The sequence below is a fragment of the Ictidomys tridecemlineatus genome, chromosome 5 (genome assembly GCF_052094955.1).
Source record: "Ictidomys tridecemlineatus isolate mIctTri1 chromosome 5, mIctTri1.hap1, whole genome shotgun sequence".
Classification (NCBI taxonomy): domain Eukaryota; kingdom Metazoa; phylum Chordata; class Mammalia; order Rodentia; family Sciuridae; genus Ictidomys; species Ictidomys tridecemlineatus.
The window spans coordinates 130,360,567-130,432,655 of NC_135481.1; positions in this window are offsets into that span (position 1 = coordinate 130,360,567).

Genomic DNA, 72,089 nt, shown 5'->3' on the forward strand with positions numbered 1-72,089 from the left:
CTGGAACTGACCTCAGAGAAGTATTGCCATGAATTGTGTTGGGATTATTGGAGGTCACGCATGAGAGTCACCCTTGGAAACTGAGATAGAAGCCCAGGGTGACTTTCCACAAAACACTGGGAATCTCAGCCAGGATATAACATGATTTTATTCTTAAAGACCTGGCAGCCATAGTGGAGAGTCAAGACACACATGGACCTCACATTGTAGACCTCAGTGGGCCTGGTTTCATGTGACTTTTTGGCCACTCTTTGGGAAGCCTTGTTTGTGAGAGTTCTCCAGAGCTTTCATTGAAATGATCTTCCTCACCATTTAATGGTTCCTGAATGAATGGAAACCCACAGTGCCTCCAACTTCATCCTTTAAAAATGGCTAGATAAATACCATGCAATCTTTGAAATTCCCACCAGGTGGCACTGGAGAACTTTTGGATGTCCTGTTGCTGATCATGAGTGTACCATGCAGGTGACTTGATTGACTGGGTTGCATGAAAATGGTTTAGAAAAGAGATGCCAGTAAGTTGGGGCCTCCTGATTAGTGGGCCTAGAGCAGTGGTGTGCAGGTGTGTGATAAAACATCTGTGGTGGGGCCATGTGGATCTGCCATGGGCTTCCAAATGGCTTGTGACTGACATGGTGCAGCCAGCAGACCCTTGTATGTAAAGGCATCTTGTTATATGGAGAGGTTTCAGGGCAATGTTCAGAATGAGGTTGCTATGGTCAAGAGGGCAAGCTCTGTGGGATAGAAGCCTGGTTGGTGCATACTCCTAGGACCTTGACCCACCACACTTCACAGAATTCCCTCCACCACTGTGTCCCAGTTGAACTCCTTGTATTTCGTGAAGGAAATTTTAAACTCCTAGTGTAGCAGCAAGAAACACCAAGAAAGATGAGGATTACCAAATGGATTCACAGTCCCCACGGGGAGACACTTAGCCCCCAGTGGCCACAGTTTACCTACAAAGAGAGAATTCTTCACTTCTGCCTCATGTTCATTGGAAAATCAGAAACCATGTCCTCCAGGTCACATAGATGCAGACCCAGCTTTGATGGTCTCACTACAAAGGAAGCTAAAGCTCCTGACAACAACATATATTTCAAGAGCCCAACCTCAGAGGCAGTTGCTCAAGAAGTCTTTAGGCCAGCAGAGCTCCATGTTTGTGGAGTGTTTATCCTGTCCCTTACTTATGGAAACTCCTCTACCACCTCCAAAGTTGTGAACTCCTGAGCATTTTTCATTCCACATATGTATTCAAAGATTTTCTAACTCTTCTCCTCCAATTGCATCTTACTTGGGGCGAGGGTAATGTCAAGGCATTGTTCTGGATGAAGGTGGGAAGATTTTTGGGTAGCACATATTTGCATACACATTGGATTCATTTTCCTATTTTCCATTCCAAATACTGAATCCCTGACACTAACCCATACCCTACTAGACTCTGACTACGAATCCTAATATGATGGAGAAAAATAACCCAAACAGAATAGAAATACAAGCACTTCAGAGGAGGCATGGTGTGTATTCTGATATTCTGCACACAAAATGCAAAGGTCACACTTATGATTGTTCCAAAGCCTAAAAGTGAGCATGGATTACTAAAAACATCTTTGTCCAGGTTGCCTCATGCTCTCAAATGTCAATTTTATTTGTGACTACACATTTGTTTCTGCCTAAGAATATATATTCAACCTCAACCCTGTTGAAAATGTCTAATCCTATCACTCACTTTATACTTTGCCTGATTTCCTAATGTAGATATTCATTTTTGCTTTCCTACCGATTTTCCCCAGTTCATCATTGTGACTGACTCTTCACATGTGCTGACATTTACGTTCACTCTCTAACAGACAGCCTATTGCTAAAGAACTTTTGGTCCAAATTTTATACTCACTCTTCTTCCTAAACCTACTGACTATCTTCCTAATCCTACCTATTATCCCTTTTTGACTGGATGTTCTCTTCTACATTGAATCATCCAAGGTACAAGGTCCTGTGCCATTGTATATGGATTTATCAGAGACATCTGTACAGAATGTAATTCAAAGCTAAGTATCCCAATCAAGGGCCCAATGCCCTTCTGGCCTTCAAATCTTACTTAGATTTCTGTTTTCATACATATATTTCACCTCGGTATTATTATAAATATCACAGGTTCCCAATACCATTCTTTATCCAGCAGAATGTTTCCTAACCCAAATGGAACATGTTCTTAACCCCAAGCATACACTGTTCCCTCAATCTAACTTTACAGAAGAGCAGGGACAGAGTTGGTCTTATAATACAAGAATGTAGGGGATCTTCCACCTGCTGAGAACCTCAAAGGTCCATGGAGAAATGATCCCTGGAGAAGATGTAGGCAGCTAGGAAGGATCTGAGAGAGCAAAAGTCATCTTCGGTGGCAGACAACCTGGTCAGGATGAAGGGATGTGTCTGAATGAGCCTCTCTCTTCTTAATGTAGACAAGATGGACCCAACCAGGCCTGTGTGGAGAGCTTTTCCTTGGTGCCTATGGTCGATATACCATTCTAACTTGTGAAAGTGTCACAGGAAGAAGGGGCAGCCTCCATCTCATGAGACCCTTAGAAGCAACAGTTAGGACAAAGTGGTTTCCAAGGCAGTGACCTCATTCAGTTCCTGAAGGAAGTGACCTCACCACACTTCCTTGGTGATGGAACTCTCTGAACTTGGGATCCAGGAAACCAGGCACCCAGAGGCAGTCCCAGTGCCAGTCCCAGTGGGCTCACTTGTCTGGATTTACCACGGGCAGAGTCAGTCTTTCTTGGTACCTACAGATGTGAGGATGGCCAATTGCCAGGAAAGCTCCGAAGGGGGTCTTTCCTGGGAAAGCAGGTAGTGGCTCACCCCTGGCTCCTGTCAACTTCACAGAAGTGGCCACAAAATCCAGATCTGAGACAGGACAGGCCATTTCAGGGGAACATAGTATGGGCCACCAGTCAGAGGACACTGCGGGTAGTCACACACCTCCTTGGGGGAAGGAGGTGGCTTTGTGGGTGAGGGTGTGAATTTGTGGTTTTGTCCAATGTTCTGAGAAGAGCTAGGAAAGGAAGTTTGTTTGGTTCAAAGTGGACTGTTTCTAGGATGTCTTTTGACAAGGCGAGTGTTGCTATGTCTGTGTATCACACTGTGTCCGTGGTTGTAGACATTAGAAAAGAGAATGCATCAATGGATGTGTCCTGTCTAGTAGAAAGCTTCCAGCATTCATCCTGCTCAATTTATGAATGGACTGCAGCTTGCCTTATCCATGGGCAACACCTCCTGTCTTCCTAATTTCCTCTTTTCTTCCTGAATTATGGCCACTCTTCAGAATAGGCTCAAGGTTTTGTGTCTAAGATATGTACCACCTGCAAACTTGGTGACATGGTTATGTACTGGATAGCTGAAAGGAATGGCCAGCATCTCAGAAAACTCAGATATCAGTGGGCCCAGTAAAGTCTCAGTGGAGAAATTCTGCTTTGGGCCTTTTGCTTACCTATTGTTCTGTTTCCCTTGATGTCAGCAAGGTTTTTGCCTCAGGACACCCCTTTGTGAAGCCTCAAGAAAACCATATTCAAATGCAAACGAATGGGCATCACCTGTGGCTCTTTGATTAATTGCTTTGCAAAGGGATGTGTCTGAATCACCCTCTTGGCCTTCTGTGAGGCTGTGGCTTAGATTGTCAGCACCTGATGGATCTCAAGAAAGATCTTATATGTGCATCCAAAGCCAATATAGCAAAAAAGCAGTCATTGTGGATGAAGTCTCTCGCCTTCCTCTGTAAGGTTCCTGACCTCCATCAAGTGAGAATAGGGATCCTTTGGGTCAAATGAGTTCTTCAAAGCCCTGCAGTGGCTAGGCATTATGTGCTTAGATTTTCTCATGACTCCAATTCACACAAAGAATCTATACCCCACCATCAGCAGGCCTCAATGTGAAGAAGCTGAGCAGTATTAAAGGCAGGACTATTTGATCACTCCTGGTTCAAAGGAAGGGTGTACAGGCCACCCTGACATTAGGCTAATGAGGGGCAAGGAAGCTTATTGTAAACACTGTCTTAGGCTGTTCCCCTCCTGGAAACCTCCAGCCAGAGGTTGTGAGGATTGTCTATATGGAAGAAGATGAGGGCCTTGTGCCAGTGTTTCGGTTTGAAATGTGGTCATTTGTGTGGCTGTGGAAGAGATGACTGGGTCCCCCTGGGCTTGAACTATGGTGTGATTCCCCTTGGAGACTGAGTTCTGGAACTGACCTCTGAGAAGTATTGCCATGAATTGTGTTGGAATTATTGGAGGTCACGCATGAGAGTCACCCTTGGAAACTGAGATAGAAGCCCAGGGTGACTTTCCACAAAACACTGGGAATATCAGCCAGGATATAACATGATTTTATTCTTAAAGACCTGGCAGCAATAGTTGAGAGTCAAGACACACATGGACCTTACATTGTAGACCTCAGTGGGCCTGGTTTCATGTGACTTTTTGGCCACTCTTTGGGAAGCCTTGTTTGTGAGAGTTCTCCAGAGATTTCATTGAAATGATCTTCCTCACCATTTAATGGTTCCTGGATGAATGGAAACCCACAGTGCCTCCAACTTCATCCTTTAAAAATGGCTAGATAAATACCATGCAATCTTTGAAATTCCCACCAGGTGGCACTGGAGAACTTTTGGATGTCCTGTTGCTGATCATGAGTGTACCATGCAGGGGCCTTGATTGACTGGGTTGCATGAAAATGGTTTAGAAAGAGATGCCAGTAAGTTGGGGCCTGCTGATTAGTGGGCCTAGAGCAGTGGTGTGCAGGTGTGTGATAAAACATCTGTGGTGGGGCCATGTGGATCTGCCATGGGCTTCCAAATGGCTTGTGACTGACATGGTGCAGCCAGCAGACCCTTGTATGTAAAGGCATCTTGTTATATGGAGAGGTTTCAGGGCAATGTTCAGAATGAGGTTGCTATGGTCAAGAGGGCAAGCTCTGTGGGATAGAAGCCTGGTTGGTGCATACTCCTAGGACCTTGACCCACCACACTTCACAGAATTCCCTCCACCACTGTGTCCCAGTTGAACTCCTTGTATTTCATGAAGGAAATTTTAAACTCCTAGTGTAGCAGCAAGAAACACCAAGAAAGATGAGGATTACCAAATGGATTCACAGTCCCCACGGGGAGACACTTAGCCCCCAGTGGCCACAGTTTACCTACAAAGAGAGAATTCAGCACTTCTGCCTCATGTTCATTGGAAAATCAGAAACCATGTCCTCCAGGTCACATAGATGCAGACCCAGCTTTGATGGTCTCACTACAAAGGAAGCTAAAGCTCCTGACAACAACATATATTTCAAGAGCCCAACCTCAGAGGCAGTTGCTCAAGAAGTCTTTAGGCCAGCAGAGCTCCATGTTTGTGGAGTGTTTATCCTGTCCCTTACTTATGGAAACTCCTCTACCACCTCCAAAGTTGTGAACTCCTGAGCATTTTTCATTCCACATATGTATTCAAAGATTTTCTAACTCTTCTCCTTCAATTGCATCTTACTTGGGGCGAGGGTAATGTCAAGGCATTGTTCTGGATGAAGGTGGGAAGATTTTTGGGTAGCACATATTTGCATACACATTGGATTCATTTTCCTATTTTCCATTCCAAATACTGAATCCCTGACACTAACCCATACCCTACTAGACTCTGACTACGAATCCTAATATGATGGAGAAAAATAACCCAAACAGAATAGAAATACAAGCACTTCAGAGGAGGCATGGTGTGTATTCTGATATTCTGCACACAAAATGCAAAGGTCACACTTATGATTGTTCCAAAGCCTAAAAGTGAGCATGGATTACTAAAAACAACCTTGTAAAGGTTGCCACATGCTCTCAAATGTCAATTTTATTTGTGACTACACATTTGTTTCTGCCTAAGAATATATATTCAACCTCAACCCTGTTAAAAATGTCTGATCCTATCACTCACTTTATACTTTGCCTGATTTCCTAATGTAGATATTCATTTTTGCTTTCCTACCGATTTTCCCCAGTTCATCATTGTGACTGACTCTTCACATGTGCTGACATTTACATTCACTCTCTAACAGACAGCCTATTGCTAAAGAACTTTTGGTCCAAATTTTATACTCACTCTTCTTTCTAAACCTACTGACTATCTTCCTAATCCTACCTATTATCCCTTTTTGACTGGATGTTCTCTTCTACATTGAATCATCCAAGGTACAAGGTCCTGTGCCATTGTATATGGATTTATCAGAGACATCTGTACAGAATGTAATTCAAAGCTAAGTATCCCAATCAAGGGCCCAATGCCCTTCTGGCCTTCAAATCTTACTTAGATTTCTGTTTTCATACATATATTTCACCTCGGTATTATTATAAATATCACAGGTTCCCAATACCATTCTTTATCCAGCAGAATGTTTCCTAACCCAAATGGAACATGTTCTTAACCCCAAGCATACACTGTTCCCTCAATCTAACTTTACAGAAGAGCAGGGACAGAGTTGGTCTTATAATACAAGAATGTAGGGGATCTTCCACCTGCTGAGAACCTCAAAGGTCCATGGAGAAATGATCCCTGGAGAAGATGTAGGCAGCTAGGAAGGATCTGAGAGAGTAAAAGTCATCTTCGGTGGCAGACAACCTGGTCAGGATGAAGGGATGTGTCTGAATGAGCCTCTCTCTTCTTAATGTAGACAAGATGGACCCAACCAGGCCTGTGTGGAGAGCTTTTCCTGGGTGCCTATGGTTGATATACCATTCTAACTTGTGAAAGTGTCACAGGAAGAAGGGGCAGCCTCCATCTCATGAGACCCTTAGAAGCAACAGTTAGGACAAAGTGGTTTCCAAGGCAGTGACCTCATTCAGTTCCTGAAGGAAGTGACCTCACCAAACTTCCTTGGTGATGGAACTCTCTGAACTTGGGATCCAGGAAGCCAGGCACCCAGAGGCAGTCCCAGTGCCAGTCCCAGTGGGCTCACTTGTCTGGATTTACCACGGGCAGAGTCAGTCTTTCTTGGTACCTACAGATGTGAGGATGGCCAATTGCCAGGAAAGCTCCGAAGGGGGTCTTTCCTGGGAAAGCAGGTAGTGGCTCACCCCTGGCTCCTGTCAACTTCACAGAAGTGGCCACGGAGGCCAGATCTGAGACAGGACAGGCCATGTCGGGGGAACATAGTATGGCTCACCAGTAAGAGGACACTGCGGGTAGTCACAGACCTCCTTGGGGGAAGGAGGTGGCTTTGTGGGTGAGGGTGTGAATTTGTGGTTTTGTCCAATGTTCTGAGAAGAGCTAGGAAAGGAGGTTTGTTTGGTTCAAAGTGGACTGTTTCTAGGATGTCTTTTGACAAGGCGAGTGTTGCTAAGTCTGTGTATCACACTGTGTCCGTGGTTGTAGACATTAGAAAAGAGAATGCATCAATGGATGTGTCCTGTCTAGTAGAAAGCTTCCAGCATTCATCCTGCTCAATTTATGAATGGACTGCTGCTTGCCTTATCCATGGGCAACACCTCCTGTCTTCCTAATTTCCTCTTTTCTTCCTGAATTCTGGCCACTCTTCAGAATAGGCTCAAGGTTTTGTGTCTAAGATATGTACCACCTCCAAACTTGGTGACATGGTTATGTACTGGATAGCTGAAAGGAATGGCGAGCATCTCAGAAAACTCAGATATCAGTGGGCCCAGTAAAGTCTCAGTGGAGAAATTCTGCTTTGGGCCTTTTGCTTACCTATTGTTCCGTTTCCCTTGATGTCAGCAAGGTTTTTGCCTCAGCACACCCCTTTGTGAAGCCTCAAGAAAACCATATTCAAATGCAAACGAATGGGCATCACCTGTGGCTCTTTGCTTAATTGCTTTGCAAAGGGATGTGTCTGAATCAGCCTCTTGGCCTTCTGTGAGGCTGTGGCTTAGATTGTCAGCACCTGATGGATCTCAAGAAAGATCTTATATGTGCATCCAAAGCCAATAGAGCAAAAAAGCAGTCATTGTGGATGAAGTCTCTCGCCTTCCTCTGTAAGGTTCCTGACCTCCATCAAGTGAGAATAGGGATCCTTTGGGTCAAATGAGTTCTTCAAAGCCCTGCAGTGGCTAGGCATTATGTGCTTAGATTTTCTCATGACTCCAATTCACACAAAGAATCTATACCCCACCATCAGCAGGCCTCAATGTGAAGAAGCTGAGCAGTATTAAAGGCAGGACTATTTGATCACTCCTGGTTCAAAGGAAGGGTGTACAGGCCACCCTGACATTAGGCTAATGAGGGGCAAGGAAGCTTATTGTAAACACTGTCTTAGGCTGTTCCCCTCCTGGAAACCTCCAGCCAGAGGTTGTGAGGATTGTCTATATTGAAGAAGATGAGGGCCTTGTGGCAGTGTTTCGGTTTGAATTGTGGTCATTTGTGTGGCTGTGGAAGAGATGACTGGGTCCCCCTGGGCTTGAACTCTGGTGTGATTCCCCTTGGAGACTGAGTTCTGGAACTGACCTCAGAGAAGTATTGCCATGAATTGTGTTGGGATTATTGGAGGTCACGCATGAGAGTCACCCTTGGAAACTGAGATAGAAGCCCAGGGTGACTTTCCACAAAACACTGGGAATCTCAGCCAGGATATAACATGATTTTATTCTAAAAGACCTGGCAGCCATAGTTGAGAGTCAAGACACACATGGACCTCACATTGTAGACTTCAGTGGGCCTGGTTTCATGTGACTTTTTGGCCACTCTTTGGGAAGCCTTGTTTGTGAGAGTTCTCCAGAGCTTTCATTGAAATGATCTTCCTCACCATTTAATGGTTCCTGAATGAATGGAAACCCACAGTGCCTCCAACTTCATCCTTTAAAAATGGCTAGATAAATACCATGCAATCTTTGAAATTCCCACCAGGTGGCACTGGAGAACTTTTGGATGTCCTGTTGCTGATCATCAGTGTACCATGCAGGTGACTTGATTGACTGGGTTGCATGAAAATGGTTTAGAAAAGAGATGCCAGTAAGTTGGGGCCTGCTGATTAGTGGGCCTAGAGCAGTGGTGTGCAGGTGTGTGATAAAACATCTGTGGTGGGGCCATGTGGATCTGCCATGGGCTTCCAAATGGCTTGTGACTGACATGGTGCAGCCAGCAGACCCTTGTATGTAAAGGCATCTTGTTATATGGAGAGGTTTCAGGGCAATGTTCAGAATGAGGTTGCTATGGTCAAGAGGGCAAGCTCTGTGGGATAGAAGCCTGGTTGGTGCATACTCCTAGGACCTTGACCCACCACACTTCACAGAATTCCCTCCACCACTGTGTCCCAGTTGAACTCCTTGTATTTCGTGAAGGAAATTTTAAACTCCTAGTGTAGCAGCAAGAAACACCAAGAAAGATGAGGATTACCAAATGGATTCACAGTCCCCACGGGGAGACACTTAGCCCCCAGTGGCCACAGTTTACCTACAAAGAGAGAATTCAGCACTTCTGCCTCATGTTCATTGGAAAATCAGAAACCATGTCCTCCAGGTCACATAGATGCAGACCCAGCTTTGATGGTCTCACTACAAAGGAAGCTAAAGCTCCTGACAACAACATATATTTCAAGAGCCCAACCTCAGAGGCAGTTGCTCAAGAAGTCTTTAGGCCAGCAGAGCTCCATGTTTGTGGAGTGTTTATCCTGTCCCTTACTTATGGAAACTCCTCTACCACCTCCAAAGTTGTGAACTCCTGAGCATTTTTCATTCCACATATGTATTCAAAGATTTTCTAACTCTTCTCCTCCAATTGCATCTTACTTGGGGCGAGGGTAATGTCAAGGCATTGTTCTGGATGAAGGTGGGAAGATTTTTGGGTAGCACATATTTGCATACACATTGGATTCATTTTCCTATTTTCCATTCCAAATACTGAATCCCTGACACTAACCCATACCCTACTAGACTCTGACTACGAATCCTAATATGATGGAGAAAAATAACCCAAACAGAATAGAAATACAAGCACTTCAGAGGAGGCATGGTGTGTAGTTGGACAGGCCTTTTGCATTATAAAGAGTAGGTGTTATGAATCTAGTCCAATGTAATAGTTCTCCATGTGTTTTTAAAGTTAACAAGTATGTGAATTCCTGTCTCCCTTTCTCTGTATCCTATTCAACACATGTATTTTTACATGCACATATAGAATCCTACCTGGTTTCCCAGCTACATTCTTGTGAGGTGGCTGACTTGGCAGATACAAACTGTGAGAAGAGATCACTCCTCCTAAATGCTGTTGGAACTGAAAATCAACCTATGGGTAAGCTTCCTACTTGAACAACATGATACATAAATCCATGTTCAGTAAAATAAATATTTTTGGATCTGTGGATGATATATATTTCATGATGAATTTCAATTGGCATATATATTTCTACTTTTTAATGTGTCTGTGTGTGTGTGTTTTGTGTGTATATATATATGTATATATACGCACACACACACTCTCCAGATTATTCAAAATATAAAATATATGTGTCTTATTTTACACTCCCTAAATTTATGTACATGTATGTGGATTTATAATCAACTTTTCACAAGATTAGTCTCAGAAATATTCATCCACCTGAAATACATATTTGTTTTCTAGTACTGAATACTGACTTCAGTGAATGGTGCAAAGAAATCCTAACATTTCTACAGTAACTGACCCTGTTTAACATCAATGCAAGTAGACTCCTATGGGACATGATGTTTATTTTGAAATTCATTTTTATTCAACACTGGTACATTAGTATTTCTTAGTTGATGCACATCATAGGATATATATTTCATCCTCAAGTTCACAAATTTCTAGGCATTTGGTTCACTTTCAATCAAATCCTACTTCAGAACACATGTATCCCTTCATGTTTCTTGACTGGTCTTTTAATGAGACTTCTTTCCAAACACATTATTTTGGATTTCCATAATCACTTTTGAAGCAAAACTCACACACCATTAAGGGTAAACCATAACCCTAATATTACTATTAGATGTATAACGGGTTGGCATGAATGATCCTGTGTCGGTATAAGATTTCCTATATATTTTCAGATATCAATTCAATCCATTATTTAAATTTTAACTATTTATATTCTTCATTCACAGTATGGTCTATTCATGCATTATCTCTATACTCACAGACCCAGGGTACACCTATTTGTACCCCTGAATGCTAATTTATAGGTCTTCAACATATTGCTCCCAAAAATAGTGAAAGAAATACTCACATCACCTTATCTACATATACATTGTATCACACTGATATTCTGCACACAAAATGCAAAGGTCACACTTATGATTGTTCCAAAGCCTAATTGGAAAGTGAGCATGGATTACTAAAAACATCCTTGTCCAGGTTGCCTCATGCTCTCAAATGTCAATTTTATTTGTGACTACACATTTGTTTCTGCCTAAGAATATATATTCAACCTCAACCCTCTTAAAAATGTCTAATCCTATCACTCACATTATACTTTGCCTGATTTCCTAATGTCAATATTCATTTTTGCTTTCCTACCGATTTTCCCCAGTTCATCATTGTGACTGACTCTTCACATGTGCTGACATTTACATTCACTCTCTAACAGACAGCCTATTGCTAAAGAACTTTTGGTCCAAATGTTATACTCACTCTTCTTCCTAAACCTACTATCTTCCTAATCCTACCTACTATCCCTTTTTGACTGGATGTTCTCTTCTACATTGAATCATCCAAGGTACAAGGTCCTGTGCCATTGTATATGGATTTATCAGAGACATCTGTACAGAATGTAATTCAAAGCTAAGTATCCCAATCAAGGGCCCAATGCCCTTCTGGCCTTCAAATCTTACTTAGATTTCTGTTTTCATACATATATTTCACCTCGGTATTATTATAAATATCACAGGTTCCCAATACCATTCTTCATCCAGCAGAATGTTTCCTAACCCAAATGGAACATGTTCTTAACCCCAAGCATACACTGTTCCCTCAATCTAACTTTACAGAAGAGCAGGGACAGAGTTGGTCTTACAATACAAGAATGTAGGGGATCTTCCACCTGCTGAGAACCTCAAAGGTCCATGGAGAAATGATCCCTGGAGAAGATGTAGGCAGCTAGGAAGGATCTGAGAGAGCAAAAGTCATCTTCGGTGGCAGACAACCTGGTCAGGATGAAGGGATGTGTCTGAATGAGCCTCTCTCTTCTTAATGTAGACAAGATGGACCCAACCAGGCCTGTGTGGAGAGCTTTTCCTGGGTGCCTATGGTTGATATACCATTCTAACTTGTGAAAGTGTCACAGGAAGAAGGGGCAGCCTCCATCTCATGAGACCCTTAGAAGCAACAGTTAGGACAAAGTGGTTTCCAAGGCAGTGACCTCATTCAGTTCCTGAAGGAAGTGACCTCACCACACTTCCTTGGTGATGGAACTCTCTGAACTTGGGATCCAGGAAGCCAGGCACCCAGAGGCAGTCCCAGTGCCAGTCCCAGTGGGCTCACTTGTCTGGATTTACCACGGGCAGAGTCAGTCTTTCTTGGTACCTACAGATGTGAGGATGGCCAATTGCCAGGAAAGCTCCGAAGGGGGTCTTTCCTGGGAAAGCAGGTAGTGGCTCACCCCTGGCTCCTGTCAACTTCACAGAAGTGGCCACGGAGGCCAGATCTGAGACAGGACAGGCCATTTCGGGGGAACATAGTATGGCCCACCAGTCAGAGGACACTGCGGGTAGTCACAGACCTCCTTGGGGGAAGGAGGTGGCTTTGTGGGTGTGGGTGTGAATTTGGGGTTTTGTCTAATGTTGTGAGAAGAGGTAGGAAAGGAGGTTTGTTTGGTTCAAAGTGGACTGTTTCTAGCATGTCTTTTGACAAGGCGAGTGTTGCTATGTCTGTGTATCCCACTGTCTCCGTGGTTGTAGACATTAGAAAAGAGAATGCATCAATGGATGTGTCCTGTCTAGTAGAAAGCTTCCAGCATTCATCCTGCTCAATTTATGAATGGACTGCAGCTTGCCTTATCCATGGGCAACACCTCCTGTCTTCCTAATTTCCTCTTTTCTTCCTGAATTCTGGCCACTCTTCAGAATAGGCTCATGGTTTTGTGTCCAAGATATGTACCACCTCCAAGCTTGGTGATATGGCCATGTACTGGATAGCTGAAAGTAATGGCCAGCATCTCAGAAAACTCAGATATCAGTGGGCCCAGTAAAGTCTCAGTGGAGAAACCCTGCTTTGGGCCTTTTGCTTACCTATTGTTCTGTTTCCCTGGATGTCAGCAAGGTGTTTGCCTCAGGACACCCCTTTGTGAAGCCTCAAGAAAACCATTTTCAAATGCAAACGAACAGGCATCACCTGTGGCTCTTTGCTTAATTGCTTTGCACAGGGATGTGTCTGAATCAGCCTCTTGGCCCTGTGTGAGGCTGTGGCTTAGATGGTCAGCACCTGATGGATCTCAAGAAAGATCTTATATGTGCATCCAAAGCCAATATAGCAAAAAAGCAGTCATTGTGGATGAAGTCTCTCGCCTTCCTCTGTAAGGTTCCTGATCTCCATCAAGTGAGAATAGGGATCCTTTGGGTCAAATGAGTTCTTCAAAGCCCTGCAGCGGCTAGGCATTATGTGCTTAGATTTTCTCATGACTCCAATTCACACAAAGAATCTATACCCCACCATCAGCAGGCCTCAATGTGAAGAAGCTGAGCAGTATTAAAGGCAGGACTATTTGATCACTCCTGGTTCAAAGGAAGGGTGTACAGGCCACCCTGACATTAGGCTAATGAGGGGCAAGGAAGCTTATTGTAAACACTGTCTTAGGCTGTTCCCCTCCTGGAAACCTCCAGCCAGAGGTTGTGAGGATTGTCTATATTGAAGAAGATGAGGGCCTTGTGGCAGTGTTTCGGTTTGAATTGTGGTCATTTGTGTGGCTGTGGAAGAGATGACTGGGTCCCCCTGGGCTTGAACTCTGGTGTGATTCCCCTTGGAGACTGAGTTCTGGAACTGACCTCAGAGAAGTATTGCCATGAATTGTGTTGGGATTATTGGAGGTCACGCATGAGAGTCACCCTTGGAAACTGAGATAGAAGCCCAGGGTGACTTTCCACAAAACACTGGGAATCTCAGCCAGGATATAACATGATTTTATTCTTAAAGACCTGGCAGCCATAGTGGAGAGTCAAGACACACATGGACCTCACATTGTAGACCTCAGTGGGCCTGGTTTCATGTGACTTTTTGGCCACTCTTTGGGAAGCCTTGTTTGTGAGAGTTCTCCAGAGCTTTCATTGAAATGATCTTCCTCACCATTTAATGGTTCCTGAATGAATGGAAACCCACAGTGCCTCCAACTTCATCCTTTAAAAATGGCTAGATAAATACCATGCAATCTTTGAAATTCCCACCAGGTGGCACTGGAGAACTTTTGGATGTCCTGTTGCTGATCATGAGTGTACCATGCAGGGGCCTTGATTGACTGGGTTGCATGAAAATGGTTTAGAAAGAGATGCCAGTAAGTTGGGGCCTGCTGATTAGTGGGCCTAGAGCAGTGGTGTGCAGGTGTGTGATAAAACATCTGTGGTGGGGCCATGTGGATCTGCCATGGGCTTCCAAATGGCTTGTGACTGACATGGTGCAGCCAGCAGACCCTTGTATGTAAAGGCATCTTGTTATATGGAGAGGTTTCAGGGCAATGTTCAGAATGAGGTTGCTATGGTCAAGAGGGCAAGCTCTGTGGGATAGAAGCCTGGTTGGTGCATACTCCTAGGACCTTGACCCACCACACTTCACAGAATTCCCTCCACCACTGACTGTGTCCCAGTTGAACTCCTTGTATTTCATGAAGGAAATTTTAAACTCCTTGTGTAGCAGCAAGAAACACCAAGAAAGATGAGGATTACCAAATGGATTCACAGTCCCCACGGGGAGACACTTAGCCCCCAGTGGCCACAGTTTACCTACAAAGAGAGAATTCAGCACTTCTGCCTCATGTTCATTGGAAAATCAGAAACCATGTCCTCCAGGTCACATAGATGCAGACCCAGCTTTGATGGTCTCACTACAAAGGAAGCTAAAGCTCCTGACAACAACATATATTTCAAGAGCCCAACCTCAGAGGCAGTTGCTCAAGAAGTCTTTAGGCCAGCAGAGCTCCATGTTTGTGGAGTGTTTATCCTGTCCCTTACTTATGGAAACTCCTCTACCACCTCCAAAGTTGTGAACTCCTGAGCATTTTTCATTCCACATATGTATTCAAAGATTTTCTAACTCTTCTCCTCCAATTGCATCTTACTTGGGGCGAGGGTAATGTCAAGGCATTGTTCTGGATGAAGGTGGGAAGATTTTTGGGTAGCACATATTTGCATACACATTGGATTCATTTTCCTATTTTCCATTCCAAATACTGAATCCCTGACACTAACCCATACCCTACTAGACTCTGACTACGAATCCTAATATGATGGAGAAAAATAACCCAAACAGAATAGAAATACAAGCAGTTCAGAGGAGGCATGGTGTGTAGTTGGACAGGCCTTTTGCATTATAAAGAGTAGGTGTTATAAATCTAGTCCAATGTAATAGTTCTCCATGTGTTTTTAAAGTTAACAAGTATGTGAATTCCTGTCTCCCTTTCTCTGTATCCTATTCAACACATGTATTTTTACATGCACATATAAAATCCTACCTGGTTTCCCAGCTACATTCTTGTGAGGTGGCTGACTTGGCAGATACAAACTGTGAGAAGAGATCACTCCTCCTAAATGCTGTTGGAACTGAAAATCAACCTATGGGTAAGCTTCCTACTTGAACAACATGATACATAAATCCATGTTCAGTAAAATAAATATTTTTGGATCTGTGGATGATATATATTTCATGATGAATTTCAATTGGCATATATATTTCTACTTTTTAATGTGTCTGTGTGTGTGTGTTTTGTGTGTATATATATATGTATATATACACACACACACACACACTCTCCAGATTATTCAAAATATAAAATATATGTGTCTTATTTTACACTCCCTAAATTTATGTACATGTATGTGGATTTATAATCAACTTTTCACAAGATTAGTCTCAGAAATATTCATCCACCTGAAATACATATTTGTTTTCTAGTACTGAATACTGACTTCAGTGAATGGTGCAAAGAAATCCTAACATTTCTACAGTAACTGACCCTGTTTAACATCAATGCAAGTAGACTCCTATGGGACATGATGTTTATTTTGAAATTCATTTTTATTCAACACTGGTACATTAGTATTTCTTAGTTGATGCACATCATAGGATATATATTTCATCCTCAAGTTCACAAATTTCTAGGCATTTGGTTCACTTTCAATCAAATCCTACTTCAGAACACATGTATCCCTTCATGTTTCTTGACTGGTCTTTTAATGAGACTTCTTTCCAAACACATTATTTTGGATTTCCATAATCACTTTTGAAGCAAAACTCACACACCATTAAGGGTAAACCATAACCCTAATATTACTATTAGATGTATAACGGGTTGGCATGAATGATCCTGTGTCGGTATAAGATTTCCTATATATTTTCAGATATCAATTCAATCCATTATTTAAATTTTAACTATTTATATTCTTCATTCACAGTATGGTCTATTCATGCATTATCTCTATACTCACAGACCCAGGGTACACCTATTTGTACCCCTGAATGCTAATTTATAGGTCTTCAACATATTGCTCCCAAAAATAGTGAAAGAAATACTCACATCACCTTATCTACATATACATTGTATCACACTGATATTCTGCACACAAAATGCAAAGGTCACACTTATGATTGTTCCAAAGCCTAATTGGAAAGTGAGCATGGATTACTAAAAACATCCTTGTCCAGGTTGCCTCATGCTCTCAAATGTCAATTTTATTTGTGACTACACATTTGTTTCTGCCTAAGAATATATATTCAACCTCAACCCTCTTAAAAATGTCTAATCCTATCACTCACATTATACTTTGCCTGATTTCCTAATGTCAATATTCATTTTTGCTTTCCTACCGATTTTCCCCAGTTCATCATTGTGACTGACTCTTCACATGTGCTGACATTTACATTCACTCTCTAACAGACAGCCTATTGCTAAAGAACTTTTGGTCCAAATGTTATACTCACTCTTCTTCCTAAACCTACTATCTTCCTAATCCTACCTACTATCCCTTTTTGACTGGATGTTCTCTTCTACATTGAATCATCCAAGGTACAAGGTCCTGTGTCATTGTATATGGATTTATCAGAGACATCTGTACAGAATGTAATTCAAAGCTAAGTATCCCAATCAAGGGCCCAATGCCCTTCTGGCCTTCAAATCTTACTTAGATTTCTGTTTTCATACATATATTTCACCTCGGTATTATTATAAATATCACAGGTTCCCAATACCATTCTTCATCCAGCAGAATGTTTCCTAACCCAAATGGAACATGTTCTTAACCCCAAGCATACACTGTTCCCTCAATCTAACTTTACAGAAGAGCAGGGACAGAGTTGGTCTTACAATACAAGAATGTAGGGGATCTTCCACCTGCTGAGAACCTCAAAGGTCCATGGAGAAATGATCCCTGGAGAAGATGTAGGCAGCTAGGAAGGATCTGAGAGAGCAAAAGTCATCTTCGGTGGCAGACAACCTGGTCAGGATGAAGGGATGTGTCTGAATGAGCCTCTCTCTTCTTAATGTAGACAAGATGGACCCAACCAGGCCTGTGTGGAGAGCTTTTCCTGGGTGCCTATGGTTGATATACCATTCTAACTTGTGAAAGTGTCACAGGAAGAAGGGGCAGCCTCCATCTCATGAGACCCTTAGAAGCAACAGTTAGGACAAAGTGGTTTCCAAGGCAGTGACCTCATTCAGTTCCTGAAGGAAGTGACCTCACCACACTTCCTTGGTGATGGAACTCTCTGAACTTGGGATCCAGGAAGCCAGGCACCCAGAGGCAGTCCCAGTGCCAGTCCCAGTGGGCTCACTTGTCTGGATTTACCACGGGCAGAGTCAGTCTTTCTTGGTACCTACAGATGTGAGGATGGCCAATTGCCAGGAAAGCTCCGAAGGGGGTCTTTCCTGGGAAAGCAGGTAGTGGCTCACCCCTGGCTCCTGTCAACTTCACAGAAGTGGCCACGGAGGCCAGATCTGAGACAGGACAGGCCATTTCGGGGGAACATAGTATGGCCCACCAGTCAGAGGACACTGTGGGTAGTCACAGACCTCCTTGGGGGAAGGAGGTGGCTTTGTGGGTGTGGGTGTGAATTTGGGGTTTTGTCTAATGTTGTGAGAAGAGGTAGGAAAGGAGGTTTGTTTGGTTCAAAGTGGACTGTTTCTAGCATGTCTTTTGACAAGGCGAGTGTTGCTGTCTGTGTATCCCACTGTGTCCGTGGTTGTAGACTTTAGAAAAGAGAATGCATCAATGGATGTGTCCTGTCTAGTAGAAAGCTTCCAGCATTCATCCTGCTCAATTTATGAATGGACTGCAGCTTGCCTTATCCATGGGCAACACCTCCTGTCTTCCTAATTTCCTCTTTTCTTCCTGAATTCTGGCCACTCTTCAGAACAGGCTCATGGTTTTGTGTCCAAGATATGTACCACCTCCAAGCTTGGTGACATGGCCATGTACTGGATAGCTGAAAGTAATGGCCAGCATCTCAGAAAACTCAGATATCAGTGGGCCCAGTAAAGTCTCAGTGGAGAAACCCTGCTTTGGTCCTTTTGCTTACCTATTGTTCTGTTTCCCTGGATGTCAGCAAGGTGTTTGCCTCAGGACACCCCTTTGTGAAGCCTCAAGAAAACCATTTTCAAATGCAAACGAACAGGCATCACCTGTGGCTCTTTGCTTAATTGCTTTGCACAGGGATGTGTCTGAATCAGCCTCTTGGCCCTGTGTGAGGCTGTGGCTTAGATGGTCAGCACCTGATGGATCTCAAGAAAGATCTTATATGTGCATCCAAAGCCAATATAGCAAAAAAGCAGTCATTGTGGATGAAGTCTCTCGCCTTCCTCTGTAAGGTTCCTGATCTCCATCAAGTGAGAATAGGGATCCTTTGGGTCAAATGAGTTCTTCAAAGCCCTGCAGCGGCTAGGCATTATGTGCTTAGATTTTCTCATGACTCCAATTCACACAAAGAATCTATACCCCACCATCAGCAGGCCTCAATGTGAAGAAGCTGAGCAGTATTAAAGGCAGGACTATTTGATCACTCCTGGTTCAAAGGAAGGGTGTACAGGCCACCCTGACATTAGGCTAATGAGGGGCAAGGAAGCTTATTGTAAACACTGTCTTAGGCTGTTCCCCTCCTGGAAACCTCCAGCCAGAGGTTGTGAGGATTGTCTATATTGAAGAAGATGAGGGCCTTGTGGCAGTGTTTCGGTTTGAATTGTGGTCATTTGTGTGGCTGTGGAAGAGATGACTGGGTCCCCCTGGGCTTGAACTCTGGTGTGATTCCCCTTGGAGACTGAGTTCTGGAACTGACCTCAGAGAAGTATTGCCATGAATTGTGTTGGGATTATTGGAGGTCACGCATGAGAGTCACCCTTGGAAACTGAGATAGAAGCCCAGGGTGACTTTCCACAAAACACTGGGAATCTCAGCCAGGATATAACATGATTTTATTCTTAAAGACCTGGCAGCCATAGTTGAGAGTCAAGACACACATGGACCTCACATTGTAGACCTCAGTGGGCCTGGTTTCATGTGACTTTTTGGCCACTCTTTGGGAAGCCTTGTTTGTGAGAGTTCTCCAGAGCTTTCATTGAAATGATCTTCCTCACCATTTAATGGTTCCTGAATGAATGGAAACCCACAGTGCCTCCAACTTCATCCTTTAAAAATGGCTAGATAAATACCATGCAATCTTTGAAATTCCCACCAGGTGGCACTGGAGAACTTTTGGATGTCCTGTTGCTGATCATGAGTGTACCATGCAGGTGCCTTGATTGACTGGGTTGCATGAAAATGGTTTAGAAAAGAGATGCCAGTAAGTTGGGGCCTGCTGATTAGTGGGCCTAGAGCAGTGGTGTGCAGATGTTTGATAAAACATCTGTGGTGGGGCCATGTGGATCTGCCATGGGCTTCCAAATGGCTTGTGACTGACATGGTGCAGCCAGCAGACCCTTGTATGTAAAGGCATCTTGTTATATGGAGAGGTTTCAGGGCAATGTTCAGAATGAGGTTGCTATGGTCAAGAGGGCAAGCTCTGTGGGATAGAAGCCTGGTTGGTGTATACTCCTAGGACCTTGACCCACCACACTTCACAGAATTCCCTCCACCACTGTGTCCCAGTTGAACTCCTTGTATTTCGTGAAGGAAATTTTAAACTCCTAGTGTAGCAGCAAGAAACACCAAGAAAGATGAGGATTACCAAATGGATTCACAGTCCCCACGGGGAGACACTTAGCCCCCAGTGGCCACAGTTTACCTACAAAGAGAGAATTCTGCACTTCTGCCTCATGTTCATTGGAAAATCAGAAACCATGTCCTCCAGGTCACATAGATGCAGACCCAGCTTTGATGGTCTCACTACAAAGGAAGCTAAAGCTCCTGACAACAACATATATTTCAAGAGCCCAACCTCAGAGGCAGTTGCTCAAGAAGTCTTTAGGCCAGCAGAGCTCCATGTTTGTGGAGTGTTTATCCTGTCCCTTACTTATGGAAACTCCTCTACCACCTCCAAAGTTGTGAACTCCTGAGCATTTTTCATTCCACATATGTATTCAAAGATTTTCTAACTCTTCTCCTCCAATTGCATCTTACTTGGGGCGAGGGTAATGTCAAGGCATTGTTCTGGATGAAGGTGGGAAGATTTTTGGGTAGCACATATTTGCATACACATTGGATTCATTTTCCTATTTTCCATTCCAAATACTGAATCCCTGACACTAACCCATACCCTACTAGACTCTGACTACGAATCCTAATATGATGGAGAAAAATAACCCAAACAGAATAGAAATACAAGCACTTCAGAGGAGGCATGGTGTGTATTCTGATATTCTGCACACAAAATGCAAAGGTCACACTTATGATTGTTCCAAAGCCTAAAAGTGAGCATGGATTACTAAAAACATCTTTGTCCAGGTTGCCTCATGCTCTCAAATGTCAATTTTATTTGTGACTACACATTTGTTTCTGCCTAAGAATATATATTCAACCTCAACCCTGTTGAAAATGTCTAATCCTATCACTCACTTTATACTTTGCCTGATTTCCTAATGTAGATATTCATTTTTGCTTTCCTACCGATTTTCCCCAGTTCATCATTGTGACTGACTCTTCACATGTGCTGACATTTACATTCACTCTCTAACAGACAGCCTATTGCTAAAGAACTTTTGGTCCAAATTTTATACTCACTCTTCTTCCTAAACCTACTGACTATCTTCCTAATCCTACCTATTATCCCTTTTTGACTGGATGTTCTCTTCTACATTGAATCATCCAAGGTACAAGGTCCTGTGCCATTGTATATGGATTTATCAGAGACATCTGTACAGAATGTAATTCAAAGCTAAGTATCCCAATCAAGGGCCCAATGCCCTTCTGGCCTTCAAATCTTACTTAGATTTCTGTTTTCATACATATATTTCACCTCGGTATTATTATAAATATCACAGGTTCCCAATACCATTCTTTATCCAGCAGAATGTTTCCTAACCCAAATGGAACATGTTCTTAACCCCAAGCATACACTGTTCCCTCAATCTAACTTTACAGAAGAGCAGGGACAGAGTTTGTCTTACAATACAAGAATGTAGGGGATCTTCCACCTGCTGAGAACCTCAAAGGTCCATGGAGAAATGATCCCTGGAGAAGATGTAGGCAGCTAGGAAGGATCTGAGAGAGCAAAAGTCATCTTCGGTGGCAGACAACCTGGTCAGGATGAAGGGATGTGTCTGAATGAGCCTCTCTCTTCTTAATGTAGACAAGATGGACCCAACCAGGCCTGTGTGGAGAGCTTTTCCTGGGTGCCTATGGTTGATATACCATTCTAACTTGTGAAAGTGTCACAGGAAGAAGGGGCAGCCTCCATCTCATGAGACCCTTAGAAGCAACAGTTAGGACAAAGTGGTTTCCAAGGCAGTGACCTCATTCAGTTCCTGAAGGAAGTGACCTCACCACACTTCCTTGGTGATGGAACTCTCTGAACTTGGGATCCAGGAAGCCAGGCACCCAGAGGCAGTCCCAGTGCCAGTCCCAGTGGGCTCACTTGTCTGGATTTACCACGGGAAGAGTCAGTCTTTCTTGGTACCTACAGATGTGAGGATGGCCAATTGCCAGGAAAGCTCCGAAGGGGGTCTTTCCTGGGAAAGCAGGTAGTGGCTCACCCCTGGCTCCTGTCAACTTCACAGAAGTGGCCACGGAGGCCAGATCTGAGACAGGACAGGCCATTTCGGGGGAACATAGTATGGCCCACCAGTCAGAGGACACTGCGGGTAGTCACACACCTCCTTGGGGGAAGGAGGTGGCTTTGTGGGTGAGGGTGTGAATTTGTGGTTTTGTCCAATGTTCTGAGAAGAGCTAGGAAAGGAGGTTTGTTTGGTTCAAAGTGGACTGTTTCTAGCATGTCTTTTGACAAGGCGAGTGTTGCTATGTCTGTGTATCACACTGTGTCCGTGGTTGTAGACATTAGAAAAGAGAATGCATCAATGGATGTGTCCTGTCTAGTAGAAAGCTTCCAGCATTCATCCTGCTCAATTTATGAATGGACTGCAGCTTGCCTTATCCATGGGCAACACCTCCTGTCTTCCTAATTTCCTCTTTTCTTCCTGAATTATGGCCACTCTTCAGAATAGGCTCAAGGTTTTGTGTCTAAGATATGTACCACCTGCAAACTTGGTGACATGGTTATGTACTGGATAGCTGAAAGGAATGGCCAGCATCTCAGAAAACTCAGATATCAGTGGGCCCAGTAAAGTCTCAGTGGAGAAATTCTGCTTTGGGCCTTTTGCTTACCTATTGTTCTGTTTCCCTTGATGTCAGCAAGGTTTTTGCCTCAGGACACCCCTTTGTGAATCCTCAAGAAAACCATATTCAAATGCAAACGAATGGGCATCACCTGTGGCTCTTTGATTAATTGCTTTGCAAAGGGATGTGTCTGAATCAGCCTCTTGGCCTTCTGTGAGGCTGTGGCTTAGATTGTCAGCACCTGATGGATCTCAAGAAAGATCTTATATGTGCATCCAAAGCCAATATAGCAAAAAAGCAGTCATTGTGGATGAAGTCTCTCGCCTTCCTCTGTAAGGTTCCTGACCTCCATCAAGTGAGAATAGGGATCCTTTGGGTCAAATGAGTTCTTCAAAGCCCTGCAGTGGCTAGGCATTATGTGCTTAGATTTTCTCATGACTCCAATTCACACAAAGAATCTATACCCCACCATCAGCAAGCCTCAATGTGGAAAGGTGAGCAGTATTAAAGGCAGGATTATTTGATCACTCCTGGTTCAAAGGAAGGGTGTACAGGCCACCCTGACATTAGGCTAATGAGGGGCAAGGAAGCTTATTGTAAACACTGTCTTAGGCTGTTCCCCTCCTGGAAACCTCCAGCCAGAGGTTGTGAGGATTGTCTATATGGAAGAAGATGAGGGCCTTGTGGCAGTGTTTCGGTTTGAAATGTGGTCATTTGTGTGGCTGTGGAAGAGATGACTGGGTCCCCCTGGGCTTGAACTCTGGTGTGATTCCCCTTGGAGACTGAGTTCTGGAACTGACCTCCGAGAAGTATTGCCATGAATTGTGTTGGGATTATTGGAGGTCACGCATGAGAGTCACCCTTGGAAACTGAGATAGAAGCCCAGGGTGACTTTCCACAAAACACTGGGAATATCAGCCAGGATATAACATGATTTTATTCTTAAAGACCTGGCAGCAATAGTTGAGAGTCAAGACACACATGGACCTTACATTGTAGACCTCAGTGGGCCTGGTTTCATGTGACTTTTTGGCCACTCTTTGGGAAGCCTTGTTTGTGAGAGTTCTCCAGAGATTTCATTGAAATGATCTTCCTCACCATTTAATGGTTCCTGAATGAATGGAAACCCACAGTTCCTCCGAATTCATCCTTTAAAAATGGCTAGATAAATACCATGGAATCTTTGAAATTCCCACCAGGTGGCACTGGAGAACTTTTGGATGTCCTGTTGCTGATCATGAGTGTACCATGCAGGGGCCTTGATTGACTGGGTTGCATGAAAATGGTTTAGAAAGAGATGCCAGTAAGTTGGGGCCTGCTGATTAGTGGGCCTAGAGCAGTGGTGTGCAGGTGTGTGATAAAACATCTGTGGTGGGGCCATGTGGATCTGCCATGGGCTTCCAAATGGCTTGTGACTGACATGGTGCAGCCAGCAGACCCTTGTATGTAAAGGCATCTTGTTATATGGAGAGGTTTCAGGGCAATGTTCAGAATGAGGTTGCTATGGTCAAGAGGGCAAGCTCTGTGGGATAGAAGCCTGGTTGGTGCATACTCCTAGGACCTTGACCCACCACACTTCACAGAATTCCCTCCACCACTGTGTCCCAGTTGAACTCCTTGTATTTCGTGAAGGAAATTTTAAACTCCTAGTGTAGCAGCAAGAAACACCAAGAAAGATGAGGATTACCAAATGGATTCACAGTCCCCACGGGGAGACACTTAGCCCCCAGTGGCCACAGTTTACCTACAAAGAGAGAATTCAGCACTTCTGCCTCATGTTCATTGGAAAATCAGAAACCATGTCCTCCAGGTCACATAGATGCAGACCCAGCTTTGATGGTCTCACTACAAAGGAAGCTAAAGCTCCTGACAACAACATATATTTCAAGAGCCCAACCTCAGAGGCAGTTGCTCAAGAAGTCTTTAGGCCAGCAGAGCTCCATGTTTGTGGAGTGTTTATCCTGTCCCTTACTTATGGAAACTCCTCTACCACCTCCAAAGTTGTGAACTCCTGAGCATTTTTCATTCCACATATGTATTCAAAGATTTTCTAACTCTTCTCCTCCAATTGCATCTTACTTGGGGCGAGGGTAATGTCAAGGCATTGTTCTGGATGAAGGTGGGAAGATTTTTGGGTAGCACATATTTGCATACACATTGGATTCATTTTCCTATTTTCCATTCCAAATACTGAATCCCTGACACTAACCCATACCCTACTAGACTCTGACTACGAATCCTAATATGATGGAGAAAAATAACCCAAACAGAATAGAAATACAAGCACTTCAGAGGAGGCATGGTGTGTAGTTGGACAGGCCTTTTGCATTATAAAGAGTAGGTGTTATAAATCTAGTCCAATGTAATAGTTCTCCATGTGTTTTTAAAGTTAACAAGTATGTGAATTCCTGTCTCCCTTTCTCTGTATCCTATTCAACACATGTATTTTTACATGCACATATAAAATCCTACCTGGTTTCCAAGCTACATTCTTGTGAGGTGGCTGACTTGGCAGATACAAACTGTGAGAAGAGATCACTCCTCCTAAATGCTGTTGGAACTGAAAATCAACCTATGGGTAAGCTTCCTACTTGAACAACATGATACATAAATCCATGTTCAGTAAAATAAATATTTTTGGATCTGTGGATGATATATATTTCATGATGAATTTCAATTGGCATATATATTTCTACTTTTTAATGTGTCTGTGTGTGTGTGTTTTGTGTGTATATATATATGTATATATACACACACACACACTCTCCAGATTATTCAAAATATAAAATATATGTGTCTTATTTTACACTCCCTAAATTTATGTACATGTATGTGGATTTATAATCAACTTTTCACAAGATTAGTCTCAGAAATATTCATCCACCTGAAATACATATTTGTTTTCTAGTACTGAATACTGACTTCAGTGAATGGTGCAAAGAAATCCTAACATTTCTACAGTAACTGACCCTGTTTAACATCAATGCAAGTAGACTCCTATGGGACATGATGTTTATTTTGAAATTCATTTTTATTCAACACTGGTACATTGGTATTTCTTAGTTGATGCACATCATAGGATATATATTTCATCCTCAAGTTCACAAATTTCTAGGCATTTGGTTCACTTTCAATCAAATCCTACTTCAGAACACATGTATCCCTTCATGTTTCTTGACTGGTCTTTTAATGAGACTTCTTTCCAAACACATTATTTTGGATTTCCATAATCACTTTTGAAGCAAAACTCACACACCATTAAGGGTAAACCATAACCCTAATATTACTATTAGATGTATAACGGGTTGGCATGAATGATCCTGTGTCGGTATAAGATTTCCTATATATTTTCAGATATCAATTCAATCCATTATTTAAATTTTAACTATTTATATTCTTCATTCACAGTATGGTCTATTCATGCATTATCTCTATACTCACAGACCCAGGGTACACCTATTTGTACCCCTGAATGCTAATTTATAGGTCTTCAACATATTGCTCCCAAAAATAGTGAAAGAAATACTCACATCACCTTATCTACATATACATTGTATCACACTGATATTCTGCACACAAAATGCAAAGGTCACACTTATGATTGTTCCAAAGCCTAATTGGAAAGTGAGCATGGATTACTAAAAACATCCTTGTCCAGGTTGCCTCATGCTCTCAAATGTCAATTTTATTTGTGACTACACATTTGTTTCTGCCTAAGAATATATATTCAACCTCAACCCTCTTAAAAATGTCTAATCCTATCACTCACATTATACTTTGCCTGATTTCCTAATGTCAATATTCATTTTTGCTTTCCTACCGATTTTCCCCAGTTCATCATTGTGACTGACTCTTCACATGTGCTGACATTTACATTCACTCTCTAACAGACAGCCTATTGCTAAAGAACTTTTGGTCCAAATGTTATACTCACTCTTCTTCCTAAACCTACTATCTTCCTAATCCTACCTACTATCCCTTTTTGACTGGATGTTCTCTTCTACATTGAATCATCCAAGGTACAAGGTCCTGTGCCATTGTATATGGATTTATCAGAGACATCTGTACAGAATGTAATTCAAAGCTAAGTATCCCAATCAAGGGACCAATGCCCTTCTGGCCTTCAAATCTTACTTAGATTTCTGTTTTCATACATATATTTCACCTCGGTATTATTATAAATATCACAGGTTCCCAATACCATTCTTCATCCAGCAGAATGTTTCCTAACCCAAATGGAACATGTTCTTAACCCCAAGCATACACTGTTCCCTCAATCTAACTTTACAGAAGAGCAGGGACAGAGTTGGTCTTACAATACAAGAATGTAGGGGATCTTCCACCTGCTGAGAACCTCAAAGGTCCATGGAGAAATGATCCCTGGAGAAGATGTAGGCAGCTAGGAAGGATCTGAGAGAGCAAAAGTCATCTTCGGTGGCAGACAACCTGGTCAGGATGAAGGGATGTGTCTCAATGAGCCTCTCTCTTCTTAATGTAGACAAGATGGACCCAACCAGGCCTGTGTGGAGAGCTTTTCCTGGGTGCCTATGGTTGATATACCATTCTAACTTGTGAAAGTGTCACAGGAAGAAGGGGCAGCCTCCATCTCATGAGACCCTTAGAAGCAACAGTTAGGACAAAGTGGTTTCCAAGGCAGTGACCTCATTCAGTTCCTGAAGGAAGTGACCTCACCACACTTCCTTGGTGATGGAACTCTCTGAACTTGGGATCCAGGAAGCCAGGCACCCAGAGGCAGTCCCAGTGCCAGTCCCAGTGGGCTCACTTGTCTGGATTTACCACGGGCAGAGTCAGTCTTTCTTGGTACCTACAGATGTGAGGATGGCCAATTGCCAGGAAAGCTCCGAAGGGGGTCTTTCCTGGGAAAGCAGGTAGTGGCTCACCCCTGGCTCCTGTAAACTTCACAGAAGTGGCCACGGAGGCCAGATCTGAGACAGGACAGGCCATTTCGGGGGAACATAGTATGGCCCACCAGTCAGAGGACACTGCGGGTAGTCACAGACCTCCTTGGGGGAAGGAGGTGGCTTTGTGGGTGTGGGTGTGAATTTGGGGTTTTGTCTAATGTTGTGAGAAGAGGTAGGAAAGGAGGTTTGTTTGGTTCAAAGTGGACTGTTTCTAGCATGTCTTTTGACAAGGCGAGTGTTGCTATGTCTGTGTATCCCACTGTGTCCGTGGTTGTAGACTTTAGAAAAGAGAATGCATCAATGGATGTGTCCTGTCTAGTAGAAAGCTTCCAGCATTCATCCTGCTCAATTTATGAATGGACTGCAGCTTGCCTTATCCATGGGCAACACCTCCTGTCTTCCTAATTTCCTCTTTTCTTCCTGAATTCTGGCCACTCTTCAGAATAGGCTCATGGTTTTGTGTCCAAGATATGTACCACCTCCAAACTTGGTGACATGGCCATGTACTGGATAGCTGAAAGTAATGGCCAGCATCTCAGAAAACTCAGATATCAGTGGGCCCAGTAAAGCCTCAGTGGAGAAACCCTGCTTTGGGCCTTTTGCTTACCTATTGTTCTGTTTCCCTGGATGTCAGCAAGGTGTTTGCCTCAGGACACCCCTTTGTGAAGCCTCAAGAAAACCATTTTCAAATGCAAACGAACAGGCATCACCTGTGGCTCTTTGCTTAATTGCTTTGCACAGGGATGTGTCTGAATCAGCCTCTTGGCCCTGTGTGAGGCTGTGGCTTAGATTGTCAGCACCTGATGGATCTCAAGAAAGATCTTATATGTGCATCCAAAGCCAATATAGCAAAAAAGCAGTCATTGTGGATGAAGTCTCTCGCCTTCCTCTGTAAGGTTCCTGATCTCCATCAAGTGAGAATAGGGATCCTTTGGGTCAAATGAGTTCTTCAAAGCCCTGCAGCGGCTAGGCATTATGTGCTTAGATTTTCTCATGACTCCAATTCACACAAAGAATCTATACCCCACCATCAGCAGGCCTCAATGTGAAGAAGCTGAGCAGTATTAAAGGCAGGACTATTTGATCACTCCTGGTTCAAAGGAAGGGTGTACAGGCCACCCTGACATTAGGCTAATGAGGGGCAAGGAAGCTTATTGTAAACACTGTCTTAGGCTGTTCCCCTCCTGGAAACCTCCAGCCAGAGGTTGTGAGGATTGTCTATATTGAAGAAGATGAGGGCCTTGTGGCAGTGTTTCGGTTTGAATTGTGGTCATTTGTGTGGCTGTGGAAGAGATGACTGGGTCCCCCTGGGCTTGAACTCTGGTGTGATTCCCCTTGGAGACTGAGTTCTGGAACTGACCTCCGAGAAGTATTGCCATGAATTGTGTTGGGATTATTGGAGGTCACGCATGAGAGTCACCCTTGGAAACTGAGATAGAAGCCCAGGGTGACTTTCCACAAAACACTGGGAATCTCAGCCAGGATATAACATGCTTTTATTCTTAAAGACCTGGCAGCCATAGTTGAGAGTCAAGACACACATGGACCTCACATTGTAGACCTCAGTGGGCCTGGTTTCATGTGACTTTTTGGCCACTCTTTGGGAAGCCTTGTTTGTGAGAGTTCTCCAGAGCTTTCATTGAAATGATCTTCCTCACCATTTAATGGTTCCTGAATGAATGGAAACCCACAGTGCCTCCAACTTCATCCTTTAAAAATGGCTAGATAAATACCATGCAATCTTTGAAATTCCCACCAGGTGGCACTGGAGAACTTTTGGATGTCCTGTTGCTGATCATGAGTGTACCATGCAGGTGACTTGATTGACTGGGTTGCATGAAAATGGTTTAGAAAAGAGATGCCAGTAAGTTGGGGCCTCCTGATTAGTGGGCCTAGAGCAGTGGTGTGCAGGTGTGTGATAAAACATCTGTGGTGGGGCCATGTGGATCTGCCATGGGCTTCCAAATGGCTTGTGACTGACATGGTGCAGCCAGCAGACCCTTGTATGTAAAGGCATCTTGTTATATGGAGAGGTTTCAGGGCAATGTTCAGAATGAGGTTGCTATGGTCAAGAGGGCAAGCTCTGTGGGATAGAAGCCTGGTTGGTGCATACTCCTAGGACCTTGACCCACCACACTTCACAGAATTCCCTCCACCACTGTGTCCCAGTTGAACTCCTTGTATTTCGTGAAGGAAATTTTAAACTCCTAGTGTAGCAGCAAGAAACACCAAGAAAGATGAGGATTACCAAATGGATTCACAGTCCCCACGGGGAGACACTTAGCCCCCAGTGGCCACAGTTTACCTACAAAGAGAGAATTCAGCACTTCTGCCTCATGTTCATTGGAAAATCAGAAACCATGTCCTCCAGGTCACATAGATGCAGACCCAGCTTTGATGGTCTCACTACAAAGGAAGCTAAAGCTCCTGACAACAACATATATTTCAAGAGCCCAACCTCAGAGGCAGTTGCTCAAGAAGTCTTTAGGCCAGCAGAGCTCCATGTTTGTGGAGTGTTTATCCTGTCCCTTACTTATGGAAACTCCTCTACCACCTCCAAAGTTGTGAACTCCTGAGCATTTTTCATTCCACATATGTATTCAAAGATTTTCTAACTCTTCTCCTCCAATTGCATCTTACTTGGGGCGAGGGTAATGTCAAGGCATTGTTCTGGATGAAGGTGGGAAGATTTTTGGGTAGCACCTATTTGCATACACATTGGATTCATTTTCCTATTTTCCATTCCAAATACTGAATCCCTGACACTAACCCATACCCTACTAGACTCTGACTACGAATCCTAATATGATGGAGGAAAATAACCCAAACAGAATAGAAATACAAGCACTTCAGAGGAGGCATGGTGTGTAGTTGGACAGGCCTTTTGCATTATAAAGAGTAGGTGTTATAAATCTAGTCCAATGTAATAGTTCTCCATGTGTTTTTAAAGTTAACAAGTATGTGAATTCCTGTCTCCCTTTCTCTGTATCCTATTCAACACATGTATTTTTACATGCACATATAGAATCCTACCTGGTTTCCCAGCTACATTCTTGTGAGGTGGCTGACTTGGCAGATACAAACTGTGAGAAGAGATCACTCCTCCTAAATGCTGTTGGAACTGAAAATCAACCTATGGGTAAGCTTCCTACTTGAACAACATGATACATAAATCCATGTTCAGTAAAATAAATATTTTTGGATCTGTGGATGATATATATTTCATGATGAATTTCAATTGGCATATATATTTCTAATTTTTAATGTGTCTGTGTGTGTGTGTTTTGTGTGTATATATATATATATATGTATATATACACACACACACACTCTCCAGATTATTCAAAATATAAAATATATGTGTCTTATTTTACACTCCCTAAATTTATGTACATGTATGTGGATTTATAATCAACTTTTCACAAGATTAGTCTCAGAAATATTCATCCACCTGAAATACATATTTGTTTTCTAGTACTGAATACTGACTTCAGTGAATGGTGCAAAGAAATGCTAACATTTCTACAGTAACTGACCCTGTTTAACATCAATGCAAGTAGACTCCTATGGGACATGATGTTTATTTTGAAATTCATTTTTATTCAACACTGGTACATTAGTATTTCTTAGTTGATGCACATCATAGGATATATATTTCATCCTCAAGTTCACAAATTTCTAGGCATTTGGTTCACTTTCAATCAAATCCTACTTCAGAACACATGTATCCCTTCATGTTTCTTGACTGGTCTTTTAATGAGACTTCTTTCCAAACACATTATTTTGGATTTCCATAATCACTTTTGAAGCAAAACTCACACACCATTAAGGGTAAACCATAACCCTAATATTACTATTAGATGTATAACGGGTTGGCATGAATGATCCTGTGTCGGTATAAGATTTCCTATATATTTTCAGATATCAATTCAATCCATTATTTAAATTTTAACTATTTATATTCTTCATTCACAGTATGGTCTATTCATGCATTATCTCTATACTCACAGACCCAGGGTACACCTATTTGTACCCCTGAATGCTAATTTATAGGTCTTCAACATATTGCTCCCAAAAATAGTGAAAGAAATACTCACATCACCTTATGTACATATACATTGTATCACACTGATATTCTGCACACAAAATGCAAAGGTCACACTTATGATTGTTCCAAAGCCTAATTGGAAAGTGAGCATGGATTACTAAAAACATCCTTGTCCAGGTTGCCTCATGCTCTCAAATGTCAATTTTATTTGTGACTACACATTTGTTTCTGCCTAAGAATATATATTCAACCTCAACCCTCTTAAAAATGTCTAATCCTATCACTCACATTATACTTTGCCTGATTTCCTAATGTCAATATTCATTTTTGCTTTCCTACCGATTTTCCCCAGTTCATCATTGTGACTGACTCTTCACATGTGCTGACATTTACATTCACTCTCTAACAGACAGCCTATTGCTAAAGAACTTTTGGTCCAAATGTTATACTCACTCTTCTTCCTAAACCTACTATCTTCCTAATCCTACCTACTATCCCTTTTTGACTGGATGTTCTCTTCTACATTGAATCATCCAAGGTACAAGGTCCTGTGCCATTGTATATGGATTTATCAGAGACATCTGTACAGAATGTAATTCAAAGCTAAGTATCCCAATCAAGGGCCCAATGCCCTTCTGGCCTTCAAATCTTACTTAGATTTCTGTTTTCATACATATATTTCACCTCGGTATTATTATAAATATCACAGGTTCCCAATACCATTCTTCATCCAGCAGAATGTTTCCTAACCCAAATGGAACATGTTCTTAACCCCAAGCATACACTGTTCCCTCAATCTAACTTTACAGAAGAGCAGGGACAGAGTTGGTCTTACAATACAAGAATGTAGGGGATCTTCCACCTGCTGAGAACCTCAAAGGTCCATGGAGAAATGATCCCTGGAGAAGATGTAGGCAGCTAGGAAGGAACTGAGAGAGCAAAAGTCATCTTCGGTGGCAGACAACCTGGTCAGGATGAAGGGATGTGTCTGAATGAGCCTCTCTCTTCTTAATGTAGACAAGATGGACCCAACCAGGCCTGTGTGGAGAGCTTTTCCTGGGTGCCTATGGTTGATATACCATTCTAACTTGTGAAAGTGTCACAGGAAGAAGGGGCAGCCTCCATCTCATGAGACCCTTAGAAGCAACAGTTAGGACAAAGTGGTTTCCAAGGCAGTGACCTCATTCAGTTCCTGAAGGAAGTGACCTCACCACACTTCCTTGGTGATGGAACTCTCTGAACTTGGGATCCAGGAAGCCAGGCACCCAGAGGCAGTCCCAGTGCCAGTCCCAGTGGGCTCACTTGTCTGGATTTACCACGGGCAGAGTCAGTCTTTCTTGGTACCTACAGATGTGAGGATGGCCAATTGCCAGGAAAGCTCCGAAGGGGGTCTTTCCTGGGAAAGCAGGTAGTGGCTCACCCCTGGCTCCTGTCAACTTCACAGAAGTGGCCACGGAGGCCAGATCTGAGACAGGACAGGCCATTTCGGGGGAACATAGTATGGCCCACCAGTCAGAGGACACTGCGGGTAGTCACAGACCTCCTTGGGGGAAGGAGGTGGCTTTGTGGGTGTGGGTGTGAATTTGGGGTTTTGTCTAATGTTGTGAGAAGAGGTAGGAAAGGAGGTTTGTTTGGTTCAAAGTGGACTGTTTCTAGCATGTCTTTAGACAAGGCGAGTGTTGCTATGTCTGTGTATCCCACTGTGTCCGTGGTTGTAGACTTTAGAAAAGAGAATGCATCAATGGATGTGTCCTGTCTAGTAGAAAGCTTCCAGCATTCATCCTGCTCAATTTATGAATGGACTGCAGCTTGCCTTATCCATGGGCAACACCTCCTGTCTTCCTAATTTCCTCTTTTCTTCCTGAATTCTGGCCACTCTTCAGAATAGGCTCATGGTTTTGTGTCCAAGATATGTACCACCTCCAAACTTGGTGACATGGCCATGTACTGGATAGCTGAAAGGAATGGCCAGCATCTCAGAAAACTCAGATATCAGTGGGCCCAGTAAAGCCTCAGTGGAGAAACCCTGCTTTGGGCCTTTTGCTTACCTATTGTTCTGTTTCCCTGGATGTCAGCAAGGTGTTTGCCTCAGGACACCCCTTTGTGAAGCCTCAAGAAAACCATTTTCAAATGCAAACGAACAGGCATCACCTGTGGCTCTTTGCTTAATTGCTTTGCAAAGGGATGTGTCTGAATCAGCCTCTTGGCCCTGTGTGAGGCTGTGGCTTAGATTGTCAGCACCTGATGGATCTCAAGAAAGATCTTATATGTGCATCCAAAGACAATATAGCAAAAAAGCAGTCATTGTGGATGAAGTCTCTCGCCTTCCTCTGTAAGGTTCCTGATCTCCATCAAGTGAGAATAGGGATCCTTTGGGTCAAATGAGTTCTTCAAAGCCCTGCAGCGGCTAGGCATTATGTGCTTAGATTTTCTCATGACTCCAATTCACACAAAGAATCTATACCCCACCATCAGCAGGCCTCAATGTGAAGAAGCTGAGCAGTATTAAAGGCAGGACTATTTGATCACTCCTGGTTCAAAGGAAGGGTGTACAGGCCACCCTGACATTAGGCTAATGAGGGGCAAGGAAGCTTATTGTAAACACTGTCTTAGGCTGTTCCCCTCCTGGAAACCTCCAGCCAGAGGTTGTGAGGATTGTCTATATTGAAGAAGATGAGGGCCTTGTGGCAGTGTTTCGGTTTGAATTGTGGTCATTTGTGTGGCTGTGGAAGAGATGACTGGGTCCCCCTGGGCTTGAACTCTGGTGTGATTCCCCTTGGAGACTGAGTTCTGGAACTGACCTCAGAGAAGTATTGCCATGAATTGTGTTGGGATTATTGGAGGTCACGCATGAGAGTCACCCTTGGAAACTGAGATAGAAGCCCAGGGTGACTTTCCACAAAACACTGGGAATCTCAGCCAGGATATAACATGCTTTTATTCTTAAAGACCTGGCAGCCATAGTTGAGAGTCAAGACACACATGGACCTCACATTGTAGACCTCAGTGGGCCTGGTTTCATGTGACTTTTTGGCCACTCTTTGGGAAGCCTTGTTTGTGAGAGTTCTCCAGAGCTTTCATTGAAATGATCTTCCTCACCATTTAATGGTTCCTGAATGAATGGAAACCCACAGTGCCTCCAACTTCATCCTTTAAAAATGGCTAGATAAATACCATGCAATCTTTGAAATTCCCACCAGGTGGCACTGGAGAACTTTTGGATGTCCTGTTGCTGATCATGAGTGTACCATGCAGGTGACTTGATTGACTGGGTTGCATGAAAATGGTTTAGAAAAGAGATGCCAGTAAGTTGGGGCCTCCTGATTAGTGGGCCTAGAGCAGTGGTGTGCAGGTGTGTGATAAAACATCTGTGGTGGGGCCATGTGGATCTGCCATGGGCTTCCAAATGGCTTGTGACTGACATGGTGCAGCCAGCAGACCCTTGTATGTAAAGGCATCTTGTTATATGGAGAGGTTTCAGGGCAATGTTCAGAATGAGGTTGCTATGGTCAAGAGGGCAAGCTCTGTGGGATAGAAGCCTGGTTGGTGCATACTCCTAGGACCTTGACCCACCACACTTCACAGAATTCCCTCCACCACTGTGTCCCAGTTGAACTCCTTGTATTTCGTGAAGGAAATTTTAAACTCCTAGTGTAGCAGCAAGAAACACCAAGAAAGATGAGGATTACCAAATGGATTCACAGTCCCCACGGGGAGACACTTAGCCCCCAGTGGCCACAGTTTACCTACAAAGAGAGAATTCAGCACTTCTGCCTCATGTTCATTGGAAAATCAGAAACCATGTCCTCCAGGTCACATAGATGCAGACCCAGCTTTGATGGTCTCACTACAAAGGAAGCTAAAGCTCCTGACAACAACATATATTTCAAGAGCCCAACCTCAGAGGCAGTTGCTCAAGAAGTCTTTAGGCCAGCAGAGCTCCATGTTTGTGGAGTGTTTATCCTGTCCCTTACTTATGGAAACTCCTCTACCACCTCCAAAGTTGTGAACTCCTGAGCATTTTTCATTCCACATATGTATTCAAAGATTTTCTAACTCTTCTCCTCCAATTGCATCTTACTTGGGGCGAGGGTAATGTCAAGGCATTGTTCTGGATGAAGGTGGGAAGATTTTTGGGTAGCACCTATTTGCATACACATTGGATTCATTTTCCTATTTTCCATTCCAAATACTGAATCCCTGACACTAACCCATACCCTACTAGACTCTGACTACGAATCCTAATATGATGGAGGAAAATAACCCAAACAGAATAGAAATACAAGCACTTCAGAGGAGGCATGGTGTGTAGTTGGACAGGCCTTTTGCATTATAAAGAGTAGGTGTTATAAATCTAGTCCAATGTAATAGTTCTCCATGTGTTTTTAAAGTTAACAAGTATGTGAATTCCTGTCTCCCTTTCTCTGTATCCTATTCAACACATGTATTTTTACATGCACATATAGAATCCTACCTGGTTTCCCAGCTACATTCTTGTGAGGTGGCTGACTTGGCAGATACAAACTGTGAGAAGAGATCACTCCTCCTAAATGCTGTTGGAACTGAAAATCAACCTATGGGTAAGCTTCCTACTTGAACAACATGATACATAAATCCATGTTCAGTAAAATAAATATTTTTGGATCTGTGGATGATATATATTTCATGATGAATTTCAATTGGCATATATATTTCTAATTTTTAATGTGTCTGTGTGTGTGTTTTGTGTGTATATATATATATATATATATATGTATATATACACACACACACACTCTCCAGATTATTCAAAATATAAAATATATGTGTCTTATTTTACACTCCCTAAATTTATGTACATGTATGTGGATTTATAATCAACTTTTCACAAGATTAGTCTCAGAAATATTCATCCACCTGAAATACATATTTGTTTTCTAGTACTGAATACTGACTTCAGTGAATGGTGCAAAGAAATCCTAACATTTCTACAGTAACTGACCCTGTTTAACATCAATGCAAGTAGACTCCTATGGGACATGATGTTTATTTTGAAATTCATTTTTATTCAACACTGGTACATTAGTATTTCTTAGTTGATGCACATCATAGGATATATATTTCATCCTCAAGTTCACAAATTTCTAGGCATTTGGTTCACTTTCAATCAAATCCTACTTCAGAACACATGTATCCCTTCATGTTTCTTGACTGGTCTTTTAATGAGACTTCTTTCCAAACACATTATTTTGGATTTCCATAATCACTTTTGAAGCAAAACTCACACACCATTAAGGGTAAACCATAACCCTAATATTACTATTAGATGTATAACGGGTTGGCATGAATGATCCTGTGTCGGTATAAGATTTCCTATATATTTTCAGATATCAATTCAATCCATTATTTAAATTTTAACTATTTATATTCTTCATTCACAGTATGGTCTATTCATGCATTATCTCTATACTCACAGACCCAGGGTACACCTATTTGTACCCCTGAATGCTAATTTATAGGTCTTCAACATATTGCTCCCCAAAATAGTGAAAGAAATACTCACATCACCTTATCTACATATACATTGTATCACACTGATATTCTGCACACAAAATGCAAAGGTCACACTTATGATTGTTCCAAAGCCTAATTGGAAAGTGAGCATGGATTACTAAAAACATTCTTGTCCAGGTTGCCTCATGCTCTCAAATGTCAATTTTATTTGTGACTACACATTTGTTTCTGCCTAAGAATATATATTCAACCTCAACCCTCTTAAAAATGTCTAATCCTATCACTCACATTATACTTTGCCTGATTTCCTAATGTCAATATTCATTTTTGCTTTCCTACCGATTTTCCCCAGTTCATCATTGTGACTGACTCTTCACATGTGCTGACATTTACATTCACTCTCTAACAGACAGCCTATTGCTAAAGAACTTTTGGTCCAAATGTTATACTCACTCTTCTTCCTAAACCTACTATCTTCCTAATCCTACCTACTATCCCTTTTTGACTGGATGTTCTCTTCTACATTGAATCATCCAAGGTACAAGGTCCTGTGCCATTGTATATGGATTTATCAGAGACATCTGTACAGAATGTAATTCAAAGCTAAGTATCCCAATCAAGGGCCCAATGCCCTTCTGGCCTTCAAATCTTACTTAGATTTCTGTTTTCATACATATATTTCACCTCGGTATTATTATAAATATCACAGGTTCCCAATACCATTCTTCATCCAGCAGAATGTTTCCTAACCCAAATGGAATATGTTCTTAACCCCAAGCATACACTGTTCCCTCAATCTAACTTTACAGAAGAGCAGGGACAGAGTTGGTCTTACAATACAAGAATGTAGGGGATCTTCCACCTGCTGAGAACCTCAAAGGTCCATGGAGAAATGATCCCTGGAGAAGATGTAGGCAGCTAGGAAGGATCTGAGAGAGCAAAAGTCATCTTCGGTGGCAGACAACCTGGTCAGGATGAAGGGATGTGTCTGAATGAGCCTCTCTCTTCTTAATGTAGACAAGATGGACCCAACCAGGCCTGTGTGGAGAGCTTTTCCTGGGTGCCTATGGTTGATATACCATTCTAACTTGTGAAAGTGTCACAGGAAGAAGGGGCAGCCTCCATCTCATGAGACCCTTAGAAGCAACAGTTAGGACAAAGTGGTTTCCAAGGCAGTGACCTCATTCAGTTCCTGAAGGAAGTGACCTCACCACACTTCCTTGGTGATGGAACTCTCTGAACCTGGGATCCAGGAAGCCAGGCACCCAGAGGCAGTCCCAGTGCCAGTCCCAGTGGGCTCACTTGTCTGGATTTACCACGGACAGAGTCAGTCTTTCTTGGTACCTACAGATGTGAGGATGGCCAATTGCCAGGAAAGCTCCGAAGGGGGTCTTTCCTGGGAAAGCAGGTAGTGGCTCACCCCTGGCTCCTGTCAACTTCACAGAAGTGGCCACGGAGGCCAGATCTGAGACAGGACAGGCCATTTCGGGGGAACATAGTATGGCCCACCAGTCAGAGGACACTGCGGGTAGTCACAGACCTCCTTGGGGGAAGGAGGTGGCTTTGTGGGTGTGGGTGTGAATTTGTGGTTTTGTCTAATGTTGTGAGAAGAGGTAGGAAAGGAGGTTTGTTTGGTTCAAAGTGGACTGTTTCTAGCATGTCTTTAGACAAGGCGAGTGTTGCTATGTCTGTGTATCCCACTGTGTCCGTGGTTGTAGACATTAGAAAAGAGAATGCATCAATGGATGTGTCCTGTCTAGTAGAAAGCTTCCAGCATTCATCCTGCTCAATTTATGAATGGACTGCAGCTTGCCTTATCCATGGGCAACACCTCCTATCTTCCTAATGTCCTGTTTTCTTCCTGAATTCTGGCCACTCTTCAGAATAGGCTCATGGTTTTGTGTCCAAGATATGTACCACCTCCAAGCTTGGTGACATGGCCATGTACTGGATAGCTGAAAGGAATGGCCAGCATCTCAGAAAACTCAGATATCAGTGGGCCCAGTAAAGTCTCAGTGGAGAAAGCCTGCTTTGGGCCTTTTGCTTACCTATTGTTCTGTTTCCCTGGATGTCAGCAAGGTGTTTGCCTCAGGACACCCCTTTGTGAAGCCTCAAGAAAACCATTTTCAAATGCAAACGAACAGGCATCACCTGTGGCTCTTTGCTTAATTGCTTTGCAAAGGGATGTGTCTGAATCAGCCTCTTGGCCCTGTGTGAGGCTGTGGCTTAGATTGTCAGCACCTGATGGATCTCAAGAAAGATCTTATATGCGCATCCAAAGCCAATATAGCAAAAAAGCAGTCATTGTGGATGAAGTCTCTCGCCTTCCTCTGTAAGGTTCCTGATCTCCATCAAGTGAGAATAGGGATCCTTTGGGTCAAATGAGTTCTTCAAAGCCCTGCAGCGGCTAGGCATTATGTGCTTAGATTTTCTCATGACTCCAATTCACACAAAGAATCTATACCCCACCATCAGCAGGCCTCAATGTGAAGAAGCTGAGCAGTATTAAAGGCAGGACTATTTGATCACTCCTGGTTCAAAGGAAGGGTGTACAGGCCACCCTGACATTAGGCTAATGAGGGGCAAGGAAGCTTATTGTAAACACTGTCTTAGGCTGTTCCCCTCCTGGAAACCTCCAGCCAGAGGTTGTGAGGATTGTCTATATTGAAGAAGATGAGGGCCTTGTGGCAGTGTTTCGGTTTGAATTGTGGTCATTTGTGTGGCTGTGGAAGAGATGACTGGGTCCCCCTGGGCTTGAACTCTGGTGTGATTCCCCTTGGAGACTGAGTTCTGGAACTGACCTCAGAGAAGTATTGCCATGAATTGTGTTGGGATTATTGGAGGTCACGCATGAGAGTCACCCTTGGAAACTGAGATAGAAGCCCAGGGTGACTTTCCACAAAACACTGGGAATCTCAGCCAGGATATAACATGCTTTTATTCTTAAAGACCTGGCAGCCATAGTTGAGAGTCAAGACACACATGGACCTCACATTGTAGACCTCAGTGGGCCTGGTTTCATGTGACTTTTTGGCCACTCTTTGGGAAGCCTTGTTTGTGAGAGTTCTCCAGAGCTTTCATTGAAATGATCTTCCTCACCATTTAATGGTTCCTGAATGAATGGAAACCCACAGTGCCTCCAACTTCATCCTTTAAAAATGGCTAGATAGATACCATGCAATCTTTGAAATTCCCACCAGGTGGCACTGGAGAACTTTTGGATGTCCTGTTGCTGATCATGAGTGTACCATGCAGGGGCCTTGATTGACTGGGTTGCATGAAAATGGTTTAGAAAAGAGATGCCAGTAAGTTGGGGCCTGCTGATTAGTGGGCCTAGAGCAGTGGTGTGCAGGTGTGTGATAAAACATCTGTGGTGGGGCCATGTGGATCTGCCATGGGCTTCCAAATGGCTTGTGACTGACATGGTGCAGCCAGCAGACCCTTGTATGTAAAGGCATCTTGTTATATGGAGAGGTTTCAGGGCAATGTTCAGAATGAGGTTGCTATGGTCAAGAGGGCAAGCTCTGTGGGATAGAAGCCTGGTTGGTGCATACTCCTAGGACCTTGACCCACCACACTTCACAGAATTCCCTCCACCACTGTGTCCCAGTTGAACTCCTTGTATTTCGTGAAGGAAATTTTAAACTCCTAGTGTAGCAGCAAGAAACACCAAGAAAGATGAGGATTACCAAATGGATTCACAGTCCCCACGGGGAGACACTTAGCCCCCAGTGGCCACAGTTTACCTACAAAGAGAGAATTCAGCACTTCTGCCTCATGTTCATTGGAAAATCAGAAACCATGTCCTCCAGGTCACATAGATGCAGACCCAGCTTAGATGGTCTCACTACAAAGGAAGCTAAAGCTCCTGACAACAACATATATTTCAAGAGCCCAACCTCAGAGGCAGTTGCTCAAGAAGTCTTTAGGCCAGCAGAGCTCCATGTTTGTGGAGTGTTTATCCTGTCCCTTACTTATGGAAACTCCTCTACCACCTCCAAAGTTGTGAACTCCTGAGCATTTTTCATTCCACATATGTATTCAAAGATTTTCTAACTCTTCTCCTCCAATTGCATCTTACTTGGGGCGAGGGTAATGTCAAGGCATTGTTCTGGAAGAAGGTGGGAAGATTTTTGGGTAGCACATATTTGCATACACATTGGATTCATTTTCCTATTTTCCATTCCAAATACTGAATCCCTGACACTAACCCATACCCTACTAGACTCTGACTACGAATCCTAATATGATGGAGAAAAATAACCCAAACAGAATAGAAATACAAGCAGTTCAGAGGAGGCATGGTGTGTAGTTGGACAGGCCTTTTGCATTATAAAGAGTAGGTGTTATGAATCTAGTCCAATGTAATAGTTCTCCATGTGTTTTTAAAGTTAACAAGTATGTGAATTCCTGTCTCCCTTTCTCTGTATCCTATTCAACACATGTATTTTTACATGCACATATAGAATCCTACCTGGTTTCCCAGCTACATTCTTGTGAGGTGGCTGACTTGGCAGATACAAACTGTGAGAAGAGATCACTCCTCCTAAATGCTGTTGGAACTGAAAATCAACCTATGGGTAAGCTTCCTACTTGAACAACATGATACATAAATCCATGTCCAGTAAAATAAATATTTTTGGATCTGTGGATGATATATATTTCATGATGAATTTCAATTGGCATATATATTTCTACTTTTTAATGTGTCTGTGTGTGTTTTGTGTGTATATATATATATGTATATATACACACACACACACTCTCCAGATTATTCAAAATATAAAATATATGTGTCTTATTTTACACTCCCTAAATTTATGTACATGTATGTGGATTTATAATCAACTTTTCACAAGATTAGTCTCAGAAATATTCATCCACCTGAAATACATATTTGTTTTCTAGTACTGAATACTGACTTCAGTGAATGGTGCAAAGAAATCCTAACATTTCTACAGTAACTGACCCTGTTTAACATCAATGCAAGTAGACTCCTATGGGACATGATGTTTATTTTGAAATTCATTTTTATTCAACACTGGTACATTAGTATTTCTTAGTTGATGCACATCATAGGATATATATTTCATCCTCAAGTTCACAAATTTCTAGGCATTTGGTTCACTTTCAATCAAATCCTACTTCAGAACACATGTATCCCTTCATGTTTCTTGACTGGTCTTTTAATGAGACTTCTTTCCAAACACATTATTTTGGATTTCCATAATCACTTTTGAAGCAAAACTCACACACCATTAAGGGTAAACCATAACCCTAATATTACTATTAGATGTATAACGGGTTGGCATGAATGATCCTGTGTCGGTATAAGATTTCCTATATATTTTCAGATATCAATTCAATCCATTATTTAAATTTTAACTATTTATATTCTTCATTCACAGTATGCATTATCTCTATACTCACAGACCCAGGGTACACCTATTTGTACCCCTGAATGCTAATTTATAGGTCTTCAACATATTGCTCCCAAAAATAGTGAAAGAAATACTCACATCACCTTATCTACATATACATTGTATCACACTGATATTCTGCACACAAAATGCAAAGGTCACACTTATGATTGTTCCAAAGCCTATTTGGAAAGTGAGCATGGATTACTAAAAACATCCTTGTCCAGGTTGCCTCATGCTCTCAAATGTCAATTTTATTTGTGACTACACATTTGTTTCTGCCTAAGAATATATATTCAACCTCAATCCTCTTAAAAATGTCTAATCACATTATACTTTGCCTGATTTCCTAATGTCAATATTCATTTTTGCTTTCGTACCGATTTTCCCCAGTTCATCATTGTGACTGACTCTTCACATGTGCTGACATTTACATTCACTCTCTAACAGACAGCCTATTGCTAAAGAACTTTTGGTCCAAATGTTATACTCACTCTTCTTCCTAAACCTACTATCTTCCTAATCCTACCTACTATCCCTTTTTGACTGGATGTTCTCTTCTACATTGAATCATCCAAGGTACAAGGTCCTGTGCCATTGTATATGGATTTATCAGAGACATCTGTACAGAATGTAATTCAAAGCTAAGTATCCCAATCAAGGGCCCAATGCCCTTCTGGCCTTCAAATCTTACTTCGATTTCTGTTTTCATACATATATTTCACCTCGGTATTATTATAAATATCACAGGTTCCCAATACCATTCTTCATCCAGCAGAATGTTTCCTAACCCAAATGGAATATGTTCTTAACCCCAAGCATACACTGTTCCCTCAATCTAACTTTACAGAAGAGCAGGGACAGAGTTGGTCTTACAATACAAGAATGTAGGGGATCTTCCACCTGCTGAGAACCTCAAAGGTCCATGGAGAAATGATCCCTGGAGAAGATGTAGGCAGCTAGGAAGGATCTGAGAGAGCAAAAGTCATCTTCGGTGGCAGACAACCTGGTCAGGATGAAGGGATGTGTCTGAATGAGCCTCTCTCTTCTTAATGTAGACAAGATGGACCCAACCAGGCCTGTGTGGAGAGCTTTTCCTGGGTGCCTATGGTTGATATACCATTCTAACTTGTGAAAGTGTCACAGGAAGAAGGGGCAGCCTCCATCTCATGAGACCCTTAGAAGCAACAGTTAGGACAAAGTGGTTTCAAAGGCAGTGACCTCATTCAGTTCCTGAAGGAAGTGACCTCACCACACTTCCTTGGTGATGGAACTCTCTGAACCTGGGATCCAGGAAGCCAGGCACCCAGAGGCAGTCCCAGTGCCAGTCCCAGTGGGCTCACTTGTCTGGATTTACCACGGACAGAGTCAGTCTTTCTTGGTACCTACAGATGTGAGGATGGCCAATTGCCAGGAAAGCTCCGAAGGGGGTCTTTCCTGGGAAAGCAGGTAGTGGCTCACCCCTGGCTCCTGTCAACTTCACAGAAGTGGCCACGGAGGCCAGATCTGAGACAGGACAGGCCATTTCGGGGGAACATAGTATGGCCCACCAGTCAGAGGACACTGCGGGTAGTCACAGACCTCCTTGGGGGAAGGAGGTGGCTTTGTGGGTGTGGGTGTGAATTTGTGGTTTTGTCTAATGTTGTGAGAAGAGGTAGGAAAGGAGGTTTGTTTGGTTCAAAGTGGACTGTTTCTAGCATGTCTTTAGACAAGGCGAGTGTTGCTATGTCTGTGTATCCCACTGTGTCCGTGGTTGTAGACATTAGAAAAGAGAATGCATCAATGGATGTGTCCTGTCTAGTAGAAAGCTTCCAGCATTCATCCTGCTCAATTTATGAATGGACTGCAGCTTGCCTTATCCATGGGCAACACCTCCTATCTTCCTAATGTCCTGTTTTCTTCCTGAATTCTGGCCACTCTTCAGAATAGGCTCATGGTTTTGTGTCCAAGATATGTACCACCTCCAAGCTTGGTGACATGGCCATGTACTGGATAGCTGAAAGGAATGGCGAGCATCTCAGAAAACTCAGATATCAGTGGGCCCAGTAAAGTCTCAGTGGAGAAAGCCTGCTTTGGGCCTTTTGCTTACCTATTGTTCTGTTTCCCTGGATGTCAGCAAGGTGTTTGCCTCAGGACACCCCTTTGTGAAGCCTCAAGAAAACCATTTTCAAATGCAAACGAACAGGCATCACCTGTGGCTCTTTGCTTAATTGCTTTGCAAAGGGATGTGTCTGAATCAGCCTCTTGGCCCTGTGTGAGGCTGTGGCTTAGATTGTCAGCACCTGATGGATCTCAAGAAAGATCTTATATGCGCATCCAAAGCCAATATAGCAAAAAAGCAGTCATTGTGGATGAAGTCTCTCGCCTTCCTCTGTAAGGTTCCTGATCTCCATCAAGTGAGAATAGGGATCCTTTGGGTCAAATGAGTTCTTCAAAGCCCTGCAGCGGCTAGGCATTATGTGCTTAGATTTTCTCATGACTCCAATTCACACAAAGAATCTATACCCCACCATCAGCAGGCCTCAATGTGAAGAAGCTGAGCAGTATTAAAGGCAGGACTATTTGATCACTCCTGGTTCAAAGGAAGGGTGTACAGGCCACCCTGACATTAGGCTAATGAGGGGCAAGGAAGCTTATTGTAAACACTGTCTTAGGCTGTTCCCCTCCTGGAAACCTCCAGCCAGAGGTTGTGAGGATTGTCTATATTGAAGAAGATGAGGGCCTTGTGGCAGTGTTTCGGTTTGAATTGTGGTCATTTGTGTGGCTGTGGAAGAGATGACTGGGTCCCCCTGGGCTTGAACTCTGGTGTGATTCCCCTTGGAGACTGAGTTCTGGAACTGACCTCAGAGAAGTATTGCCATGAATTGTGTTGGGATTATTGGAGGTCACGCATGAGAGTCACCCTTGGAAACTGAGATAGAAGCCCAGGGTGACTTTCCACAAAACACTGGGAATCTCAGCCAGGATATAACATGATTTTATTCTTAAAGACCTGGCAGCCATAGTTGAGAGTCAAGACACACATGGACCTCACATTGTAGACCTCAGTGGGCCTGGTTTCATGTGACTTTTTGGCCACTCTTTGGGAAGCCTTGTTTGTGAGAGTTCTCCAGAGCTTTCATTGAAATGATCTTCCTCACCATTTAATGGTTCCTGAATGAATGGAAACCCACAGTGCCTCCAACTTCATCCTTTAAAAATGGCTAGATAAATACCATGCAATCTTTGAAATTCCCACCAGGTGGCACTGGAGAACTTTTGGATGTCCTGTTGCTGATCATGAGTGTACCATGCAGGTGTCTTGATTGACTGGGTTGCATGAAAATGGTGTAGAAAAGAGATGTCAGTAAGTTGGGGCCTGCTGATTAGTGGACCTAGAGCAGTGGTGTGCAGGTGTGTGATAAAACATCTGTGGTGGGGCCATGTGGATCTGCCATGGGCCTCCAAATTGCTTGTGACTGACATGGTGCAGCCAGCAGACCCTTGTATGTAAAGGCATCTTGTTATATGGAGAGGTTTCAGGGCAATGTTCAGAATGAGGTTGCTATGGTCAAGAGGGAAAGCTCTGTGGGATAGAAGCCTGGGTGGTGCATACTCCTAGGACCTTGACCCACCACACTTCACAGAATTCCCTCCACCACTGTGTCCCAGTTGAACTCCTTGTATTTCGTGAAGGAAATTTTAAACTCCTAGTGTAGCAGCAAGAAACACCAAGAAAGATGAGGATTACCAAATGGATTCACAGTCCCCACGGGGAGACACTTAGCCCCCAGTGGCCACAGTTTACCTACAAAGAGAGAATTCAGCACTTCTGCCTCATGTTCATTGGAAAATCAGAAACCATGTCCTCCAGGTCACATAGATGCAGACCCAGCTTTGATGGTCTCACTACAAAGGAAGCTAAAGCTCCTGACCACAACATATATTTCAAGAGCCCAACCTCAGAGGCAGTTGCTCAAGAAGTCTTTAGGCCAGCAGAGCTTCATGTTTGTGGAGTGTTTATCCTGTCCCTTACTTATAGAAACTCCTCTACCACCTCCAAAGTTGTGAACTCCTGAGCATTTTTCATTCCACATATGTATTCAAAGATTTTCTAACTCTTCTCCTCCAATTGCATCTTACTTGGGGCGAGGGTAATGTCAAGGCATTGTTCTGGATGAAGGTGGGAAGATTTTTGGGTAGCACATATTTGCATACACATTGGATTCATTTTCCTATTTTCCATTCCAAATTCTGAATCCCTGACACTAACCCATACCCTACTAGACTCTGACTACGAATCCTAATATGATGGAGAAAAATAACCCAAACAGAATAGAAATACAAGCAGTTCAGAGGAGGCATGGTGTGTAGTTGGACAGGCCTTTTGCATTATAAAGAGTAGGTGTTATGAATCTAGTCCAATGTAATAGTTCTCCATGTGTTTTTAAAGTTAACAAGTATGTGAATTCCTGTCTCCCTTTCTCTGTATCCTATTCAACACATGTATTTTTACATGCACATATAGAATCCTACCTGGTTTCCCAGCTACATTCTTGTGAGGTGGCTGACTTGGCAGATACAAACTGTGAGAAGAGATCACTCCTCCTAAATGCTGTTGGAACTGAAAATCAACCTATGGGTAAGCTTCCTACTTGAACAACATGATACATAAATCCATGTTCAGTAAAATAAATATTTTTGGATCTGTGGATGATATATATTTCATGATGAATTTCAATTGGCATATATATTTCTACTTTTTAATGTGTCTGTGTGTGTGTGTTTTGTGTGTATATATATATATATATATGTATATATACACACACACACACTCTCCAGATTATTCAAAATATAAAATATATGTGTCTTATTTTACACTCCCTAAATTTATGTACATGTATGTGGATTTATAATCAACTTTTCACAAGATTAGTCTCAGAAATATTCATCCACCTGAAATACATATTTGTTTTCTAGTACTGAATACTGACTTCAGTGAATGGTACAAAGAAATCCTAACATTTCTACAGTAGCTTACCCTGTTTAACATCAATGCAAGTAGACTCCTATGGGACATGATGTTTATTTTGAAATTCATTTTTATTCAACACTGGTACATTAGTATTTCTTAGTTGATGCACATCATAGGATATATATTTCATCCTCAAGTTCACAAATTTCTAGGCATTTGGTTCACTTTCAATCAAATCCTACTTCAGAACACATGAATCCCTTCATGTTTCTTGACTGGTCTTTTAATGAGACTTCTTTCCAAACACATTATTTTGGATTTCCATAATCACTTTTGAAGCAAAACTCACACACCATTAAGGGTAAACCATAACCCTAATATTACTATTAGATGTATAACGGGTTGGCATGAATGATCCTGTGTCGGTATAAGATTTCCTATATATTTTCAGATATCAATTCAATCCATTATTTAAATTTTAACTATTTATATTCTTCATTCACAGTATGGTCTATTCATGCATTATCTCTATACTCACAGACCCAGGGTACACCTATTTGTACCCCTGAAGGCTAATTTATAGGTCTTCAACATATTGCTCCCAAAAATAGTGAAAGAAATACTCACATCACCTTATCTACATATACATTGTATCACACTGATATTCTGCACACAAAATGCAAAGGTCACACTTATGATTGTTCCAAAGCCTAATTGGAAAGTGAGCATGGATTACTAAAAACATCCTTGTCCAGGTTGCCTCATGCTCTCAAATGTCAATTTTATTTGTGACTACACATTTGTTTCTGCCTAAGAATATATATTCCACCTCAACCCTCTTAAAAATGTCTAATCCTATCACTCACATTATACTTTGCCTGATTTCCTAATGTCAATATTCATTTTTGCTTTCCTACCGATTTTCCCCAGTTCATCATTGTGACTGACTCTTCACATGTGCTGACATTTACATTCACTCTCTAACAGACAGCCTATTGCTAAAGAACTTTTGGTCCAAATGTTATACTCACTCTTCTTCCTAAACCTACTATCTTCCTAATCCTACCTACTATCCCTTTTTGACTGGATGTTCTCTTCTACATTGAATCATCCAAGGTACAAGGTCCTGTGCCATTGTATATGGATTTATCAGAGACATCTGTACAGAATGTAATTCAAAGCTAAGTATCCCAATCAAGGGCCCAATGCCCTTCTGGCCTTCAAATCTTACTTAGATTTCTGTCTTCATACATATATTTCACCTCGGTATTATTATAAATATCACAGGTTCCCAATACCATTCTTCATCCAGCAGAATGTTTCCTAACCCAAATGGAACATGTTCTTAACCCCAAGCATACACTGTTCCCTCAATCTAACTTTACAGAAGAGCAGGGACAGAGTTGGTCTTACAATACAAGAATGTAGGGGATCTTCCCCCTGCTGAGAACCTCAAAGGTCCATGGAGAAATGATCCCTGGAGAAGATGTAGGCAGCTAGGAAGGATCTGAGAGAGCAAAAGTCATCTTCGGTGGCAGACAACCTGGTCAGGATGAAGGGATGTGTCTGAATGAGCCTCTCTCTTCTTAATGTAGACAAGATGGACCCAACCAGGCCTGTGTGGAGAGCTTTTCCTGGGTGCCTATGGTTGATATACCATTCTAACTTGTGAAAGTGTCACAGGAAGAAGGGGCAGCCTCCATCTCATGAGACCCTTAGAAGCAACAGTTAGGACAAAGTGGTTTCCAAGGCAGTGACCTCATTCAGTTCCTGAAGGAAGTGACCTCACCACACTTCCTTGGTGATGGAACTCTCTGAACTTGGGATCCAGGAAGCCAGGCACCCAGAGGCAGTCCCAGTGCCAGTCCCAGTGGGCTCACTTGTCTGGATTTACCACGGGCAGAGTCAGTCTTTCTTGGTACCTACAGATGTGAGGATGGCCAATTGCCAGGAAAGCTCCGAAGGGGGTCTTTCCTGGGAAAGCAGGTAGTGGCTCACCCCTGGCTCCTGTCAACTTCACAGAAGTGGCCATGGAGGCCAGATCTGTGACAGGACAGGCCATTTCGGGGGAACATAGTATGGCCCACCAGTCAGAGGACACTGCCGGTTGTCACAGACCTCCTTGGGGGAAGGAGGTGGCTTTGTGGGTGTGGTTGTGAATTTGGGGTTTTGTCTAATGTTGTGAGAAGAGGTAGGAAAGGAGGTTTGTTTGGTTCAAAGTGGACTGTTTCTAGCATGTCTTTTGACAAAGTGAGTGTTGCTATGTCTGTGTATCCCACTGTGTCCGTGGTTGTAGACTTTAGAAAAGAGAATGCATCAATGGATGTGTCCTGTCTAGTAGAAAGCTTCCAGCATTCATCCTGCTCAATTTATGAATGGACTGCAGCTTGCCTTATCCATGGGCAACACCTCCTATCTTCCTAATGTCCTGTTTTCTTCCTGAATTCTGGCCACTCTTCAGAATAGGCTCATGGTTTTGTGTCCAAGATATGTACCACCTCCAAGCTTGGTGACATGGCCATGTACTGGATAGCTGAAAGGAATGGCGAGCATCTCAGAAAACTCAGATATCAGTGGGCCCTGTAAAGTCTCAATGGAGAAACCCTGCTTTGGGCCTTTTGCTTACCTATTGTTCTGTTTCCCTGGATGTCAGCAAGGTGTTTGCCTCAGGACACCCCTTTGTGAAGCCTCAAGAAAACCATTTTCAAATGCAAAGGAACAGGCATCACCTGTGGCTCTTTGCTTAATTGCTTTTCAAAGGGATGTGTCTGAATCAGCCTCTTGGCCCTGTGTGAGGCTGTGGCTTAGATTGTCAGCACCTGATGGATCTCAAGAAAGATCTTATATGTGCATCCAAAGCCAATATAGCAAAAAAGCAGTCATTGTGGATGAAGTCTCTCGCCTTCCTCTGTAAGGTTCCTGATCTCCATCAAGTGAGAATAGGGATCCTTTGGGTCAAATGAGTTCTTCAAAGCCCTGCAGCGGCTAGGCATTATGTGCTTAGATTTTCTCATGACTCCAATTCACACAAAGAATCTATACCCCACCATCAGCAGGCCTCAATGTGAAGAAGCTGAGCAGTATTAAAGGCAGGACTATTTGATCACTCCTGGTTCAAAGGAAGGGTGTACAGGCCACCCTGACATTAGGCTAATGAGGGGCAAGGAAGCTTATTGTAAACACTGTCTTAGGCTGTTCCCCTCCTGGAAACCTCCAGCCAGAGGTTGTGAGGATTGTCTATATTGAAGAAGATGAGGGCCTTGTGGCAGTGTTTCGGTTTGAATTGTGGTCATTTGTGTGGCTGTGGAAGAGATGACTGGGTCCCCCTGGGCTTGAACTCTGGTGTGATTCCCCTTGGAGACTGAGTTCTGGAACTGACCTCAGAGAAGTATTGCCATGAATTGTGTTGGGATTATTGGAGGTCACGCATGAGAGTCACCCTTGGAAACTGAGATAGAAGCCCAGGGTGACTTTCCACAAAACACTGGGAATCTCAGCCAGGATATAACATGATTTTATTCTTAAAGACCTGGCAGCCATAGTTGAGAGTCAAGACACACATGGACCTCACATTGTAGACCTCAGTGGGCCTGGTTTCATGTGACTTTTTGGCCACTCTTTGGGAAGCCTTGTTTGTGAGAGTTCTCCAGAGCTTTCATTGAAATGATCTTCCTCATCATTTAATGGTTCCTGAATGAATGGAAACCCACAGTGCCTCCAACTTCATCCTTTAAAAATGGCTAGATAAATACCATGCAATCTTTGAAATTCCCACCAGGTGGCACTGGAGAACTTTTGGATGTCCTGTTGCTGATCATGAGTGTACCATGCAGGGGCCTTGATTGACTGGGTTGCATGAAAATGGTTTAGAAAGAGATGCCAGTAAGTTGGGGCCTGCTGATTAGTGGGCCTAGATCAGTGGTGTGCAGGTGTGTGATAAAACATCTGTGGTGGGGCCATGTGGATCTGCCATGGGCTTCCAAATGGCTTGTGACTGACATGGTGCAGCCAGCAGACCCTTGTATGTAAAGGCATCTTGTTATATGGAGAGGTTTCAGGGCAATGTTCAGAATGAGGTTGCTATGGTCAAAAGGGCAAGCTCTGTGGGATAGAAGCCTGGTTGGTGCATACTCCTAGGACCTTGACCCACCACACTTCACAGAATTCCCTCCACCACTGTGTCCCAGTTGAACTCCTTGTATTTCGTGAAGGAAATTTTAAACTCCTAGTGTAGCAGCAAGAAACACCAAGAAAGATGAGGATTACCAAATGGATTCACAGTCCCCACGGGGAGACACTTAGCCCCCAGTGGCCACAGTTTACCTACAAAGAGAGAATTCAGCACTTCTGCCTCATGTTCATTGGAAAATCAGAAACCATGTCCTCCAGGTCACATAGATGCAGACCCAGCTTTGATGGTCTCACTACAAAGGAAGCTAAAGCTCCTAACAACAACATATATTTCAAGAGCCCAACCTCAGAGGCAGTTGCTCAAGAAGTCTTTAGGCCAGCAGAGCTCCATGTTTGTGGAGTGTTTATCCTGTCCCTTACTTATGGAAACTCCTCTACCACCTCCAAAGTTGTGAACTCCTGAGCATTTTTCATTCCACATATGTATTCAAAGATTTTCTAACTCTTCTCCTCCAATTGCATCTTACTTGGGGCGAGGGTAATGTCAAGGCATTGTTCTGGATGAAGGTGGGAAGATTTTTCGGTAGCACCTATTTGCATACACATTGGATTCATTTTCCTATTTTCCATTCCAAATACTGAATCCCTGACACTAACACATACCCTACTAGACTCTGACTACGAATCCTAATATGATGGAGGAAAATAACCCAAACAGAATAGAAATACAAGCACTTCAGAGGAGGCATGGTGTGTAGTTGGACAGGCCTTTTGCATTATAAAGAGTAGGTGTTATGAATCTAGTCCAATGTAATAGTTCTCCATGTGTTTTTAAAGTTAACAAGTATGTGAATTCCTGTCTCCCTTTCTCTGTATCCTATTCAACACATGTATTTTTACATGCACATATAGAATCCTACCTGGTTTCCCAGCTACATTCTTGTGAGGTGGCTGACTTGGCAGATACAAACTGTGAGAAGAGATCACTCCTCCTAAATGCTGTTGGAACTGAAAATCAACCTATGGGTAAGCTTCCTACTTGAACAACATGATACATAAATCCATGTTCAGTAAAATAAATATTTTTGGATCTGTGGATGATATATATTTCATGATGAATTTCAATTGGCATATATATTTCTACTTTTTAATGTATCTCTGTGTGTGTGTTTTGTCTGTATATATATATATATATATATATGTATATATACACACACACACACTCTCCAGATTATTCAAAATATAAAATATATGTGTCTTATTTTACACTCCCTAAATTTATGTACATGTATGTGGATTTATAATCAACTTTTCACAAGATTAGTCTCAGAAATATTCATCCACCTGAAATACATATTTGTTTTCTAGTACTGAATACTGACTTCAGTGAATGGTGCAAAGAAATCCTAACATTTCTACAGTAACTGACCCTGTTTAACATCAATGCAAGTAGACTCCTATGGGACATGAAGTTTATTTTGAAATTCATTTTTATTCAACACTGGTACATTAGTATTTCTTAGTTGATGCACATCATAGGATATATATTTCATCCTCAAGTTCACAAATTTCTAGGCATTTGGTTCACTTTCAATCAAATCCTACTTCAGAACACATGTATCCCTTCATGTTTCTTGACTGGTCTTTTAATGAGACTTCTTTCCAAACACATTATTTTGGATTTCCATAATCACTTTTGAAGCAAAACTCACACACCATTAAGGGTAAACCATAACCCTAATATTACTATTAGATGTATAACGGGTTGGCATGAATGATCCTGTGTCGGTATAAGATTTCCTATATATTTTCAGATATCAATTCAATCCATTATTTAAATTTTAACTATTTATATTCTTCATTCACAGTATGGTCTATTCATGCATTATCTCTATACTCACAGACCCAGGGTACACCTATTTGTACCCCTGAATGCTAATTTATAGGTCTTCAACATATTGCTCCCAAAAATAGTGAAAGAAATACTCACATCACCTTATCTACATATACATTGTATCACACTGATATTCTGCACACAAAATGCAAAGGTCACACTTATGATTGTTCCAAAGCCTAATTGGAAAGTGAGCATGGATTACTAAAAACATCCTTGTCCAGGTTGCCTCATGCTCTCAAATGTCAATTTTATTTGTGACTACACATTTGTTTCTGCCTAAGAATATATATTCAACCTCAACCCTCTTAAAAATGTCTAATCCTATCACTCACATTATACTTTGCCTGATTTCCTAATGTCAATATTCATTTTTGCTTTCCTACCGATTTTCCCCAGTTCATCATTGTGACTGACTCTTCACATGTGCTGACATTTACATTCACTCTCTAACAGACAGCCTATTGCTAAAGAACTTTTGGTCCAAATGTTATACTCACTCTTCTTCCTAAACCTACTATCTTCCTAATCCTACCTACTATCCCTTTTTGACTGGATGTTCTCTTCTACATTGAATCATCCAAGGTACAAGGTCCTGTGCCATTGTATATGGATTTATCAGAGACATCTGTACAGAATGTAATTCAAAGCTAAGTATCCCAATCAAGGGCCCAATGCCCTTCTGGCCTTCAAATCTTACTTAGATTTCTGTCTTCATACATATATTTCACCTCGGTATTATTATAAATATCACAGGTTCCCAATACCATTCTTCATCCAGCAGAATGTTTCCTAACCCAAATGGAACATGTTCTTAACCCCAAGCATACACTGTTCCCTCAATCTAACTTTACAGAAGAGCAGGGACAGAGTTGGTCTTACAATACAAGAATGTAGGGGATCTTCCACCTGCTGAGAACCTCAAAGGTCCATGGAGAAATGATCCCTGGAGAAGAGGTAGGCAGCTAGGAAGGATCTGAGAGAGCAAAAGTCATCTTCGGTGGCAGACAACCTGGTCAGGATGAAGGGATGTGTCTGAATGAGCCTCTCTCTTCTTAATGTAGACAAGATGGACCCAACCAGGCCTGTGTGGAGAGCTTTTCCTGGGTGCCTATGGTTGATATACCATTCTAACTTGTGAAAGTGTCACAGGAAGAAGGGGCAGCCTCCATCTCATGAGACCCTTAGAAGCAACAGTTAGGACAAAGTGGTTTCCAAGGCAGTGACCTCATTCAGTTCCTGAAGGAAGTGACCTCACCACACTTCCTTGGTGATGGAACTCTCTGAACTTGGGATCCAGGAAGCCAGGCACCCAGAGGCAGTCCCAGTGCCAGTCCCAGTGGGCTCACTTGTCTGGATTTACCACGGGCAGAGTCAGTCTTTCTTGGTACCTACAGATGTGAGGATGGCCAATTGCCAGGAAAGCTCCGAAGGGGGTCTTTCCTGGGAAAGCAGGTAGTGGCTCACCCCTGGCTCCTGTCAACTTCACAGAAGTGGCCACGGAGGCCAGATCTGAGACAGGACAGGCCATTTTGGGGGAACATAGTATGGCCCACCAGTCAGAGGACACTGCCGGTAGTCACAGACCTCCTTGGGGGAAGGAGGTGGCTTTGTGGGTGTGGGTGTGAATTTGTGGTTTTGTCTAATGTTGTGAGAAGAGGTAGGAAAGGAGGTTTGTTTGGTTCAAAGTGGACTGTTTCTAGCATGTCTTTAGACAAGGCGAGTGTTGCTATGTCTGTGTATCCCACTGTGTCCGTGGTTGTAGACATTAGAAAAGAGAATGCATCAATGGATGTGTCCTGTCTAGTAGAAAGCTTCCAGCATTCATCCTGCTCAATTTATGAATGGACTGCAGCTTGCCTTATCCATGGGCAACACCTCCTATCTTCCTAATGTCCTGTTTTCTTCCTGAATTCTGGCCACTCTTCAGAATAGGCTCATGGTTTTGTGTCCAAGATATGTACCACCTCCAAGCTTGGTGACATGGCCATGTACTGGATAGCTGAAAGGAATGGCGAGCATCTCAGAAAACTCAGATATCAGTGGGCCCAGTAAAGTCTCAGTGGAGAAAGCCTGCTTTGGGCCTTTTGCTTACCTATTGTTCTGTTTCCCTGGATGTCAGCAAGGTGTTTGCCTCAGGACACCCCTTTGTGAAGCCTCAAGAAAACCATTTTCAAATGCAAACGAACAGGCATCACCTGTGGCTCTTTGCTTAATTGCTTTGCAAAGGGATGTGTCTGAATCAGCCTCTTGGCCCTGTGTGAGGCTGTGGCTTAGATTGTCAGCACCTGATGGATCTCAAGAAAGATCTTATATGCGCATCCAAAGCCAATATAGCAAAAAAGCAGTCATTGTGGATGAAGTCTCTCGCCTTCCTCTGTAAGGTTCCTGATCTCCATCAAGTGAGAATAGGGATCCTTTGGGTCAAATGAGTTCTTCAAAGCCCTGCAGCGGCTAGGCATTATGTGCTTAGATTTTCTCATGACTCCAATTCACACAAAGAATCTATACCCCACCATCAGCAGGCCTCAATGTGAAGAAGCTGAGCAGTATTAAAGGCAGGACTATTTGATCACTCCTGGTTCAAAGGAAGGGTGTACAGGCCACCCTGACATTAGGCTAATGAGGGGCAAGGAAGCTTATTGTAAACACTGTCTTAGGCTGTTCCCCTCCTGGAAACCTCCAGCCAGAGGTTGTGAGGATTGTCTATATTGAAGAAGATGAGGGCCTTGTGGCAGTGTTTCGGTTTGAATTGTGGTCATTTGTGTGGCTGTGGAAGAGATGACTGGGTCCCCCTGGGCTTGAACTCTGGTGTGATTCCCCTTGGAGACTGAGTTCTGGAACTGACCTCAGAGAAGTATTGCCATGAATTGTGTTGGGATTATTGGAGGTCACGCATGAGAGTCACCCTTGGAAACTGAGATAGAAGCCCAGGGTGACTTTCCACAAAACACTGGGAATCTCAGCCAGGATATAACATGATTTTATTCTTAAAGACCTGGCAGCCATAGTTGAGAGTCAAGACACACATGGACCTCACATTGTAGACCTCAGTGGGCCTGGTTTCATGTGACTTTTTGGCCACTCTTTGGGAAGCCTTGTTTGTGAGAGTTCTCCAGAGCTTTCATTGAAATGATCTTCCTCACCATTTAATGGTTCCTGAATGAATGGAAACCCACAGTGCCTCCAACTTCATCCTTTAAAAATGGCTAGATAAATACCATGCAATCTTTGAAATTCCCACCAGGTGGCACTGGAGAACTTTTGGATGTCCTGTTGCTGATCATGAGTGTACCATGCAGGGGCCTTGATTGACTGGGTTGCATGAAAATGGTTTAGAAAGAGATGCCAGTAAGTTGGGGCCTGCTGATTAGTGGGCCTAGAGCAGTGGTGTGCAGGTGTGTGATAAAACATCTGTGGAGGGGCCAAGTGGATCTGCCATGGGCTTCCAAATGGCTTGTGACTGACATGGTGCAGCCAGCAGACCCTTGTATGTAAAGGCATCTTATTATATGGAGAGGTTTCAGGGCAATGTTCAGAATGAGGTTGCTATGGTCAAGAGGGCAAGCTCTGTGGGATAGAAGCCTGGTTGGTGCATACTCCTAGGACCTTGACCCACCACACTTCACAGAATTCCCTCCACCACTGTGTCCCAGTTGAACTCCTTGTATTTCATGAAGGAAATTTTAAACTCCTAGTGTAGCAGCAAGAAACACCAAGAAAGATGAGGATTACCAAATGGATTCACAGTCCCCACAGGGAGACACTTAGCCCCCAGTGGCCACAGTTTACCTACAAAGAGAGAATTCAGCACTTCTGCCTCATGTTCATTGGAAAATCAGAAACCATGTCCTCCAGGTCACATAGATGCAGACCCAGCTTTGATGGTCTCACTACAAAGGAAGCTAAAGCTCCTGACAACAACATATATTTCAAGAGCCCAACCTCAGAGGCAGTTGCTCAAGAAGTCTTTAGGCCAGCAGAGCTCCATGTTTGTGGAGTGTTTATCCTGTCCCTTACTTATGGAAACTCCTCTACCACCTCCAAAGTTGTGAACTCCTGAGCATTTTTCATTCCACATATGTATTCAAAGATTTTCTAACTCTTCTCCTCCAATTGCATCTTACTTGGGGCGAGGGTAATGTCAAGGCATTGTTCTGGATGAAGGTGGGAAGATTTTTGGGTAGCACATATTTGCATACACATTGGATTCATTTTCCTATTTTCCATTCCAAATACTGAATCCCTGACACTAACCCATACCCTACTAGACTCTGACTACGAATCCTAATATGATGGAGAAAAATAACCCAAACAGAATAGAAATACAAGCACTTCAGAGGAGGCATGGTGTGTAGTTGGACAGGCCTTTTGCATTATAAAGAGTAGGTGTTATAAATCTAGTCCAATGTAATAGTTCTCCATGTGTTTTTAAAGTTAACAAGTATGTGAATTCCTGTCTCCCTTTCTCTGTATCCTATTCAACACATGTATTTTTACATGCACATATAGAATCCTACCTGGTTTCCCAGCTACATTCTTGTGAGGTGGCTGACTTGGCAGATACAAACTGTGAGAAGAGATCACTCCTCCTAAATGCTGTTGGAACTGAAAATCAACCTATGGGTAAGCTTCCTACTTGAACAACATGATACATAAATCCATGTTCAGTAAAATAAATATTTTTGGATCTGTGGATGATATATATTTCATGATGAATTTCAATTGGCATATATATTTCTACTTTTTAATGTGTCTGTGTGTGTGTGTTTTGTGTGTATATATATATGTATATATACACACACACACACTCTCCAGATTATTCAAAATATAAAATATATGTGTCTTATTTTACACTCCCTAAATTTATGTACATGTATGTGGATTTATAATCAACTTTTCACAAGATTAGTCTCAGAAATATTCATCCACCTGAAATACATATTTGTTTTCTAGTACTGAATACTGACTTCAGTGAATGGTGCAAAGAAATGCTAACATTTCTACAGTAACTGACCCTGTTTAACATCAATGCAAGTAGACTCCTATGGGACATGATGTTTATTTTGAAATTCATTTTTATTCAACACTGGTACATTAGTATTTCTTAGTTGATGCACATCATAGGATATATATTTCATCCTCAAGTTCACAAATTTCTAGGCATTTGGTTCACTTTCAATCAAATCCTACTTCAGAACACATGTATCCCTTCATGTTTCTTGACTGGTCTTTTAATGAGACTTCTTTCCAAACACATTATTTTGGATTTCCATAATCACTTTTGAAGCAAAACTCACACACCATTAAGGGTAAACCATAACCCTAATATTACTATTAGATGTATAACGGGTTGGCATGAATGATCCTGTGTCAGTATAAGATTTCCTATATATTTTCAGATATCAATTCAATCCATTATTTAAATTTTAACTATTTATATTCTTCATTCACAGTATGGTCTATTCATGCATTATCTCTATACTCACAGACCCAGGGTACACCTATTTGTACCCCTGAATGCTAATTTATAGGTCTTCAACATATTGCTCCCAAAAATAGTGAAAGAAATACTCACATCACCTTATCTACATATACATTGTATCACACTGATATTCTGCACACAAAATGCAAAGGTCACACTTATGATTGTTCCAAAGCCTAATTGGAAAGTGAGCATGGATTACTAAAAACATCCTTGTCCAGGTTGCCTCATGCTCTCAAATGTCAATTTTATTTGTGACTACACATTTGTTTCTGCCTAAGAATATATATTCAACCTCAACCCTCTTAAAAATGTCTAATCCTATCACTCACATTATACTTTGCCTGATTTCCTAATGTCAATATTCATTTTTGCTTTCCTACCGATTTTCCCCAGTTCATCATTGTGACTGACTCTTCACATGTGCTGACATTTACATTCACTCTCTAACAGACAGCCTATTGCTAAAGAACTTTTGGTCCAAATGTTATACTCACTCTTCTTCCTAAACCTACTATCTTCCTAATCCTACCTACTATCCCTTTTTGACTGGATGTTCTCTTCTACATTGAATCATCCAAGGTACAAGGTCCTGTGCCATTGTATATGGATTTATCAGAGACATCTGTACAGAATGTAATTCAAAGCTAAGTATCCCAATCAAGGGCCCAATGCCCTTCTGGCCTTCAAATCTTACTTAGATTTCTGTCTTCATACATATATTTCACCTCGGTATTATTATAAATATCACAGGTTCCCAATACCATTCTTCATCCAGCAGAATGTTTCCTAACCCAAATGGAACATGTTCTTAACCCCAAGCATACACTGTTCCCTCAATCTAACTTTACAGAAGAGCAGGGACAGAGTTGGTCTTACAATACAAGAATGTAGGGGATCTTCCACCTGCTGAGAACCTCAAAGGTCCATGGAGAAATGATCCCTGGAGAAGAGGTAGGCAGCTAGGAAGGATCTGAGAGAGCAAAAGTCATCTTCGGTGGCAGACAACCTGGTCAGGATGAAGGGATGTGTCTGAATGAGCCTCTCTCTTCTTAATGTAGACAAGATGGACCCAACCAGGCCTGTGTGGAGAGCTTTTCCTGGGTGCCTATGGTTGATATACCATTCTAACTTGTGAAAGTGTCACAGGAAGAAGGGGCAGCCTCCATCTCATGAGACCCTTAGAAGCAACAGTTAGGACAAAGTGGTTTCCAAGGCAGTGACCTCATTCAGTTCCTGAAGGAAGTGACCTCACCACACTTCCTTGGTGATGGAACTCTCTGAACTTGGGATCCAGGAAGCCAGGCACCCAGAGGCAGTCCCAGTGCCAGTCCCAGTGGGCTCACTTGTCTGGATTTACCACGGGCAGAGTCAGTCTTTCTTGGTACCTACAGATGTGAGGATGGCCAATTGCCAGGAAAGCTCCGAAGGGGGTCTTTCCTGGGAAAGCAGGTAGTGGCTCACCCCTGGCTCCTGTCAACTTCACAGAAGTGGCCACGGAGGCCAGATCTGAGACAGGACAGGCCATTTTGGGGGAACATAGTATGGCCCACCAGTCAGAGGACACTGCCGGTAGTCACAGACCTCCTTGGGGGAAGGAGGTGGCTTTGTGGGTGTGGGTGTGAATTTGTGGTTTTGTCTAATGTTGTGAGAAGAGGTAGGAAAGGAGGTTTGTTTGGTTCAAAGTGGACTGTTTCTAGCATGTCTTTAGACAAGGCGAGTGTTGCTATGTCTGTGTATCCCACTGTGTCCGTGGTTGTAGACATTAGAAAAGAGAATGCATCAATGGATGTGTCCTGTCTAGTAGAAAGCTTCCAGCATTCATCCTGCTCAATTTATGAATGGACTGCAGCTTGCCTTATCCATGGGCAACACCTCCTATCTTCCTAATGTCCTGTTTTCTTCCTGAATTCTGGCCACTCTTCAGAATAGGCTCATGGTTTTGTGTCCAAGATATGTACCACCTCCAAGCTTGGTGACATGGCCATGTACTGGATAGCTGAAAGGAATGGCGAGCATCTCAGAAAACTCAGATATCAGTGGGCCCAGTAAAGTCTCAGTGGAGAAAGCCTGCTTTGGGCCTTTTGCTTACCTATTGTTCTGTTTCCCTGGATGTCAGCAAGGTGTTTGCCTCAGGACACCCCTTTGTGAAGCCTCAAGAAAACCATTTTCAAATGCAAACGAACAGGCATCACCTGTGGCTCTTTGCTTAATTGCTTTGCAAAGGGATGTGTCTGAATCAGCCTCTTGGCCCTGTGTGAGGCTGTGGCTTAGATTGTCAGCACCTGATGGATCTCAAGAAAGATCTTATATGCGCATCCAAAGCCAATATAGCAAAAAAGCAGTCATTGTGGATGAAGTCTCTCGCCTTCCTCTGTAAGGTTCCTGATCTCCATCAAGTGAGAATAGGGATCCTTTGGGTCAAATGAGTTCTTCAAAGCCCTGCAGCGGCTAGGCATTATGTGCTTAGATTTTCTCATGACTCCAATTCACACAAAGAATCTATACCCCACCATCAGCAGGCCTCAATGTGAAGAAGCTGAGCAGTATTAAAGGCAGGACTATTTGATCACTCCTGGTTCAAAGGAAGGGTGTACAGGCCACCCTGACATTAGGCTAATGAGGGGCAAGGAAGCTTATTGTAAACACTGTCTTAGGCTGTTCCCCTCCTGGAAACCTCCAGCCAGAGGTTGTGAGGATTGTCTATATTGAAGAAGATGAGGGCCTTGTGGCAGTGTTTCGGTTTGAATTGTGGTCATTTGTGTGGCTGTGGAAGAGATGACTGGGTCCCCCTGGGCTTGAACTCTGGTGTGATTCCCCTTGGAGACTGAGTTCTGGAACTGACCTCAGAGAAGTATTACCATGAATTGTGTTGGGATTATTGGAGGTCACGCATGAGAGTCACCCTTGGAAACTGAGATAGAAGCCCAGGGTGACTTTCCACAAAACACTGGGAATCTCAGCCAGGATATAACATGATTTTATTCTTAAAGACCTGGCAGCCATAGTTGAGAGTCAAGACACACATGGACCTCACATTGTAGACCTCAGTGGGCCTGGTTTCATGTGACTTTTTGGCCACTCTTTGGGAAGCCTTGTTTGTGAGAGTTCTCCAGAGCTTTCATTGAAATGATCTTCCTCACCATTTAATGGTTCCTGAATGAATGGAAACCCACAGTGCCTCCAACTTCATCCTTTAAAAATGGCTAGATAAATACCATGCAATCTTTGAAATTCCCACCAGGTGGCACTGGAGAACTTTTGGATGTCCTGTTGCTGATCATGAGTGTACCATGCAGGGGCCTTGATTGACTGGGTTGCATGAAAATGGTTTAGAAAGAGATGCCAGTAAGTTGGGGCCTGCTGATTAGTGGGCCTAGAGCAGTGGTGTGCAGGTGTGTGATAAAACATCTGTGGTGGGGCCATGTGGATCTGCCATGGGCTTCCAAATGGCTTGTGACTGACATGGTGCAGCCAGCAGACCCTTGTATGTAAAGGCATCTTGTTATATGGAGAGGTTTCAGGGCAATGTTCAGAATGAGGTTGCTATGGTCAAGAGGGCAAGCTCTGTGGGATAGAAGCCTGGTTGGTGCATACTCCTAGGACCTTGACCCACCACACTTCACAGAATTCCCTCCACCACTGTGTCCCAGTTGAACTCCTTGTATTTCGTGAAGGAAATTTTAAACTCCTAGTGTAGCAGCAAGAAACACCAAGAAAGATGAGGATTACCAAATGGATTCACAGTCCCCACGGGGAGACACTTAGCCCCCAGTGGCCACAGTTTACCTACAAAGAGAGAATTCAGCACTTCTGCCTCATGTTCATTGGAAAATCAGAAACCATGTCCTCCAGGTCACATAGATGCAGACCCAGCTTTGATGGTCTCACTACAAAGGAAGCTAAAGCTCCTGACAACAACATATATTTCAAGAGCCCAACCTCAGAGGCAGTTGCTCAAGAAGTCTTTAGGCCAGCAGAGCTCCATGTTTGTGGAGTGTTTATCCTGTCCCTTACTTATGGAAACTCCTCTACCACCTCCAAAGTTGTGAACTCCTGAGCATTTTTCATTCCACATATGTATTCAAAGATTTTCTAACTCTTCTCCTCCAATTGCATCTTACTTGGGGCGAGGGTAATGTCAAGGCATTGTTCTGGATGAAGGTGGGAAGATTTTTGGGTAGCACATATTTGCATACACATTGGATTCATTTTCCTATTTTCCATTCCAAATACTGAATCCCTGACACTAACCCATACCCTACTAGACTCTGACTACGAATCCTAATATGATGGAGAAAAATAACCCAAACAGAATAGAAATACAAGCACTTCAGAGGAGGCATGGTGTGTAGTTGGACAGGCCTTTTGCATTATAAAGAGTAGGTGTTATAAATCTAGTCCAATGTAATAGTTCTCCATGTGTTTTTAAAGTTAACAAGTATGTGAATTCCTGTCTCCCTTTCTCTGTATCCTATTCAACACATGTATTTTTACATGCACATATAGAATCCTACCTGGTTTCCCAGCTACATTCTTGTGAGGTGGCTGACTTGGCAGATACAAACTGTGAGAAGAGATCACTCCTCCTAAATGCTGTTGGAACTGAAAATCAACCTATGGGTAAGCTTCCTACTTGAACAACATGATACATAAATCCATGTTCAGTAAAATAAATATTTTTGGATCTGTGGATGATATATATTTCATGATGAATTTCAATTGGCATATATATTTCTACTTTTTAATGTGTCTGTGTGTGTGTGTTTTGTGTGTATATATATATGTATATATACACACACACACACTCTCCAGATTATTCAAAATATAAAATATATGTGTCTTATTTTACACTCCCTAAATTTATGTACATGTATGTGGATTTATAATCAACTTTTCACAAGATTAGTCTCAGAAATATTCATCCACCTGAAATACATATTTGTTTTCTAGTACTGAATACTGACTTCAGTGAATGGTGCAAAGAAATGCTAACATTTCTACAGTAACTGACCCTGTTTAACATCAATGCAAGTAGACTCCTATGGGACATGATGTTTATTTTGAAATTCATTTTTATTCAACACTGGTACATTAGTATTTCTTAGTTGATGCACATCATAGGATATATATTTCATCCTCAAGTTCACAAATTTCTAGGCATTTGGTTCACTTTCAATCAAATCCTACTTCAGAACACATGTATCCCTTCATGTTTCTTGACTGGTCTTTTAATGAGACTTCTTTCCAAACACATTATTTTGGATTTCCATAATCACTTTTGAAGCAAAACTCACACACCATTAAGGGTAAACCATAACCCTAATATTACTATTAGATGTATAACGGGTTGGCATGAATGATCCTGTGTCGGTATAAGATTTCCTATATATTTTCAGATATCAATTCAATCCATTATTTAAATTTTAACTATTTATATTCTTCATTCACAGTATGGTCTATTCATGCATTATCTCTATACTCACAGACCCAGGGTACACCTATTTGTACCCCTGAAGGCTAATTTATAGGTCTTCAACATATTGCTCCCAAAAATAGTGAAAGAAATACTCACATCACCTTATCTACATATACATTGTATCACACTGATATTCTGCACACAAAATGCAAAGGTCACACTTATGATTGTTCCAAAGCCTAATTGGAAAGTGAGCATGGATTACTAAAAACATCCTTGTCCAGGTTGCCTCATGCTCTCAAATGTCAATTTTATTTGTGACTACACATTGGTTTCTGCCTAAGAATATATATTCAACCTCAACCCTCTTAAAAATGTCTAATCCTATCACTCACATTATACTTTGCCTGATTTCCTAATGTCAATATTCATTTTTGCTTTCGTACCGATTTTCCCCAGTTCATCATTGTGACTGACTCTTCACATGTGCTGACATTTACATTCACTCTCTAACAGACAGCCTATTGCTAAAGAACTTTTGGTCCAAATGTCATACTCACTCTTCTTCCTAAACCTACTATCTTCCTAATCCTACCTACTATCCCTTTTTGACTGGATGTTCTCTTCTACATTGAATCATCCAAGGTACAAGGTCCTGTGCCATTGTATATGGATTTATCAGAGACATCTGTACAGAATGTAATTCAAAGCTAAGTATCCCAATCAAGGGCCCAATGCCCTTCTGGCCTTCAAATCTTACTTAGATTTCTGTTTTCATACATATATTTCACCTCGGTATTATTATAAATATCACAGGTTCCCAATACCATTCTTCATCCAGCAGAATGTTTCCTAACCCAAATGGAACATGTTCTTAACCCCAAGCATACACTGTTCCCTCAATCTAACTTTACAGAAGAGCAGGGACAGAGTTGGTCTTACAATACAAGAATGTAGGGGATCTTCCACCTGCTGAGAACCTCAAAGGTCCATGGAGAAATGATCCCTGGAGAAGATGTAGGCAGCTAGGAAGGATCTGAGAGAGCAAAAGTCATCTTCGGTGGCAGACAACCTGGTCAGGATGAAGGGATGTGTCTGAATGAGCCTCTCTCTTCTTAATGTAGACAAGATGGACCCAACCAGGCCTGTGTGGAGAGCTTTTCCTGGGTGCCTATGGTTGATATACCATTCTAACTTGTGAAAGTGTCACAGGAAGAAGGGGCAGCCTCCATCTCATGAGACCCTTAGAAGCAACAGTTAGGACAAAGTGGTTTCCAAGGCAGTGACCTCATTCAGTTCCTGAAGGAAGTGACCTCACCACACTTCCTTGGTGATGGAACTCTCTGAACTTGGGATCCAGGAAGCCAGGCACCCAGAGGCAGTCCCAGTGCCAGTCCCAGTGGGCTCACTTGTCTGGATTTACCACGGGCAGAGTCAGTCTTTCTTGGTACCTACAGATGTGAGGATGGCCAATTGCCAGGAAAGCTCCGAAGGGGGTCTTTCCTGGGAAAGCAGGTAGTGGCTCACCCCTGGCTCCTGTCAACTTCACAGAAGTGGCCACGGAGGCCAGATCTGAGACAGGACAGGCCATTTCGGGGGAACATAGTATGGCCCACCAGTCAGAGGACACTGCCGGTAGTCACAGACCTCCTTGGGGGAAGGAGGTGGCTTTGTGGGTGTGGGTGTGAATTTGTGGTTTTGTCTAATGTTGTGAGAAGAGGTAGGAAAGGAGGTTTGTTTGGTTCAAAGTGGACTGTTTCTAGCATGTCTTTAGACAAGGCGAGTGTTGCTATGTCTGTGTATCCCACTGTGTCCGTGGTTGTAGACATTAGAAAAGAGAATGCATCAATGGATGTGTCCTGTCTAGTAGAAAGCTTCCAGCATTCATCCTGCTCAATTTATGAATGGACTGCAGCTTGCCTTATCCATGGGCAACACCTCCTATCTTCCTAATGTCCTGTTTTCTTCCTGAATTCTGGCCACTCTTCAGAATAGGCTCATGGTTTTGTGTCCAAGATATGTACCACCTCCAAGCTTGGTGACATGGCCATGTACTGGATAGCTGAAAGGAATGGCGAGCATCTCAGAAAACTCAGATATCAGTGGGCCCAGTAAAGTCTCAGTGGAGAAAGCCTGCTTTGGGCCTTTTGCTTACCTATTGTTCTGTTTCCCTGGATGTCAGCAAGGTGTTTGCCTCAGGACACCCCTTTGTGAAGCCTCAAGAAAACCATTTTCAAATGCAAACGAACAGGCATCACCTGTGGCTCTTTGCTTAATTGCTTTGCAAAGGGATGTGTCTGAATCAGCCTCTTGGCCCTGTGTGAGGCTGTGGCTTAGATTGTCAGCACCTGATGGATCTCAAGAAAGATCTTATATGCGCATCCAAAGCCAATATAGCAAAAAAGCAGTCATTGTGGATGAAGTCTCTCGCCTTCCTCTGTAAGGTTCCTGATCTCCATCAAGTGAGAATAGGGATCCTTTGGGTCAAATGAGTTCTTCAAAGCCCTGCAGCGGCTAGGCATTATGTGCTTAGATTTTCTCATGACTCCAATTCACACAAAGAATCTATACCCCACCATCAGCAGGCCTCAATGTGAAGAAGCTGAGCAGTATTAAAGGCAGGACTATTTGATCACTCCTGGTTCAAAGGAAGGGTGTACAGGCCACCCTGACATTAGGCTAATGAGGGGCAAGGAAGCTTATTGTAAACACTGTCTTAGGCTGTTCCCCTCCTGGAAACCTCCAGCCAGAGGTTGTGAGGATTGTCTATATTGAAGAAGATGAGGGCCTTGTGGCAGTGTTTCGGTTTGAATTGTGGTCATTTGTGTGGCTGTGGAAGAGATGACTGGGTCCCCCTGGGCTTGAACTCTGGTGTGATTCCCCTTGGAGACTGAGTTCTGGAACTGACCTCAGAGAAGTATTACCATGAATTGTGTTGGGATTATTGGAGGTCACGCATGAGAGTCACCCTTGGAAACTGAGATAGAAGCCCAGGGTGACTTTCCACAAAACACTGGGAATCTCAGCCAGGATATAACATGATTTTATTCTTAAAGACCTGGCAGCCATAGTTGAGAGTCAAGACACACATGGACCTCACATTGTAGACCTCAGTGGGCCTGGTTTCATGTGACTTTTTGGCCACTCTTTGGGAAGCCTTGTTTGTGAGAGTTCTCCAGAGCTTTCATTGAAATGATCTTCCTCACCATTTAATGGTTCCTGAATGAATGGAAACCCACAGTGCCTCCAACTTCATCCTTTAAAAATGGCTAGATAAATACCATGCAATCTTTGAAATTCCCACCAGGTGGCACTGGAGAACTTTTGGATGTCCTGTTGCTGATCATGAGTGTACCATGCAGGGGCCTTGATTGACTGGGTTGCATGAAAATGGTTTAGAAAAGAGATGCCAGTAAGTTGGGGCCTGCTGATTAGTGGGCCTAGAGCAGTGGTGTGCAGGTGTGTGATAAAACATCTGTGGTGGGGCCATGTGGATCTGCCATGGGCTTCCAAATGGCTTGTGACTGACATGGTGCAGCCAGCAGACCCTTGTATGTAAAGGCATCTTGTTATATGGAGAGGTTTCAGGGCAATGTTCAGAATGAGGTTGCTATGGTCAAGAGGGAAAGCTCTGTGGGATAGAAGCCTGGGTGGTGCATACTCCTAGGACCTTGACCCACCACACTTCACAGAATTCCCTCCACCACTGTGTCCCAGTTGAACTCCTTGTATTTCGTGAAGGAAATTTTAAACTCCTAGTGTAGCAGCAAGAAACACCAAGAAAGATGAGGATTACCAAATGGATTCACAGTCCCCACGGGGAGACACTTAGCCCCCAGTGGCCACAGTTTACCTACAAAGAGAGAATTCAGCACTTCTGCCTCATGTTCATTGGAAAATCAGAAACCATGTCCTCCAGGTCACATAGATGCAGACCCAGCTTTGATGGTCTCACTACAAAGGAAGCTAAAGCTCCTGACAACAACATATATTTCAAGAGCCCAACCTCAGAGGCAGTTGCTCAAGAAGTCTTTAGGCCAGCAGAGCTCCATGTTTGTGGAGTGTTTATCCTGTCCCTTACTTATGGAAACTCCTCTACCACCTCCAAAGTTGTGAACTCCTGAGCATTTTTCATTCCACATATGTATTCAAAGATTTTCTAACTCTTCTCCTCCAATTGCATCTTACTTGGGGCGAGGGTAATGTCAAGGCATTGTTCTGGATGAAGGTGGGAAGATTTTTGGGTAGCACATATTTGCATACACATTGGATTCATTTTCCTATTTTCCATTCCAAATACTGAATCCCTGACACTAACCCATACCCTACTAGACTCTGACTACGAATCCTAATATGATGGAGAAAAATAACCCAAACAGAATAGAAATACAAGCACTTCAGAGGAGGCATGGTGTGTAGTTGGACAGGCCTTTTGCATTATAAAGAGTAGGTGTTATAAATCTAGTCCAATGTAATAGTTCTCCATGTGTTTTTAAAGTTAACAAGTATGTGAATTCCTGTCTCCCTTTCTCTGTATCCTATTCAACACATGTATTTTTACATGCACATATAGAATCCTACCTGGTTTCCCAGCTACATTCTTGTGAGGTGGCTGACTTGGCAGATACAAACTGTGAGAAGAGATCACTCCTCCTAAATGCTGTTGGAACTGAAAATCAACCTATGGGTAAGCTTCCTACTTGAACAACATGATACATAAATCCATGTTCAGTAAAATAAATATTTTTGGATCTGTGGATGATATATATTTCATGATGAATTTCAATTGGCATATATATTTCTACTTTTTAATGTGTCTGTGTGTGTGTGTTTTGTGTGTATATATATATGTATATATACACACACACACACTCTCCAGATTATTCAAAATATAAAATATATGTGTCTTATTTTACACTCCCTAAATTTATGTACATGTATGTGGATTTATAATCAACTTTTCACAAGATTAGTCTCAGAAATATTCATCCACCTGAAATACATATTTGTTTTCTAGTACTGAATACTGACTTCAGTGAATGGTGCAAAGAAATGCTAACATTTCTACAGTAACTGACCCTGTTTAACATCAATGCAAGTAGACTCCTATGGGACATGATGTTTATTTTGAAATTCATTTTTATTCAACACTGGTACATTAGTATTTCTTAGTTGATGCACATCATAGGATATATATTTCATCCTCAAGTTCACAAATTTCTAGGCATTTGGTTCACTTTCAATCAAATCCTACTTCAGAACACATGTATCCCTTCATGTTTCTTGACTGGTCTTTTAATGAGACTTCTTTCCAAACACATTATTTTGGATTTCCATAATCACTTTTGAAGCAAAACTCACACACCATTAAGGGTAAACCATAACCCTAATATTACTATTAGATGTATAACGGGTTGGCATGAATGATCCTGTGTCGGTATAAGATTTCCTATATATTTTCAGATATCAATTCAATCCATTATTTAAATTTTAACTATTTATATTCTTCATTCACAGTATGGTCTATTCATGCATTATCTCTATACTCACAGACCCAGGGTACACCTATTTGTACCCCTGAAGGCTAATTTATAGGTCTTCAACATATTGCTCCCAAAAATAGTGAAAGAAATACTCACATCACCTTATCTACATATACATTGTATCACACTGATATTCTGCACACAAAATGCAAAGGTCACACTTATGATTGTTCCAAAGCCTAATTGGAAAGTGAGCATGGATTACTAAAAACATCCTTGTCCAGGTTGCCTCATGCTCTCAAATGTCAATTTTATTTGTGACTACACATTTGTTTCTGCCTAAGAATATATATTCAACCTCAACCCTCTTAAAAATGTCTAATCCTATCACTCACATTATACTTTGCCTGATTTCCTAATGTCAATATTCATTTTTGCTTTCGTACCGATTTTCCCCAGTTCATCATTGTGACTGACTCTTCACATGTGCTGACATTTACATTCACTCTCTAACAGACAGCCTATTGCTAAAGAACTTTTGGTCCAAATGTCATACTCACTCTTCTTCCTAAACCTACTATCTTCCTAATCCTACCTACTATCCCTTTTTGACTGGATGTTCTCTTCTACATTGAATCATCCAAGGTACAAGGTCCTGTGCCATTGTATATGGATTTATCAGAGACATCTGTACAGAATGTAATTCAAAGCTAAGTATCCCAATCAAGGGCCCAATGCCCTTCTGGCCTTCAAATCTTACTTAGATTTCTGTTTTCATACATATATTTCACCTCGGTATTATTATAAATATCACAGGTTCCCAATACCATTCTTCATCCAGCAGAATGTTTCCTAACCCAAATGGAACATGTTCTTAACCCCAAGCATACACTGTTCCCTCAATCTAACTTTACAGAAGAGCAGGGACAGAGTTGGTCTTACAATACAAGAATGTAGGGGATCTTCCACCTGCTGAGAACCTCAAAGGTCCATGGAGAAATGATCCCTGGAGAAGATGTAGGCAGCTAGGAAGGATCTGAGAGAGCAAAAGTCATCTTCGGTGGCAGACAACCTGGTCAGGATGAAGGGATGTGTCTGAATGAGCCTCTCTCTTCTTAATGTAGACAAGATGGACCCAACCAGGCCTGTGTGGAGAGCTTTTCCTGGGTGCCTATGGTTGATATACCATTCTAACTTGTGAAAGTGTCACAGGAAGAAGGGGCAGCCTCCATCTCATGAGACCCTTAGAAGCAACAGTTAGGACAAAGTGGTTTCCAAGGCAGTGACCTCATTCAGTTCCTGAAGGAAGTGACCTCACCACACTTCCTTGGTGATGGAACTCTCTGAACTTGGGATCCAGGAAGCCAGGCACCCAGAGGCAGTCCCAGTGCCAGTCCCAGTGGGCTCACTTGTCTGGATTTACCACGGGCAGAGTCAGTCTTTCTTGGTACCTACAGATGTGAGGATGGCCAATTGCCAGGAAAGCTCCGAAGGGGGTCTTTCCTAGGAAAGCAGGGAGTGGCTCACCCCTGGCTCCTGTCAACTTCACAGAAGTGGCCACGGAGGCCAGATCTGAGACAGGACAGGCCATTTCGGGGGAACATAGTATGGCCCACCAGTCAGAGGACACTGCGGGTAGTCACAGACCTCCTTGGGGGAAGGAGGTGGCTTTGTGGGTGTGGGTGTGAATTTGTGGTTTTGTCTAATGTTGTGAGAAGAGGTAGGAAAGGAGGTTTGTTTGGTTCAAAGTGGACTGTTTCTAGCATGTCTTTTGACAAGGCGAGTGTTGCTATGTCTGTGTATCCCACTGTGTCCGTGGTTGTAGACTTTAGAAAAGAGAATGCATCAATGGATGTGTCCTGTCTAGTAGAAAGCTTCCAGCATTCATCCTGCTCAATTTATGAATGGACTGCAGCTTGCCTTATCCATGGGCAACACCTCCTGTCTTCCAAATTTCCTCTTTT